The 72,089-nt window shown below is 41.7% G+C and overlaps 1 protein-coding gene across 1 annotated transcript; it reads left to right on the forward strand.

Annotated features, from left to right (window-relative positions):
* Positions 1-745: 745 nt before the first annotated feature.
* LOC308051458 (Golgi phosphoprotein 3-like) lies at positions 746-51,629 on the forward strand (the record flags this gene model as incomplete). The annotated part of the gene is made up of 4 exons (XM_080361895.1): positions 746-1,263; positions 19,126-19,257; positions 44,082-44,196; positions 51,205-51,629. The coding sequence occupies exons 1-4, from the start codon at positions 1,051-1,053 to the stop codon at positions 51,627-51,629; spliced, it is 885 nt and encodes a 294-aa protein (XP_080218021.1). The 5' UTR covers positions 746-1,050.
* Between the last annotated feature and the right edge of the window lie 20,460 nt (positions 51,630-72,089).

The raw sequence follows: 72,089 nt of genomic DNA on the forward strand, positions 1-72,089 counted from the left end.
TACAAAGTGACTCAGAGCTCTTGGTAAACAGAGTGCACCTAAATATATATTTATATATTTATATATTTATATATTTATATATATATACTGTATTTATAGCTTAGATACATATTATATACATTATTTAAAAAAAAACCTACATATATTCCAGTGTGGCCAAATGCAACATCCTAATTGTGGACTAAAAAGTATAGGCCATCCTTGCATCTTAAGCACCTTTATTCTTTAATAAAATATGCTACCTGGAAACATTTATGAAATTTAGCCTTGATAAGTAGTTTTGTGGTTTTGGTGTGCCATGCTCAAAAGGGTTAAAGGTTTGAAAAGATGCCTCATTGACAGCAGAGCTGAAAGACTCAGTTTACTCCATTTAAAGTCAAGACTGTTGAGAGCTCCATCTGCTCACCTGAGCGTAGTTGATGAGTATGTATATATATATGAAAATATATTCCTGGAGGGCTGCACTAGCAATCAGACATGGTCTTGTGGCTAAAAATGAAATCAAGCAGACTTAAGGTTGTAAATAAGGCACTTCTTAAGGAAAAAAATATTAATTTAAGAGAGCGTACTACTCAGCCCCTGGGTTATGCCACAGCGGGCACCGGCCGTCCCCCTCCCTCTGCCCAGAGTGTTGGATTAACTGTCCTCCACAGCCCCAGGTAACAGTAACAGCCTGGACTCCCTGAGGCCGAGGGGCCGCAGTCCCGGGGCGCCTCGTCCCCACCTCCTGCCCCGCAGGGGGCTCCTCCCCCTGCCTGCTCTTGCCACATCCTCCGCTGACATCAGCCCGCGCCGCCATATTGGAGGATAAGCTACTTCCGCCAGCTCGGCCGCTGTAGGAGGAGGGGGACGTCTGCTCCTATCGCCACTGCCTCCGTCTCCCTTGCTGCGGCTGAGCTCTGCTCCCCATGACTACCCGCGGTCGGCCGCTGTCCCGGTGCGGATAGGGCGGAAGCAGGAGCGGTTCCCGTCCCTTTTTCTCCCTCCTTCCGAGCTGTTGCCAAGTCCTTCTTCCCGTGGCGGGCCTTTACCCTCCTGCCGCCTCTAGCTATGACTTCTCTGACCCAGCGTAGTTCCGGCCTGGTGCAGCGTCGGACTGAGGCCTCCCGCAGCGCCGCCGCCGACAAGGAGCGGGGGGTGGGGGGTGGCCCGGAGGATGAAGGCCGCCGGGACGAGCCCCGCGACGACGAGAAGGGCGACTCCAAGGAAACGCGGCTCACCCTCATGGAAGAGGTGCTGCTCCTGGGCCTCAAGGACCGCGAGGTACGGCCAGAGCTGTGGCGGCGGGGCTGGGGCAGGCTGAGGTGAGGGGCGCTGGGCAGGGGGTGGCTGAGGAGCCCCAGTGGTGCTGGGGGGCTTTGGGAAGGGGGTGCCTGAAGGGACACCGGTTATTCGGGGGATTATGGAGGTTGTTGATGGGGAAGGGGAGCCTAACTGGAGATAGGGTGCCGGTGGGATGGGGGCAAGCACGCTGCTGGGTGAGTGTTGGTTTGGGGCAGAGGCGTTGCTGGAGCTGGGACTGTGAGGTTGTTAGGGCTAGGGACGCATGCTGGAACAAGCTCGGGATTTTGGAGGAGGTGGGGAAGGTACTTGGATGTTGGGCAAAAGGGAACCTGGCAGAGATTTTGGATTGCCCTTTGGATGCAGGGTTTGCAGAAGGACTCTAATATTTGTAGCATCTCAAGGAATGCAGCGTAGGGCTTGGGGGAAGGTGTGGACCTGGAGCCTCTGACAGCATTGGTGGTTGATTTAGAGGCCCTGTTTAGACCCGTGATGTTTATACTCATACTTACCAGTAACTCTAATGTAGGAGCCTTGTCTACTATGTATTATTGTCAGACACAACTATATGGTAGTTTTGGGGTTCTTGGATGCTTTAGGATGCTTAGCAACCCTTTTTAATAAGGCTTTCCAGACTAACACATGTTAAAAATGTCTTAAACTTTGTGAAGATATGTTTGACAAAAATAGGCCTTGAATGAGAAGTGTGTCAAAATGAGGAAATGGCATTATCAGTGATGCCCAGCAACAGGATGAGGGGCAATGGGCACAGACTGAAACATAGGAGGTTCCATCTGAATATGAGGAGAAACTTCTTTACTTTGAGGGTGACAGAGCACTGGAACAGGCTGTCCAGAGAGGTTGTGGAGTCTCCTTCTCTGGAGACATTCAAAACCTGCCTGGACGCATTCCTGTGCAATCTACTCTAGGTGAACCTGCTTTAGCAGGTGGGTTGGACTAGATGATCTCCAGAGGTCTCTTTAAACTCTGTTCTGTGATTCTGTAATTTTGTGGTTTTGCTGAATTTATAACTTGAGTGTCATGATATTGTGAATAATGGTCATTGAGGAAAGTATACTTCTACCAGTGTGCTGGATTTTTTGTTTCATTTGAAAGAGGTAGTCAATATAAAAAGCTTGCACACTGCAGAAAGACAGTCCTATTAGTTTAGTTTGATGTGGTGTATGGCAAAGCATAATATGCCTTTATTTTAGATATGAGTTATATTAATTTAATTAAGCAACCTGCCTTTTTTTTCATAGTGATAAGTAAACTAATGAAGCCACTTCATTGATTTGGGTGGAAGTCTCTTAAAACTGTGTGTTCATGAGCACAGAATAATGAGGGGGAGCTGCTAAATTATATGCTCTTTGACTATATGTTGCATCTAAAATAAATTTGTTGGTTGATAATGAATAGGTTAAAGAGTAGTTTTCCTAGTTAATATTTGTTTTTCAATGCATGTGTCTATATCTGTATGTATACCTGCCACCATAACATATTTCTTCTTCAGATTGTGTGTTTTGGGCTATATTCTTCTAATCCCTTTTTTTTTTTTTCAGATGGACCTTGCCATGGCATCCTAATAAAGTTAGCTATTCACAGTGTTGTGTTCTTCCATCTGTTGAATCTGAAAACTTGCGTGTTTGCATGTTCCTCTTTCTACATACCTGAATAGTTGTAGGAAAGCAACTTAGGCATGACAGATATCTGGCAGGATTGCCTAGGAGGTCTTGCCTTGAGGATGGTGGGATAGACTGGGTGATCTTTCAGTCTTTTTATTTTCCCCATGATTGTTTGCTAAATCTTCTGAATTTGTGGGCATTAGGCTGTAAAGATTTAAAGGCAGGGAACATTCTATCTGCCTAGAAATAATATACGGTGCAAGTATTCCTAGTATATCAAAAGTTAATTATTAACATTGGGCCTAAAAATCTAGCTTTGCACTGATGTACATCAAAATTGTAAATAATCTAACTTTGCTAAGTACTACAGTGGCAAACGCTGCAGATAATCTAATATTTCTTTGTATGGATAAAGGAACTTAGTGATTACAGTAGCCCAGCTATTCACAACTCCCTTGGGATTTTGCAGTTGAGACATCAGACAAAAAGAATCATAATGTCATCTCTAGAGTAGGGGGCTTATGTGCACAAAGTGCAGCATACACAGTTTCTGAGCTTTGTTAGACATGAATCACTAGGGTTTGTATTTGCTTGTACCCTTCTCTCTTATACTATGTAAACTGCTTTGACTCCACAGTTTTTCCCCTTTTAAAACTGTAAAAAAAAAAAAAAAAAAAAAACAAACAAAAAAACAACAAAAAAACGCTAAAAAACCCTATAGATGCATTTTGATTTTTTTTTTCTCTTTTTTTTTAGTTCTCTATTTTTCTAATGATAAGTAAGCAAAGCTTAGATACTTTATGCATCTGGAAATGCATTTGTGTGAGATTCTGTCATGACAGCAAGCAGAGAAAAGCAGCCAATATTAGACCTACTTTGTCTGCATTAGGAAGACATATCAGATTTGGGGTTTCTTACTGTTTTTAAGAGGACTGTACTAGGTCTGGCTGGGCTGGAGTAGAGTTCATTTTCTTCATAGTAGTCAGTATGGTGCTATGTTTTGGTTTAAAATAAAATTTAAAAAAAGCTAAAACCATATTGATAACATAAAGCAGTGTTGAAAACACACCCATGTTTTAAATGTTGCTGAACAGTGTTTGCACAGTGTCAAGACTGCGTCAGTTTCTCACTCTGCTCCCAGTGAGTAGGCTTGAGGTATAAAAGAAGCAGGGAGGAGGGACAGCCAGGACAGCTCACCCCAACTGACCAAAGGGATATATGCTGTATAGTGTCACGGACAGCAAGGGAGGAGGGGGAGGGATTGGTATAGGTGGTTATTGCCTGGGTACTGTCTCAGCATGAGTCTGCGTGTGGGAGTGGTGAGTGAATGTCTTTGCATTATGTGGGGTTTTTTTGTCGTCTGTTTGTTTTTCTCACTCTCGTTCTTCCTATTCTCCCCCCTCATCTCACTGGGGGGGATTGGGGGAAGAGTTGTATGGGACTTAGTTGCCAGCCAGGGTCAACCTACCACTAGGAGACACTAAATGTGTGCAAGGTTTGTGTTGTAAACTTCTGGTTGTTGTATCTAGGCAGGATGTGAGCTATTTTTCTGATCCTGCTATATTTGCTTACTGCTGTGGGAAGGCTTGTGTTTTGTTTTTTTTTTTTGAATGAAGTATCTAACGTGGAGGATTTAAGCACCAGTTATTTCAAATAAATGTCAGATTTTATGTTCAGTAACAGTAGCTGGTAGTGTAGAAATCAATTTGCAGGTTATGGAACAAATTAACTACATCTTTTATTTTGCACAAAGTATGGAGAATAGAGATTGGATGTGGGAAACTGCAGCAGGTCTGTGGAATCCTTGACAGAAAATATGAGAGTAGAGATCAGCCTTGAAGATATTAAGATTTACCATTGAGAAGGATGGGAGTAAAGGAGTATCCAGAGGTATGGAGTTGTACCCGTGAGAGAGAAGGGGATAGAAGAATAACATGGATGATAGCAGAAATTAACCAATGAGATGTTAGTGCTGTAACTTGTAACCAATAGTGAAAAGGCACATGAACTGGTAGAATTGTATAAAAATGCGCTTGTAGCGATAAATGGCACCTATTACTTTCATCTTGAAAGAAGTTGGTCCATGTCGTTTGACCGTCTCAACCGCGACAATTGGACCATGATGGAAGGTGTCTTTGCAAGAGCCACACAAATATTTGAAATCATTATCTGCACATGTATGCACTTAACAATGGTGAAAGGCTTCTAAGTTTGTCTTTTCATTTCTAAATGAACAGTCAGACTCTTAAGTGTTGATTTGTTCAGGGATCTCTTAAGGGTTCAGCATTCTGCATGTGTTAGTTGCCTCCTCTTCAGCAAAGTCACTTTATTTATTTATTTATTTTAGCTTTTTATTAACTTCATTTTAGTGAAATGTTTCTGTAATGCATGCCTGTGTACATGCTTAATTTAATTTATTACAAATCAAATGAGAGTAGGATAATGAGAAATAAATCCAAATCTTAAAACATTTTCCTCCCACCCCTCCCTTCTTCTTGGACTCAACTTCACTCCCAGTTTTCTCTACATCCTTCCCCTGAGCGGTGCAGGGGGACAGGGAATGGGGGTTGTGGTCACTTCATCACATGTTGTCTCTGCTGAAGAATTATTTAACCAGAACCTGAACCCTGAGTCAGCTGAGTATGAATGAGTTGGGGTAAGACCACACAATTCCTTGTCAAAGGGAATTGATTTGGGTCTTGTCAGAGAATACTGCTACAGAAGCTGAATTTGGTTTAGTGTTTTAATCTGTCTGGCATTGTGCAGTACTGTAGCACCTGGGAGTATAAGATTTTTGTAGAGGTAATCTATAATTATTAGATGCATAGATTAATATATGTGCATTGAATGTATATTGGAAAGTAACTGAGAATTTATAGGTCATTAAAACACATGCAGAATTTGACCATGTCAGCTTTTCTTGTTTGAGATTTATTCACTTTCAGCTGCAGCTTCTGTGCTGTGGTTACACTCATCTTCAGGTAGATAAAATTACAATAACCTGCATTGGAAAGAAAAGAATGGATATTTTTGATCCCCTGAAGGTGATAATGGATCACTTCATACAATAAGATACCTGTGGTGAGAGCAGCCTAATATTAAGTTGAGGGTTCAAATAATTTTGGATGTTCCAACCTGTCTTCAATGAATGTTGCAATAAAGCTTTTCCTTTTTCTCCTCTTCCATCGTTATTTTCTGTTGTTTGCGTTTTTTCCCAACTTCTTATGAGTATGGTTAGTTATGCTGGTAAAAAGATTTTAATTGGTTCTCACTGGAGTTTAAGGTGCTTTATATGTTTACAGTCTCTTTAAGGATACTTGAATAGCTGAATCACAGCTTTATAAAAATCTGTATAAGGACCTATTAGGTTGGTGCAAAAGGAATTTTAGTTTTTGCATTGTTGAAATTTGTCATTTGATATTGGAATACATTGTTAAATAAACATGGTTATGTTATACATAATTTTAATGTTCTTTGTTTTTTTGCTACTGACTTCTTACTTGCTGTTTATTTTATATTTATTTTAGACTATGGAAATTATATTAGACAAAAAACAAATTCAAGCATTTTTCTTACTTGTTCAAAATGGGTCGTAAAGCAGTGGAGACAATGCGCAACATCAACAACGCATTTATCCCAGGAAAGGCTAAAGAATGCACAGTGCAGTGGTGGTTCAAGACGTTTCGCAAAGGAGATGAGAGCCTTGAAGATGAGGAGCATAGTGGCCAACCATCGGAAGTTGACAATGACTGACTGAGAGGAATCATAGAAGCTGATCCTCTTACAACTACACGAGAAGTTGCTGAAGAACTCAACATCAACCGTTCTACGGTCGTTTGGCATTTGAAGCAAATTAGAAAGGTGAAAAGCTCAATAAGTCTGTCCCTCAGGAGCTGACCAAAAATAAAAAAAACCCATCATTTTGAAGTGTCGTCTTCCCTTATTCTACACAACAACAAACAATTTCTTGACTGGATTGTAATGTGCAATAAAAAGTCGATTTTATGCAACAACCAGCAATGACCAGCGCAGTAATTGCACTGAGAAGAACCTCCAAAGCACTTCCCAAAGCCAAACATGCACCAAAAAAGGTCATGGTCAGTGTTTGGTGGTCTGCTGCCACTCTGATGCACTACAGCTTTCTGAATCTCAGCAAAACCATTCCATCTGAGAAGTATGCTCAGCAAATCAATGAGATGCACCAAAAACTGCAATGCCTACAGCCAGCATCGGTCAACAGGAAGGGCCCAATTCTTCTCCACGACAATGCTCAACTGTACGTCACATAACCAATGCTTTCTAAGTTGAACGAATTGGGCTACCAAGTTTTGCCTTATTCACCATATTCACTTGGCCTCTCAACAACTGACTACCACTTCTTCAATCAGGGAAAATGCTTCCACAACCAGCAGGATGCAGAAAATGCTTTCCAAGAGTTCGTTGAATCCCGAAGCATGGATTTTTACACTACAGGAATAAACAAACTTATTTCTCATTGTCAAAACTGTGTTGACTGTAATGGTTCCTATTTTGCTTAATAAAGATGTGTTTGAGCCTAGTTATAATGATTTAAAATTCATGGTCCAAAGCTTCAATTACTTTTGCACCAACATAATAGATAAGGAGGAACAAATGCTGTCTAGCTGCACAACAGGATCTTCAGATTATTAGAATAAATATGCAATTCTGGTATTGATCACCTGTTCTGTTTGTCATTGAGAACTTGGAATAGATTGTGGGTCGTTGTTTTTTTTTTTTTTTTTTTGGGGGGGGGGGGGGGGTAGGGTTGGTGGTTTTTATTGCTTTTCTTTTTTAAAAAATTTTGTGTTCATTTTTACCAGACAGGTTTGCTTATTTTTACGTTGAGAAGCTTCTTGCTGGAAGAATAAACTTAGGTAAACTTATATTAGAAATAAGATACACTTTCTAAAATTATTTCTTGCTTTGAAAAGGATATGGTTGAAGTTTTTAGGATTGACTTGAAAGGTCAGGTATCAGATTTGTTGGACCGAAGACTTTATAAAATATGCTCAATATTAAATTAAGCATATATAGCATCCACCTTACTGATTTTTCTACCCCGTTCAAGAGATTCAGAAATCATGTTAGATATTCCCTATAGAATGATGATGTTCCTAAATAAAATGCTAGCTTTTAAGATTTTTTTTTCTCATCTAAATAATCCATAAACTTGTTACAGTAACTCAGTTATTGACTTTGATCTGCCTGAGATATCTACTTATATTTACATTATCACAAATAAGAGATTTACTTACCTGCAACAATAGCATGCAATGTTTCTTTCTAATCAGCAATTTTACTTTCAGCTGAAAGAACAGGAATCACAGAATCGTGTAAAGGTGTCAGAAGCTGACATTCACTTATTCTTTTGTCCTCTCCTACCCGTCTGCTAGCACCTCCATTTAATTGTATGACTTGACCTGAATATCCAGGAGGATGTACTGTTTCTGTTGTAGAATACTGATGATAGATGAATTTGGAATTCATAAAATGAAGCTTTTGGATCAACAGAAAGGATTGAAATTCTGTGCAAAAACATATATTTATAATAAACCAGGTACTTTCATTATCCTTTGTATATACATACTGCTTGTATTTTGTGTTTTTATCTCTCTGGATTTGGGAACAGTTTGAAGGAGATGTGTTGTAGAAGTTCTTCAGGTCATTCCAGTTGCTTTGAAAAAATCAAAATATTAGTAACTGTAGAAAGACTATGTAAAGGAAACAGTATATTAAGATGGTTCTCATCTTTTTTTTTGAGAATATAATAGTCCCATGCTCCTCAGTCTGCTAGTATTCTTCATTAAAATCAAAATACTTAACAGTGTTTGTCAGCAACAATCATAGCTATGAAGCAGATTAAAGTTGTAGAGTTGTTTGCAGCAGATTCTTATGTTGGAGATAGGATGCAAGGGAAAGAAAACAGCCATTTTTGACTTAAAAACTGTGGCAGCTCAAAATTCCTATTAACTTTTAACCTGTTGCAGTGTGCAGCGTATGCTGTTATGCCTTTCCTCTCTGCCCTTCCTAGCTGTCTTTCTGTAGATCCTAAAATTACTACTTCAGACAGGAACTCCTTGTCTAAAAAAAGTGAGAGTTCTGTCACAATTGTGATCAAATTCATTATGAAATATAACTTGCCACAGCCCATGTTTCAAGAGAAATTGTCTCTGCCTGGTCTTTTGCAGTAGGTTTCAAATGGGTGGCAAATGATCATTTTGGATTATTATGTTCTGTCTGTGCTTTGTGCTGGCTAACAATAAGGTAGTAGACACCTCTGAAAGAACTTGCTGTTGCTTCAGAGAATCAGAAAGGGGTGCTAATGCCTTCCTGTCAGATTTAAATAATAAAACTTCAAATTTATCATGATTAGGGTAATCATTGCTGGGGTTCAAAATGGGGAGAACAAGGTAATGATGAATATACTGCATGATACCTTAAGCATTATGTCCTTTGTGTTTTCTGAGCAGATTGTGCTTACCAAGTAACATGAATCAAAGAGTATATTGAAAATCATACAACCTTATATCTCTAAATAGTTTATTATATTTAGTGTGCATCTACTTAAGCTAAATTATTAATATTAAACTTAAATTGGGCTCATCCACTGACCTGTGAGTAGTAAAACCATTGCCATACAGCTCACTTATTAAGCAGGGAGAGCTCAAAGTAGGCTCATCCAGGCTGTCGTATTTATAGAATAAAGTGGTTGACTCATAGTCAAATCGCATACGGTAGGAAAAGTATGCACGAGACTCCCTGTGCCCACAAGTTACTGCCTGGCAGTTCTGCTTCCTTGTGGGTCTCCTGGAAGGAGTTCTTGGCCTGGCTATGGCTCAGGCCCTTACCTCCTCTGGACCAAACTGCTGTTGGTTTAGGGGGGGGGGGGGGAGGGGGGAGGAGGTTGAGTGCATCCGCCATAGTAGGGCATTTCCATTCAGGATCTCTTCTCTGCCTCTTCCTTTCCTGCAGGCTGTGTGTATGAACCCTGCTTCCTATTGCACCCTGCATGCCAGCATCTGTAGGAGACTGGGTCCTAGTGTATATTGTTTACACATTTTTGTATGCAGATCTGAGCTGGGGTATTCCTACAGTAAGCAGGAAGAAGCTGCAGGAGCCTGCGCTTTGCTCAGTAAAACTAGATGCAGCATTTTTAAAAAGGGAAAGAAGTAATACCTGGGGAACTACAGGCCAGTCAAATCTCACCTCTGTACTCAGCAAAATCATGGAGCAGATCCTCCTGGACACTATGCTAAGGCATATGGAAAGTAAAGAGGTGATTGGTGATAGCCAACATGTATTCACTAAGGGCAAATTGTGCCTGATAAATTTGGTGGCTTTCTACGACAGGGTTATGGTGTTGGTGGATAAGGGAAGAGCAACTGACATAATCTACCTGGACTTGTGCAAAGCATTTGACACTGTCCCGCGCTACATCCTTGTCTCTAAATGGGAGAGACATGGATTTGACGGATGGACCACTCGGTGGATAAGGAATTGGCTGGATGGTCGCACTTCAAGTGTTGCGGTCAATGGCTCAATGTCCAAGTGGAGACCAGTGATGAGTGGCATTCCTTAGGGGTTGGTATTGGGACCAGTATTATTTAACATATTTGTCGGGGACATGGACAGTGGGATTGAGTGCACCCTCAGCAAGTTTGCCAGTGACACCAAGCTGTGTGGTGTGGTCAACGTGCTGGAGGGAAGGGATGCCATCCGGAGGGACCTTGACAGGCTTGAGATGCGGGCCTGTGTGAACCTCATAAGGTTCAACAAGGCTAAGTATGAGGTCCTGCACATGGGTCAGGGCAATCCTAAGCACAAATATAGGCTGGGTAGAGAATGGACTGAGAGTAGCTCTGAGGAGAAGGATGGTTGATGAGAAGCTCAACATGACCTGGCAATGTGTGCATGCAGCCCAGAAAGCCAACTGTATCCTGGGCTGCATCAAAGGAAGTGTGACCAGGTTGAAGGAGGCGATTCTTCTCCTCTACTCCGCTCTCGTGAGACCCTACCTGGAGTACTGCATTCAGCTCTGCGGCCCCCAACATAAGAAGGATATGGACCCACTGGAGTGAGTCCAGAGGAGGGTCGCAAAGATGATTGGAGGGCTGGAGCACCTCCTATGAGGAAAGGCTGAGAGAGTTGGGGTTGTGCAGCCTGAAGAAGGCTCTGGGAAGACCTTATAGCAGCCTTCCAGTACCTAAAGGGGACCTACAAGAAAGCTGGAGAGGGACTTTTTACAAGGGCATGTAGTGATAGGACACGAGGTTTTAAACACAAAGGGGATAGATTTAGATTAGATATAAGGAAGAAATGTTTTACCATGAGGGTGGTGAGGCACTGGAACAGGTTGCCCAGGGAAGTTGTGGATGCCCCAGCATTGGAAGTGTTCAAGGCCAGGTTCGATGAGGCTTTGAGCAACCTGATCTAGTGGAAGGTTTCCCTGCCCATGGCAGGAGGGATTGGAACTAGATGATCTTTAAGGTCCCTTCCAATCCAAACCATTCTATGAATCTACGATATCGGTAAGGCTTACTTGCTTGTCGTATGCTAATATATTCATGTGGCTTTTCCCTCCCTCTTGGAGCAGAAACAAGAATAAGATGCCTGCTCACCACATGTAGCGTACATGTTTTACTATCTTGTCCACACCATTTGTGTGAACGGGTCTAAGGAAATCCATGAGGATCATAGAAATTCAGATCTTTATAAACCTGGAAGTGAAAAGTTAATGTATTGCATGTCATGGTAAAATGACATGGGGAAGGGGGCTGGAGTAGGATAGTGAGTGTCACAGTTTGGTGGTGGGGAAGTGCAGCTGAAGAGGCAAGGTAAAAACAGGGAGTTGGGTGCAGCTGAAGAGGCAAGGTAAAAACAGGGAGTTGGAAGGTAAGGTAGGTTGGATAACACTGAGGCACAGGGCTATCTTTAGGAGATAGACAGTATTTAATAAGTGAGAGTTTCAAGTGGTTAATGGCTAACTGAACAGGAAGACGTGTGAGCTTGGGAATTAGGGGCATGGGAAGAGGAGAAAGTGAATAAATGCTACAAGAGGTGGTGGGAGAGAAATGGTCTAATGAACGTGGATTTTGGATAACTGCTTTAACCAGAAAGGGGATCTTAGTCTTAGCTCTGTGCTTTGCCATACCTGAGTGGAAAGTTTGAGCTTTCAAAGTTAATATGGTAACAAGTTTCTGTTATAAACTTTATTTTCATTTCCCTTTATGCTTGTCTAGCAAAACTAGTTTTTACTTGAAAATTTCTAGGTTAACTCTGACAAAAAATGCTTTTGTGCTGTCTTTGTGTAAATAAACATGACAGTTGTAAACATTCGTTTGATCTTTGAATCAATGTAGATTTAAAATTTTGTCATGTGAGCTATTCATAGTTTAAAGTGCTGTTCTAGTGTGATTGCTGTCAGATGAAAGTGATTCCCTGCTTAGCAACTTTAATGAAATAAGTATTTCATTGAGTTAGGGTGTTTATAAAATTATTAAAGACTTGTAGGAAGACAGCTAAAGCAAAAATATTTGGTGGTTCATTTGTGAGAATGCTAGTGGTATTTAAGAGCATTAAATAGTGGAATGACTTGCATCTATAAATAGTGACCTTTGATCTTCAGTCGAAGTGTTCTGAGACTGTTAGGTGTTTGGAATATATTACGAGAACAACGTTACAAGTTCTAACCAAATTCTTGTTTCATAACCTGTAACTGGCAATGGTCAGGCCATATTCAGAGAACATGGAATGACTATTTCTCCAGTGTACACTGACTTCAACTGGGTGGGGCTTCCCAGGCCATGCGTAGCTTACAGATCAATTGCTGTCTGTCAAACTTCATTATCTCCTATGAATTTAACTATTTTTTTAAAAAAGGTGTGGTTTTGTTTTGTTTTGTTTTTTAAACTTTTGCCTTCCTATAAAAACAGTTTAATAGAGACATAGAAAAGAAGTTGGTCTTTGACTTTTCCAACCTGTAAGCTAGCTTCATTTACCACCTTCTAGTTCTTGTCTGTGGAAAAAGAAAAAAAAGTTGTTTCCTGTGCAAATAGTACATTATTCTATATTGCTGTTCTACCTCTATGTACATTATTATTCTCTCCACCCCTTTTCTTCACTGTCCATTTATAGTCTCTTTAATAGGCAGTAGTTCTATGATGCTGAGTTTTATTGTTTTTCCTTTGTGCACCTTTTTCTAGTTACGCTGTGTGCCATTTAAAGTAGGTGTCAAGGAACTGTTTGCAATGTTGAAGATAAATGTCTACTTCTACTCTGCTTCAGGTACACCAGGAAGTTTGAGTTAATTTAAAGGATTATTTAATTAGACTGTGTGCTAAACTGACCTTCTGTGAAGGTTCCTTCAGTTGTCTGAGTTCTTTGTAGTAAGTGCCAAAAACTATCAGTCTATCTGCCTGGACTATCTGGAAAGATCAGTTTAATGGATTGGAAAATGTTCAGGATGACACTGACTGTTATAAAATATCTTTTTCCTCACTGTTTAATTGCAGTATAATCTCTGTATGTTAAAATATGATGTCCCTTATCTTGTGGATCACCTCTAAACTCTGAGCCTGTGAAAAGAAAAAAACAATCAAAAAAAACCCCAAACAAACGCACACACACACAAATGAACCACAAACAAAAAAACTCAACAAACACAAAAAACCCAAACCAGAAGGTGAAGCAGTATATGTTTTATGACTTTAATGTCATCTAGCCCACTAGAGCAATCAGTTCCATTTATAAAGACCATAATCTCTTTGATCTGACTTTCAGGATCACTTAATTAAAAACTGTTAGATGGTTGTGCAGTCTCTGTCCTTGGAGGTTTTTCATGACATTATAGAACCCTGAGGAACTTGATCTCACATCATAGCTGAACCTGCTTTGAGCAGGAGGTTGGACTAGAGATCTCATGTGGTCCCTTCCAACCTGATTTATCTTATGATCCTGTATTTCTCTGCAACCCACAGCCTGAGGCCATATATGTTGAATAACTGCTGAAGCAGAGAAGTTTACATCTGGTAATTGCTGCTGGGAGTAGTGTAGTTAATGTCATTGTTGTGGTTTAACTTGAGCTAGCAATATAGCAATATAACCATGATAGCTGGTCGCTCACTTTCCCCCCCCCCTCCCACAAATAGAGGAGAGAATCGAAAGAGAGGGAGAAACTTGGATTGAGATAAACACAGTTTAATAAAATAACAAAATAGTAATACACTACTAGTAAATATATAGATAAAATAGAAATAGAATGTAAAGATACTCAGTGCAATTCCTTATGAATTCCGTCTTTACTGAACAGCTGGTCACAGCACCCTGGTCCCAAACAGCTGACCCCAGAGAGAGAAAAGAGGAAAAAGGCAGAAAGGCCCAGAGGCCTCTGCAAATGGCAGGATGGCAAAAGGCCAAACAAAAGAAAGTCCTGAACACAATTCTGTCCAGTCTCTTACAAAGAGAACGCGAGATGAAGAGAGGGACTGGAAGATCTCAACTCTCCTTAAATATGAAGCATGACATTAATGGGATGGAATACTCTTATTGATCAGTCTGGATGTCAGTCAAGGTCTGTCCCATCCATGCCCTCCTTCCTTGATACATCGCACCTGTGGGCAGAGCACTCAGAAAGTCCTTGGCTCTCAGACCAGAGCAATTAAAAACATTAACTCTGTCCATGGGTGTTATCTTCTTGTTCTCAAACTAAGTCCAAATAATGACCATGCTAGCTATGAAAAAGAAAGGTTTCCAGCTACATGAAGAAAATTAATTCATTTTCAGTCAAACTAGCACAGTCTTTTCGTTTTCCATCAAGCAAATACTACTCAGTATTGTGCATGTTTTTTGGCAAATGTCTGGTCCCAACCAAAATCTTAATTTACAGAATGGCTGACTTAGAGTAGCTGATATTCTCAAAGTATCAGCTCTGAGTAGAAGGCTGATTAGATAACTTCTCAAATGCCTTTCCAAACTTGTTTTTATGTCCTTTAAAATAAATGTCTGTGACATATTTCAGTAATTACTTTCCAGAGATTCAGAGCTCTTGTAAAATTTTAGGAAGTATTGATGAACTATATAATACAGCTCTTACAAATATTAGGTTGGCACAAAAGTCATTGTGGTTTCAGACCATGAATTTTAAATCATTATAATTAGGCTCAAACACATCTTTATTAAGCAAAATAGGAGCCATTACAGTCAACACAGTTTGACAATGAGAAATAAGTTTGTTTATTCCTGCGGCATAAAAATCCATGCTTCCGGGATTCTACGAACTCTTGCAAAGCGTTTTCTGCATCCTGCTGGTTGTGGAAGCATTTTCCCTGCAAAAAGTTGTCAAGATACTTGAAGAAGTGGTAGTCGGTTGGTGAGAGGTCAAGTGGATATGGCAGATGAGGCAAAACTTGGTAGCCCAATTTGTTCAACTTTTGAGGCATTGGTTGTGTGACGTGCGGTTGGGTATTGTCTTGGAGAAGAATTGGGCCCTTTCTGTTGACCGATGCCGGCTGCAGGCATTGCAGTTTTCGGTGCATCTCATTGATTTGCTGAGCATACTTCTCAGATGGAATGGTTTTGCTGGGATTCAGAAAGCTGTGGTGGATCAGACTGGCAGCAGACCACAAAACAGTGACCATGACCTTTTTTTTTGGTGCAAGTTTGGCTTTGGGAAGTGCTTTGGAGGTTCTTCTCGGTCCAGCCACTGAGCTGGTCGTCACCAGTTGTTGTGTAAAATCCACTTTTTGTGCCACTTCACAATCCAATCTAGAAATGGTTTGTTGTTGTTATGTAGAATAAGACGACACTTAAAAATGATGATTTTTTTGATTTTTCGGTCAGCTCTTGAGGCGCATACATATAGAGTTTTTTCACCTTTCCAGTTTGCTTCAAATACCAAATGACCGTAGAATGGTCGAGGTTGTGTTCTTCAGCAACTTCTTGTGTAGTTGTAAGATGATCAGCTTCTATGATTGCTCTCAGTTCGTCGTTGTCAACTTCTGATGGCCATTATGCTCCTCATCTTTCAGGCACTTGTCTACTTTGCAAAACTTCTTGAACCACTACTGCATTGTATGTTTGTTAGCAGTTCCTGGGCCAAATGCGTTGTTGATATTGCCTATTGTCTCTGCTGCTATATGACCCATTTTGAACTCAAATAAGAAAATCGCTTGAATTTGCTTTTTGTTTAACATCATTTCCATAGTCTAAATTAAATATAAAATAAATGGCAAGTAAGACATCAGTATCAAAAAAACTTAAAGCAAGAAAAGCACATTACAATGATGTATAACCGTTACATTTATTTAAGAATGTATTCCAATACCAAACAGCAAATTTCAACAGTGCAAAAACTGCAGTTCCTTTTGCACCAAACTAATAAGAAGTGTGTGTGGGGGGTGGAACCGTGCAACAGCAACTGCAGCCAGAGAGAGGAGTGAGAATATGTGAGAGAAACAACTCTGTAGGCACCAAGGTCACTGAAGAAGGAGGGGGGCAGGAGGTGCTCCAGGTGCCATAGCAAAGATTCCCCTGCAGCCTGTGGTGAAGACCATAGTGAAGCAGGCTGTCCCCATGCAGCCCATTGAGGTCCATGGTGGAGCAGATATCCACCTGCAGCCCATGGAGGACCCCCACGCAGGAGCAGATGGATGCATCCGAAGGAGACTGTGATCACATGGGAAGCCCGCACTGGAGCAGGCTCCTGGCAGGACCTGTGGCCCTGTGGAGAAAGGAGGCCTTGCCGGAGCAGGTTTGCTGGCAGGACTTGTGACCCTGGGGGGACTCACACTGGAGCAGTCTGTTCCTGAAGGACTGCACCCCATGGAAGGGGAGCCACGCTGAAGCAGTTTGTGAAGAACTGTAGCCTGTGGGACGGACTCACGTTTTAGAAGTTTGTGTAGGAGTGTCTCCTGTGGGAGGGGCCCTATGCTGGAGCAGAGGAAGAGTATGAGGAGTACTCCCCCTGAGGAGGAAGGAACAGCAGAGACAATGTGTCATGACCCGACAGCAACCACCATTCCCTGTTCCATCCCCTTGTGCCACTCGGGGGGAGGAGGTAGGGAATTCCAGAGTAAAATTAAGCCTGGGAAGAAGGGAAGGGGTGGGAGGAAGGTGTTTTTAAGATCTAATTATTATTTCTCATTTTCCTGCTCTGATTTGATTTGCAATAAATTAAATTATTTTTTTTTCCCAAGTCAAGTCTGTTTTGCCCATGATGGTAATTAGTGAGTGATCTCTCCCTGTCCTTATATTGAACCACAAGCCTTTTGTCATGTTTTCTCCATGTTTTCTCTCCCCTGTCGAGCTGAGGAAGGGGAGTGACAGAGCAGCTTTGGTGGGCATCTGGTGTCTCGCCAGGGTCAACCCACCACAACACACATCAAGTTTTAGAAATATATGTTTTCAAAGGATTTAAATGACAAAATAGCATCTGTTCCAAATATTTGCTTGAAAACTTTTGTCCTTTGGTTTACTGTATTCAAGCTGAAAAATCTGTTCTGTGGTTTGTACTGATTGCCACATTTGTGTTTGGACTTTAAATTTCCAATATACTCCATATTTTATGTAATATAGATTTTTCAGGTTATTATTATTTAATTGGTGCCATATTGTTTATGGATGTAAAATCATGTTAATATTTCTCAGGTAACTCAAATAAACATGTATGATGTCAGTAATGCTATCCCACCCAACTCAGTGGGGTAAAGGCAGAGTTCACTTTTAAATACTCTGTGTGGTAACTGGGAGTAACAACAATTACTCAAGAGGTTTAATTAGATCACAAATTTACTTAAAACTCAGTGGAATTACAGCGAAATTTGGCTTGGCAAAAACTTGTAACTATATCATAAAACTTAACAAGACTTCAACAACGAAGCTCACAACAATATTACCCTTGTGTGCCCAGAATAAATTGAGAAAGAGAGAGAAAAGAGATAAAGATATCAGAAGAGAGGTAAGATTTCACCACTCCAGAGGTCAGTCCATCCAGCGACAATCTCTGCATTTTTCTTGGGGTGGTGGGTACCACACAATGCAACACAAAACACAGTGTCCCGAGTGAGGAGTTTTTTATACTTCAGTTCATTTGCACGTGAAATAGGAGAGGGCAGCTCATCTCCTCCCTCTGCTCACTCCTCATGCTAATTAAGGAGATTGTCCCAGAAGTGAGTTGGTTGGACCTCTAGGGCTAGCTGGTGATTCATGATTTCCCCTTAGCTGGTTGGTCATAGCTGAATGACCCTGTTTTTGTTCAAGCCCAATTAATGAGGTAGGCCTCAAGGAAGAGATACAGTCCTGCCTCCACAGCACTTATCTCTTCCTTCCTGCCAGAAGTTGCAAAAAACAGCTGTTTAAGGCGTATGTGTACACATATGCAGGCACATCGCAAGAAGAGCCAGAGGCCACGAATGCATTGCAAAAAGCAAGTTTTATTTTAGTTACCTCTCTACTGGGGGATCTCTGAAGCCACACCTAAGCTCCCAGGCAGAGGTGACACCAGTGGGGATGCAGGTGCTGGTAAATTCAGCCCTGCTGGAAGATCACCGGGCCTGCTGAGCTCGCCTGTATTTCAATGCTTCAGGCAGGCGCAGCCTCCTGCTCTTTCTCACAACAAAGCAGGAATCTTAGACATAGTGATAAGGTGCCTAGAGTTTCTCACAGGCCTATGTTATCTAACACAGAGGTTCTACTCATCAAGCACACAAGGTCAGTAAAACAATTAGTGTGATGTGTGTGCTTTTTCTATAGACTGGTGCAAGTCACTTGAGTGTATTTACATTTAACTAATCTCCTCGCCAAATCTTCCGCTATATCCCCATACAGCGTAACAAGGTGCATACCATGTCCATCACAAATGCCAAATGCCTGATGTCTTAATAATGATATGTTTATTTTGACTCCATATAAGCTATATATCTCGAAGTTCTTGATATCTTGCTGTTTTGTTTTGTTTTGTTTTGTTTTGTTTCACTTTCCTGAAGTTTCTCTGCTCTTCAAAGAGCAGAGACTAAGTGTCGAAACTAATAGGGGATGAGTCTGTTTTCTCTTTCGTGTTTTCAATACAGGAATGGTAGTTGACTGGTTATGCTACTTCAAAAGTATATGAGGGCCAGAGAACTGCTTAGAGAATGCAGTAAGCCTATTTTTCTATTTGCTTTTGGGTGGAGATGGAAACATCTTACTGTCTCATTCTTCACAGGGTTACACATCATTCTGGAATGATTGCATCTCCTCAGGATTGCGTGGCTGTATGTTAATCGAATTGGCATTGCGAGGGCGTCTTCAGTTAGAAGCTTATGGAATGAGGCGCAAAAGTCTATTAACGAGAAAGGTAAGTGAAGGAAAATGGTCACATTTACTTTTTTGTCATGCTCCAGGCAATACAGTAGCTGTAAATTACAACTGATTGTAAGAAAAAGATATATTCTTTTTCTTTATATGGAGATAGAGATTCTGAGTAGTGACTTAAGATGGAGAGAGTTATTACCCAAAGAGTTTAAACAATGAGCTGAACTGTCCTGTAAAATCTTCTGTACTTGTTTTCTGCTCCTGTTTGTTCTTTTGATGTGTTCCTGCTGCTGTTGGAAACCTTGCACAAACAGTTGGCAGTGGTTCTGACCAGGATGTGGTGGCAGCGATTGCTGCTGAGAGTCAGTAGCACCAGTTGTAATCTCCTGAAGGAAATGGGTTTTGCAGTGTTGGTGAGATGTGAGCTGGGCCTGAGTGGGATGGCTAACTGACAGCCTGCCAGATGTATCCTGCAAGTCACCAGTTTAATTCTGGTGTACACAGTATTGCAGTTAGTGCTTGCAGTGTATGGGAAGGAAACGATCCTTGTACCTTGGGCCCCTGAGAACACAGAACTGTATCTAGTTAAAGCATGTGTCTAGTGTGTTAAATTTGTTGTGTTGTTGCTAAAAATGTGAGTTCATTCCCGGTATGCAATGAGCCAATCTTATACACAGAGATGAGATATTGTTTATTACAGAGTTGCACAAGTCTGGATGCTGAAACAAAGACAGCATACATCAACACAATGTTACAGTCATTTTATACAAAATCTTAACAGTACATGCACACCCTCAGGGCAGTCCTGAAGGGCTGATTGGTTACACATTTGCATATTGGTTACACAATCATTTTACCACTACACATACTCCCTGAGGAGGGGGTCTCAGGCTGGGCCTGGGTCTTCCCTCCTGGGGGTGTGATTTTTAGTATTATAATGAGCAAAGTTCAACAGCCTTTATCCAACAGTCTTGAGATGTATGTTAAAACAAGACTCCACTAATTTTACAGGTTCCAGGATGTCTAAGCTACAAGGACAGGAATTTCTGATAAGGAGTTCCTCCAATCACTCTTATCCTTGTTCTGCTTTTCTTAAGGCTAACAACTTCTACAAGATCAGCCTAACCCAAACTCTGTGCACATATTTTACAAAGTCTGGGCAACAGCTGTACTCACCGACCTTTAAGATGGATAATTTTTTAAGGTTGTTTATGGAATTAGGCTGAAGATTTGAGGTGCCTTAATTTATTACTTTTGCTACTGGATTTTTTTCCTTAATAGAAAATGTGCAAGTCACACTGAAGAATTTTTACTTCATCAGCATTAGAGGAGACTTGTAAAATAAGTTTATTGAAAACATGGTCAAATGTTGTCTGTCACAAATAAATTATATTTTATGGCACATTTCCCTGTCACTTGTTAAATTTTTTAAAGGAAACCTTACAAATTCCCCAACCTTCTCCGAGCTTCCTCCTCTTCTGAAGAACTGAACCTCTGTTCAGACATACAGGTCCTACTTTCAGCTTCATTTAAGCATATTCAGCATTGATTAGTTTGCAAATTTTCTTTGTCCTCCAAAGCTTTTGGCTCCTTAGGCATTCAGGAATGTTCTTTAGCAGTTATTTTCATTCTACACAAACCTTGTCAGCTTGCTCTAACTGAAATTTTAACTGTGTCTTTTTTTTAGGAAATGGAAAAATAACTTCAATAAAAAATAGAAGCAAAATTATTGTTTTCCTTTATTGAATTTTATTAGGTTGATACAAAAGTAATTATGGTTTTGGACCGTGGATTTTAAATCATTATAACTAGGTTTAAACACATCTTTATTAATCAAAATAAGAATCATTACAGTCAACACAGTTTTGACAATGAGAAATAAGTTTGTTTATTCCTGCAGCATAAAAATCTGTGCTTCAGGATTCAACAAACTCTTGGAAAGCATTTTCTGCAGCCTGCTGGTTGTGGAAGTATTTTCCCTGCAAAAAGTTGTTGTAACAAGCAGTTCCGAGAAATGTTTATTCATTAAAGCTTCTGGAGATGTTTGTTTGAGAAGTGTTTGTATGCTTACTTGCTTTGTCCTGCTTGATGTATTTACCTAACAAGGAGATGTTTGTTTGAGTTCTTACTTGTTTTGTCCTGCTTGATGTATTTACCTAACAAGGAGATGTTTGTTTGAGTTCTTACTTGTTTTGTCCTGCTTGATGTATTTACCTAACAAGGAGATGTTTGTTTGAGTTCTTACTTGTTTTGTCCTGCTTGATGTATTTACCTAACAAGGAGATGTTTGTTTGAGTTCTTACTTGCTTTGTTCTGCTTGATGTATTTACCTCATAAGTAACCAAAGAAACTGGCTACACAGCAGTCAATGCCCACATGATACGAGCCTTCAACATGAGTGAAAAGTTACACCTGGAAGCTGTGGACCAGAGATGGGCTTTAAAACCCAGAGAACTGAATTAGCTGGTGCGCGTGCCGCAAGGGAGACTGAGGTCTCTAGGCCGCACCCAGCGCTGTCTTTGCTTATTGCTTGATTAGAAATAAAACTTTTGTTACTTACAAGACTAAGTCCAAATTTATTACAATTTGATGCTGTGACTCGGATGAAGGATATTCGGCGGCGATCCTTTTTGAGGGAGGCGCCCCGCTTCTTTTTCTAGCGGCCCTTGGAGGATTTTGTCACCACCCTTCACCGACAAACCTTCTAAATTGCAATAAGCAAAGTAAATGCCGGCAGCCCCTTAAACTTTGTGCACGAAGATCCGAGTGAAGACGCAGGACGCGTGAGTATAGGCCGGATTTCCACTCGGTTAGGGCTGGGTTTCCTGGGGTACGACGACTGAGACGTCCAGTTGCGGACGAAGTGAGTGCGGACCCTCCAGTAGTGCAGTTCTCGTAGCCCGCGAGGGAGCGAGTCACGAACGAGGGGAGCGTGTGTGAGTGTGCGTGAGTGTACCCTGGAAGATGGGACAGAAGAAAAGTAGACCTTCTGGTCCCATGGGTGGGGATTCGCAAGCGAAACTTCCGCCAATCCCCCAGGATAGTCCACTAGGATTGATGATTAAATATTGGAATGATTACCCCTCTAGACAGGGTAAGAGTAAAATAAAAATGATACGCTATTGTATGGTAGTTTGGGGTGGTAAGGAAATTCGTAAGGACCACCTGTTTTGGCCAGTGTTCGGATCCTTTGAGGATTGGATTTGCCAAGCCTTGAACCTTTACGTTAACTCAAAGGAACCGTTTAGTCAAGAGGAGAGCGATTATGCACGCTTATGGATAGGGTCAGAGACTAGGATCAATCTGTATCCATTAAAAGAAAAGGGGGATAAGAGGCACAATAAACAAAGAAACAAGCGGCATGAGGAAGAAATTCCCGTAGCACCCCCACCTTATGTGCCGCCACCACCACCCCCGGTGCCGGCCCCTAGTCCAAATGCTCCACCGCTGGCACCGAACCTGGAGGAAATGGACCTTAGTCAACCCACAGGACCCATCACTTGTAGTAAGACTAGACAGCAGCAGTACCAGATGACGGGACAATTATATCCATTGCGAGAAATTGCGATGGGAGGTCCACAAGCGGGAATGGGGTATGTGGCAGTGCCCCTCAATTCTGGAGACGTCAGAGATTTTAAAAAGGAAATGGGGAGTCTATTAGAGGACCCGCTAGGAGTAGCAGAGCGGGTTGATCAATTCTTAGGACCTAATACATATACGTGGGATGAACTGCAAGCAATCATAGGAATATTATTTACTGACGAAGAGAGGGGAATGATCCGTAGAGCCGGTATGCGAATCTGGGATGAACAGCATCAACAGGGTCCTGCAGCCGACACTAAATGGCCGCTGCAAAGGCCCGACTGGAATAACCAGGACCCATTACACAGAGGTCACATGCAAGATCTGAGGACTATATCAGTCCAGGGTATTAGAGAATCTGTACCGAGGGGGCAGAACATTGGAAGGGTGTTTAGTGAACACCAGAAAAAAGATGAAACGCCCACAGAATGGCTAGAACGGCTTAGAAAGAATTTACAGTTATACTCGGGATTAGATCCCAGTACCCCTGTAGGGGAAGCGTTGTTAAAAACGCAAATTTGTAGCAAAATCCTGGACAGATATTCGGAAGAAACTGGAAAAACTTGAGGACTGGCAAAATCGTGGATTAGATGAACTACTAAGGGAAGCTCAGAAAGTGTATGTCAGGAGAGAGGATGAAAAAGAGCGGAGGACTGTACGAATGATGGTTGCAGCAGTCAGAGAAGGTACAGCTCAGAAATCCAAAGATCGAAGGGCAGAGTATAAGGGGCCTAGTCCTAAGACAAGACCCCTTAATAGCGAGACTATAATGGAATGGGGTGAGCTGATAGAATGTTTTTACTGTGGAAAGAAAGGGCACATTAAGCGGAACTGTAGGAAGAAAATGGCGGATGAGAAAATGTTTAAAGTGGAATAGGGGTGTCAGGGGCTCTTTTTGCTGGGGACCCAAAAAGGAACAGAGCCCTTGATAAAATTGAAAGTGGGCCCCCAGCAGCAAGAAATTGAATTTCTTGTCAATTCCGGGGCAGAGCGATCTACCATACAAGCCTTGCCCAGGGGATGCAAAATATCCTCCGACACCATGCAAGTAATTGGGGCAAAAGGGGAGCCATTTCGTGTTCCCGTTATAAAGGGGGTAATTATCAAAACCGACTCCAAAATAGGAGTGGGAAATTTGCTTTTAGTTCCAGAAGCTGAATATAATCTCTTGGGGCGGGATTTAATAATCGAATTGGGTATCAATTTAGAAGTAATAGGGAAAGAAATTCGGATAAGATTATGTCCCCTCAAAGTGGAAGACGAGAATAAAATTAATCCTGAAGTGTGGTATACGGAGGATTGAGTAGGGAAACTGAACATAACGCCCTTTAAAGTTAAAATCTCTAGCCCAGAAATACCCATTCGGGTAAGACAATATCCAATATCTGAAGAAGGTCGAAGGGGGTTGAAACCAGAAATAGAGAGATTGTTAGAAAAAGGCTTGCTTGAACCTTGCATGTCTCCTTTTAACACCCCCATTTTACCTGTAAAAAAAAAAGATGGGAAATGGAGGCTGGTACATGACCTGAGGGAGATAAACAAAAGGACTGTGAGTTGATTTCCTGTAGTAGCTAACCCGTATACCCTCCTGAGTCATCTAAGCCCGGATGATAAGTGGTATAGTGTAATAGACTTAAAGGATGCCTTCTGGGCTTGCCCATTGGATGAGGAAAGTCGAAATTATTTTGCCTTTGAGTGGGAGGACCCAGATACTCATAGAAAACAACAGTTACGCTGAACTGTACTTCCTCAAGGGTTTACGGAGTCGCCCAACTTGCTTGGGCAAGCTTTAGAACAAATTTTACAGGAATACGAACGTAGCCCTGAAGTGGTACTAATACAGTATGTGGACGATCTATTGTTGGCAGGGCAGGATGAGGAGGAGGTTAGACAAGAGAGTATAAGGTTATTAAATTTCCTTAGTTTACAGGGACTCAAGGTATCAAAAAGTAAACTTCAGTTTGTCGAACAAGAAGTAAAATATCTGGGGCACTATTTAAGCAGGGGGACCAAACATTTAGACCCGGAAAAAATAAAAGGGATCCTGTCATTACCGGCCCCAAAGTCTAAGAGGCAGATAAGACAAATATTAGGACTGACTGGATACTGCAGACATTGGATCGAAAACTATACAAAGAAAGTGAAATTTTTGTACGAAAAACTAACACAGGAAAAATTAGTACAATGGACAGAACAAGATGAGGAACAACTGAACGATATTAAGAAAGAACTGGTGAGTGCCCCTGTGTTAAGTCTACTAGCCACACAAAAGCCGTTTTATTTATTTACTAATGTGGACTCAGGAACTGCATATGGAGTATTAGGGCGGGAGTGGGCTGGACATAAAAAACCAGTAGCCTACCTATCCAAATTGTTAGACCTCGTTAGTAGGGGTTGGCCTACATGTTTACAGGCAATAGTATCAGCTGCATTATTAGTGGAAGAAACACAGAAAATAACATTTGGAGGGGAACTGCATGTATTAACACCGCACAATATACGAGGGGTGCTGCAACAAAAATCCGAAAAATGGATAACGGATTCTAGGTTATTAAAATATGAAAGTATTCTAATTGAATTCCCAAAATTGACTTTGGAAAGCACCTCTTTACAGAACCCCGCACAATTCCTATACGGAGAACCTAGTGTAGAATTGACACATAATTGTTTGCAAGTAATTGAAGAACAAACCAAAATAAGACCTGATCTAGAAGAGGAAGAGTTATCAGAAGGAGAAAAATTATTTGTAGATGTCTCCTCCCGGGTGGTGGAAGGAAAGCGAAAGTCAGGATATGCAATAATAAATGGGAAAACCAATGAAATCCTAGAATCAGGACCACTAAACCCTGGATGGTCTGCACAAGCTTGCGAATTATATGCTGTTCTAAGAGCCTTGCAATTAATTGGCACGGGTAGCGGGATTATATACACAGACTCAAAGTATGCATTTGGAGTAGTACATACATTTGGCAAAATATGGGAAGAACAAGGACTGATAAATTCACAAGGGAAAAATCTAATACATCAAGGACTGATTGTACAAATCTTGCAAGAAATAAGAAAACCTAGAGCAATAGCAGTGGTTCATGTAAAGGGGCTCCAGAAAGGTCTGAATCCCATTATTAGGGGAAATAACCTTGCAGACGAAGAAGCAAGAAAGGCAGCCTTATTACATCTTAAGAGATTGACTTGTGAGATTCCAGACCCAAAGGAACTAAGAAAAGACTGCCCAAACTGTGGGCAAGGGACGATGTGGGAAAATGATTACCCTTGCTATGAATGTTGGAAAGAATTTAATGTAGACGCCATTCCATGCACCTGCCTAGGCCTAAGAGATAAATGGTGTCCCAGTCATCCGGGCATATACGTTTTTAGCACTGTAGAACAAGAGAAGCTTGCTAAATTAGGAGCAAAGCAGCAAGGCAAACAGTGGAAGCTAAAAGATGGGAGGGAAGTAGTTCCAAAAGTAACTGCAATTAGTATAATGAACAGATTACATGATATCACACATTGGGGAACGCAGGCATTAGTAGATCAATTTGCTACAAAGTATGCTTGTATAGGAGCATACAATATAGCAAAACGAATTGTTGAAAAGTGCCTCACCTGTCAGCGAGTGAATAAACAGCAAATAAAGAAACGAGTTCCCGGTGGGAGGGAACTCACATTTCGACCGTTCTCAAAAATACAAATTGATTTTACAGAACTACCAAAGGTCGGACGTTACTGTTATTTGTTGATGCTAGTAGACCACCTTACACACTTTGTGGAGGCATTCCCAACAGCTAGAGCTACTGCACGTACAATAGCAAAAATACTGTTAGAAGAAATAATTCCCCGATATGGAATAATTGAAGCCATTGATTCCGACCGGGGCCCACACTTTGCATCAAAGATTATTACAGAGACCTTCCAGGCACTAGGTACCAATTGGCAATATCATACTCCATGGCATCCACAGAGTTCAGGAAGAGTAGAACGAATGAATGGAGAGATAAAGAAACAACTCACAAAACTGATGATAGAAACCAAAATGTCATGGGTAAAGTGTTTGCCCTTAGCACTATTAAATATAAGAATGCAGCCGAGAACAGACCTTGGGATCTCACCTTTCGAGATGTTATATGATATGCCCTATGATTTAGAAATACCACAGGACCACCCAGAAATAAAGGATTTCCAAATAAAGAATTATCTAATACAGTTATTAAAGCGAAGAAAATACCTTTGGGAAAAAGGATTAGTGGTACAACGACCGCCCTTAGACATAAAAATACATACTCTAGAACCTGGAGATAAAGTGCTTATAAAGACCTGGAAGGAGGCATCACTAACCCCTCGATGGGAGGGACCTTATGTTGTTTTACTCACTACAGAAACAGCTATTCAGACCGCTGAGAAGGGGTGGACACACGCCAGTCAAGTGAAAGGCCCGATCAAGACCGACACGTGGACTGCAGAATCCACAGAGGACTCTTTAAGGATTAAACTGAGGAAGCAATAAATGGACTTGGACTTACCAACCTGTATCGTGCAAGTACAGAAAAACGATAAAGCTGATTATAAATACCCTATTTGTAAGGATTATAATGTTAAATGTGATAACATAGGTTGCAACTGTTATCCTTTTGTATGCTTTAAATGCACAGTGTGCCAGGAAAACTGGTGGTTGCATTGCCTAGACGGTATTCCCCCTCGAGGAACTTGTGATCAGTGTTATTCAACTGAATGAGAAATTACTGAATTAGCATTAAAACTTAAAGTCTTACGAGGAGAAATCGAGACTGAAGATCCTAGTTGGTGGAACATATATGTCTATGGAGTACAACCTGAACGGTTTTGTTTCCACCATAATGAGCCAGCTCCTCTGAAATTACACATAGTACAAGTGTGCTGTTGAACCACTGTAGAAGAAATAACGTGCCATTCCCCCTTGGTAAAAAGCTGCAACTGGGAAGCTTACAAGCGACGGTGCAGTTGCCAGAAACATTCGGGGCCTCCTGAAGAATATTCTTGCTGCCGAGAAGATGGTTTACCCCGTGGCTCGAAGCAACCGAGTCGATGGGCGAGGCAGAGGAATAACACAAAGTGGGGGCAAAAACCCAAATGGAATTGTGCAGCAATGTTGGGAGAACTACCCCAGTGCTAGGCAGCACAACAAATTGCAAAATCAAAGCAAGCTGAACCTAGGCAAATGCAACCCCACCTGGTATGCTGTATTAATATTATTACTAACGGCCAGTAATGGGGAGTCAGCACATAGACCATACAAATGGACCCTAATTCAGGTAGAAGAGAGCCGAGTGATTAAAGAGAATATTACAGTAGGATCCCCTAGTTTTTCTGTAACCCTTTGTCAGTTAGCACCTATACAACCATGCTTAGATCAAAAAGGTTTGTCCCTCTTCCAATCCAGGGAAGAGTTACTGCAACTATCCTAATGAGTATTATTGTGCATATTGGGGTTGTGAGACAATTGCTTCAGACTGGAAACCGGTTGTGCGAGATAAGTTTTTGAATATAACCTGGGGGCCCAGCGGTTGCCAACCTCCTAAGCGAGACTCAAGCGGAGGTACAATAAACCCAGGTAGTTGTACACATTTGACACTCACAGCCCTGCAACCAGAGGACCAAGGATGGATACTAGGAAAAATTTGTGGAGTCAGGTATTGGGAACCAGGAAAGGATCGAGGAGGGCTCATAAAAATCCAGAAGGAACCTGGGCCTGAAGAAAGAGCCCAACCAATAGGTCCCAATGTAGTAATAACAAGAGCCCAACCAATAGGTCCCAATGTAGTAATAACCGAAGAATTAGAAATTAACAAGACAATAACAGATGGTCGTGAAAACACACAAGACTCTAATACTAACGAAAATTCACTTTGGACCCTAATGAATGCAAGTTATCAGGTTATCAACAGGACCTATCCAAATTTAACGCTAGAATGTTGGTTGTGTTTTGATCCAAAACCGCCATACGTTGAGGCCATTGGGCTCGGAGCAACACCTAAACTCGCCAATGGAACAAATCCTGACTCTTGTAAATGGAGTAATGAGACCCAGGGAATCTCATTGCAGCAAGTGCGGGGTAAGGGGATATGCATTGGTAAGGTACCCCCTGAAAAACAACACCTGTGCATGAACAGAACACGCACCGGTCAATGGATAACGAGAATTAGGAGGCCCAGCGATTGGATAATACCAGTTAATAACTCTAAGTGAATATGTTCAAAAAGCGGGCTCACGCCCTGTGTTTCCATGAAATATATAAAACTATTAGAAGAGTTTTGCATGCAAGTGGTAGTTATTCCTAAAATTACCTATCACCCAAAGGGATATGAAGAAATCGTGGTAACTCACCAGTTAGTAAAAAGAGAACCAGTCACTGCCATAACTGTAGGCGCCCTACTAGCCCTTAGTGCGGCAGATGCAGGATCCGGCATCGCCTCAATAGTAAGTCAGAACCACCAATTTGCAGCACTAAGGGTGGCCGTTGATGAGGACCTGTTAAGGATAGAGCAATCTATAAGTGCGCTAGAAAAATCGGTAAGATCTCTGTCTGAAGTAGTCTTACAGAATCGACGAGGTTTGGACCTACTATTTCTTAAGGAAGGAGGACTTTGTGCGGCTTTAAGGGAAGAGTGTTGTGTATATGCCGATCACACAGGACTAGTAAGAGACACAATGAATAAACTACGAGAAAATATAGAAAAATGAAAAAAAGAATATGAATCTCGGCAGAGCTGGTATGAGAACTGGTTCAGACAATCACCCTGGCTTACAACCCTCTTATCCACTATAGCAGGACCACTGATTCTTTTAATCCTAGTATTAACATTCGGACCTGGTATCTTAAATAAAGTAATATGAACGTGAAAGGCAGACTAGAAGCCGCTCACTTGATGTTGATTGAGGCAAAATATGAGAAATTGCATGATCAAAACGACACCGAATTATTAGTATTAAGTGGTCAAGAGTTGCAACGCTTTAACGAACAAAATAAGTAAAAAAATAGAAAAGGGGGAAATTGTAACAAGCAGTTCCGAGAAATGTTTGTTCATTAAAGCTCCTGGAGATGTTTGTTTGAGTTCTGAGAAGTGTTTGTATGCTTACTTGCTTTGTCCTGCTTGATGTATTTACCTAACAAGGAGATGTTTGTTTGAGTTCTTACTTGCTTTGTCCTGCTTGATGTATTTACCTAACAAGGAGATGTTTGTTTGAGTTCTTACTTGCTTTGTCCTGCTTGATGTATTTACCTAACAAGGAGATGTTTGTTTGAGTTCTTACTTGTTTTGTCCTGCTTGATGTATTTACCTAACAAGGAGATGTTTGTTTGAGTTCTTACTTGTTTTGTCCTGCTTGATGTATTTACCTAACAAGGAGATGTTTGTTTGAGTTCTTACTTGCTTTGTTCTGCTTGATGTATTTACCTCATAAGTAACCAAAGTAAGGCGATTGAAACTGGCTACACAGCAGTCAATGCCCACATGATAAGAGCCTTCAACATGAGTGAAAAGTTACACCTGGAAGCTGTGGACCAGAGATGGGCTTTAAAACCCAGAGAACTGAATTAGCTGGTGCGCGTGCCGCAAGGGAGACTGAGGTCTCTAGGCCGCACCCAGCGCTGTCTTTGCTTATTGCTTGATTAGAAATAAAACTTTTGTTACTTACAAGACTAATTCCAAATTTATTACAGTTGTCAAGATGCTTGAAGAAGTGGTAGTCAGTTAGCGAGAGGTCATGTGAATATGGCAGATGAGGCAAAAGTTTGTAGCCCAATTCATTCAACTTTTGAAGCATTGGTTGTGTGATGTGTGGTCAGTCATTGTCTTGGAGAAGAATTGGGCCCTTTCTGTTGACTGATGCCGGCTGCAGGCATTGCAGTTTTCGGTGCATCTCATTGATTTGCTGAGCATACTTCTCAGATGGAATGGTTTTGCTGGCATTCCGAAAGCTGTAGTGGATCAGAGCAGCAGCAGATCACCAAACAGTGACTATGACCTTTTTTTGGTGCAAGTTTGGCTTTGGGAAGTGCTTTGGAGGTTCTTCTCGGTGCAACCACCGAGCTGGTTGTTGCTGGTTGTCGTGTAAAATCCACTTTTTGTCGCATGTCACAATCCAGTCAAGAAATGGTTCATTGTTTTTGTGTAGAATAAGAGAAGACAACACTTCAAAATGATGGGATTTTTTGATTTTCGGTCAGCTCCCGAGGCACACACTTATCGAGCTTTTTCACCTTTCCAGTTTGCTTCAAATGCCGAACAACTGTAGAATGTTTGACGTTGAGTTCTTCAGCAACTTCTTGTGTAGTTGTAAGAGGATCAGCTTCTGTGATTGCTCTCAATTGGTTGTTGTCAACTTCTGATGGCTGGCCACTATGCTCCTCATCTTCCAGGCTCTCATCTCCCTTGCAAAACTTGAACCACTACTGCATTGTATGTTTGTTAGCAGTTCCTGGGCCAAATGCGTTGTTGATATTGCGCATTGTCTCTGCTGCTTTATGACCCATTTTGAACTCAAATAAGAAAATTGCTTGAATTTGTTTTTTGTCTAACATGATTTCCATAGTTTAAACATAAAATATAAATATAAAATCAACAGCAAGTAATAAGCCAGTATAAAAAAAAAAACACCAGAAATCAAGAAAAGCACATTAAAATGATGTGTTTTTACTGTAAATCGGCCTAATAAAAAATATTCTAAACCCAAAATTTGCAGTTTTAAAAGCAACCATCCTTTATTGGTGGGCGACCAACCCCAGGGGATCCATCCTCATAGTGGGGGGCAGAAGAAGCTCCAGGCACAGGTTATATCCACGCAGATCATACATATCCATTACATTTCCAAGAAATCCATTGCACATGCATTACATTCCTTTGTTATTCGGCTTGTAACCTGCTAGTGCTGGTGTCGCCACCTTATCTTTTGAGAGCAAGGGCATTGTCTCCTAACCTTCTCCTGCTTATTTTAACAAATACCATTCTTGTGACTGAACGCCTAATAAGTGCCTAAAATCTAACATCTGTGACCCTTATTCTTATTAACTTAGTAAATGCCTAAAATCTATGACTCTTATTCATATAGACTTATTTTATTACTAATTGCTGTATCAGTATAACGTAACCACATTTATTTAAGAGTGTATTCCAATATCAAATGGCAAATTTCAGCAATGCAAAAACCACAATTACTTTTGCACCAACCTAATATCATGTGATTTTTGGTGGTGGGTTGGTGGGTTTGTTTCTTTTTCTTTTTCTTCCCCCCCCCCCCCCCCATTGTTTAAGGAGAGCTAAAAGCTACCTAATATTAAATGCTTTGTTCTTTTTGCTGTTTTAGGGCAATTAAGAGATTTATTTTTGTAGGCAGGAGGGTTCTATGAAAAAGACTTAATATAAAATTCAAATGAAGATTGATTTCTGCTTAAGGAATTTCTTGCAAATAAAATCCCATACTACTGATATATATGATGTTTCTTTTCCTCTTGCCCCAGTTATCTCAATTTAGAAATCCTTCTCATGAATGACTTGTGTTGTTTTATAGCATATTTGAAGTCTTGCATTAACACTAAATTTTGGTCTCATTTCTGTGTTTGCTAGATTTAATTGTCTCAACTCTACCAAGTGTCCCCCTTGTTTCCCTTTTGCAGGCTTTGCTCCCCTTGCCCTCAGCTTTCTCTGTGAATTAAATATTATGCTTAGTGAGTGGAATGAACATCCAAGATTGTGATTCAGCAAGGTTTCTGCCTCTCAGGCTAGCCCTTCTCCCTCCCCCATTCTGTGACTTTGTGGAAAGGTAAAATCTCATTAAAACTAAAGCTTTGATTTGTGACTCAAAACCCTGTATCTTCAAGCCATGGTCTGAAGGGAGGAATTTAGGCTTTAGTTACTTGTGCTGCAGCTGAGAAGGGTAGTCCTGTCTTTGCAAAGAGGTTTATTATTGGAGTCTCTTAGGTTGTTACTAGTGTTTGTGCAACCTTATCAGGTAACCACTCTGACTGAAAACTAGTTCACTTCTTTGATCAGTTTAGGTTGTATTTGAATAACTTTCTTGATCTTGTCATCAGATGTGGCACAAGTGAGACTGCTGGCACAAGAGATAAGATGAAAATAAGAAGAGGGTAGAATTAGTTCTTTGGGCAGTAGTACAGATTTATAACCAGCTAATGGTGGCCTTGTCACACAGCTGACTGAAAAGATTGCTAGCTACAAAGTTTTCTACTTCAAGCATTAAATCAGGTGGATCTTGGCTGATTATTTTTTCCAGTTTCTAAGACACAACTTCAGAAGTGATCAAGATGCATGAAATCCATGCTTGAATGCCATAGAGAGACAAATGAGACTGAGAAACAGGCAGATAAGGACTAATGAACATTAGCGAAACTTCTGAAAGTTCCTGAGATCAGCTAATCAGAGGCAGTTTGGCAGGTCCTGATTAAGCAAAATCTTCAAGGTACAGAGAAGCCTTTTTTTTTTTTCTCTCACTTTCGTTCTCGAGAGACCCAGAAGCTCCCGGACGTGGAGTGGGTGTTACCGCAGCGAGGGCAATCATTCCCCTGCCCCTTCTCTTGAAAAAGCCTCCAGGAGGCAAGGCTGCCTTCCTGTGTAACCTCATCTAGGTGTTCCTGCTCCGGCAGGGGGATTGGATGAGCTGATCTTTCGAGATCCCTTCCAATCCCTGACATTCTGTGATTCTGTGATTTTATGTTGCAACATCCTTGTAAATTTAGCTTCAGAGCATATAATCATTGCATAATTTTGTAGTTCTATCTGCTGGTATAACTTGTTTTTAAAACAAATATGTGAATGTTGAGGTTTATATATAAATAAAGTTATTGCTAAGACTAGTGGTTATAGAAGATAGAAAATGGTACTCTATGCTGCTTTATAGTCTCTGAAAGCAAAGCAAATAATTACAGTTCTTAAAAGACATCCCAACACATCCTTGGTGGATTACCTTCAGTATTTCATAGCTGACAATTCTAAGTGATGAATGCATGAGTGAAGTTTTGTATTAAAACTAAATAATGAAGTTTATTTAAAAATCAATGCAGGAGGTGCTCCATCTTTAGCATTGCTTATTTGCAAAGCTGCATTGTGGAAAATGAAAAATAAATATTCTGTATAATAGAAATGTCCCCAGCAATTGCATACAGGGCAAATCTAGTACATGATAAATCACTGAAAAACTGTAATAAAGAAATAGTATTTGCAATAAGGCTAAGGACCATAGTCTCTGAAGAACCAGGACCTTAGCTCATTTATTAATGACAGAGAAAAAATACCCCCTTGCAGATGATTAATCTTCTGTGATGATTCAATTCACAAGATCCCCAACCCACTCGATTTCCCGCTCTTCTTAGAATCATAGAATCATTTAGGCTGGAAAACACCATCGAGTCCAACTGTAAACTTAGCGCTGCCGAGTCCACCACTAAATTATGTCCCTAAGCACCACGTCTACATGTCTTTTAAATACTTCCAGGGATGGTGAATCAACCACTTCCCTGGGCAGCCTGTTCCAATGCTTGACAACCCTTTTGGTGAAGAAACTTTTCCTAATATCCAATCTAAACCTCCTGTGATGTAACCTGAGGCCATTTCCTCTTGTCCTATCACTTGTTACTTGGGAGAAGAGATTGACACTCTCCTTGCTACAACTTCCTTTCAGGTATTTGTAGCAACTGGTAAGGTCTCCCCTAAGCCTCCTTTTTTCCAGGCTAAACAACCCCAGTTCCCTCAGCCTCTCCTCATAAGACGTGCCCTCTAGACCCTTCACCAGCTTCATTGCCCTAGTTTGGGCACACTCCAGCACTGTCTTGTAGTGAGGGACCCAAAAGTGAACATGGTATTTGAGATGCAGTATCACCAGTGCTGAATACAGAGGGGCAATCGCTTCTCTAGTCCTGCTGGCTACACTATTCCTGATATAAGCCAGGATGCTGTTGGCCTTCTTGGCTACCTGGGTACACTGCTGTCTCATATTCAGGTGGCTGTTAATCAACACTCTCAGGTTCTTTTCCACCAGGCAGCTTTCCAGTCATTCTTCCCTGAGCCTGTAGCATTGCATGGGGTTGTTGTGACCCAAGTGCAGGACATGGCACTTAGCCTTGTTGAGTTTCATACAATTGGCTTTGGCCTGTTGACCCAGCCTGTCCAGATCCCTCTGTAGAGCCTTCCTACCCTCAAGCAGATCAACACTCTGACCCAACTTGGTGTCATTTGCAAACTTACTGAAGGTGGTGTTGATAAAGATATGTTACCATTTAGCCCTGGGCCAGCAGCCAAACAGCAAACAGCCACTGACTCTTGCCTTTCCTTGCCCAGGGGGAAGGGAAAAGGAAGAAAGACTCACGAGTTGAAATAGTGTCGAGGATTTAGGTTGCAGGGTGACAATAAAACCCTGGCAGATGTATTGTTAACCTCCTCTCTCCCCCACTTCCCCCTTTTGCCCCTCCCTCTCCCTCCTTCCCACTAAGGACAGGTGTTTGGGAGGGAAAGAAGAACAGAGAGAAGAGAGTTGGAAAAATTAACAATGTTTTACTAATGCTACTAATAAGAATAGAGAAAATAATACAAAATATACAAAACCAATCTTGAAAGTCTCAGCAACAGCAGAGCCAGCACGCAAAGTCCTGGATTGGACTCTGCAGCCAACCGGAGCTGGATTCAGTCTCTCACTAGACCTCAGTTCGCAGGGACGACTAGCAAGGTCCTCTCCTAATGTCAGCCATAAGCAGAAGGGAAAAGGAAGCAAAAGGGAAGGGCCAAGATCCTCGTGATCTCCCACTTTTATATGAAATATTCACATGAATGGAATGTTATACACAGTTGGTCAGTTTCTTGGTCACTTGTTTCTTGTTGCTCCTCTCGTGAGATGTGAATCTGTCCTTATCAATAACTTTGCATTCCATTGCTATGTTTACCAAAACATGTATGTGGTTCTCCAGGAAAATGCAGCTAATATGAAGGCTTTAGCTGACAGGCAAATTCACTAAAAGAAAAACTTGGGTTTTTTTAACAAAACCAGGACAAATAGAAACAGATTTATTTGAACAATAATAAAAGAAAAGGGCAATACTTAGCCACTGGAACATGTGCTCCCAGAAATGAACGCCATAGGGTGGACACTGCAAATACAGCTAGTCCGGTAAAAGGCAGAGATCAACAGCAGGCATGGGGCTGGTCCATGGATCTGGCAACGGGAGCAGAAGCAGGACCAGGACCCTTCGTGGACAGCTGCCATCAAAGAAGAGGGGCTATGTCCAGCAACTTCCTGCTTATATATGGAGTATAACATTCATGGTCAACTTGATCATCATTCTATGTGCTATCTCATTATGTTTCCTCCCAGAGGCTATCTTGCACCTTCAGCTGGACAGTTGAAAAGTCCTTCATCCCCTTGGCAACAGCCAAGATATCAGTGAGTTCTTACCTTCTTTTCATACCAAATCCCATATACTGGAAAGCTACAGGAAGAAAACATTAACTTTATCGCAGTATGCTATCTTATTATTCTCAACCTAAATCCAAAACAAAAGACCATGGTAGCTACGAAGAAGAAAATATTCTAACTACATGGAAAATTACCTCAATTCAGCTAACCCAGCACAAGATATTAAACAGAACTGGCTCCAGTACTGAGCCCTGGGGAACACCACTTGTGACCAGCTGCCAACTGGATTTGACTCCATTCACCACCACTCTTTGAGCTCAGCCATCCAACCAGTTTTTAACCCAGTGAAGAGCATGCCTGTTCAAGCCATGAGCAGTTGGCAGTTTCTCCAGGAGAATGCTGTGGGAAATGATGTTGAAGGCTTTACTAAAGTTCAGGTAGAACACATTCACAGCCTTTCCCTCATCGAATAATCAGGTCACCTTGTCATAGGAGATCAGGTTAGTCAATCAGGACGTGCCTTTCATAAACCCATGCTGATCACCTGGCTATCCTGTACATGCCGCATGATGGCACTCAAGATTATCTGCTCCATAATCTTCCCCAGCACCAAGGTCAGACTGACAGACCTGTAATTCCCTGGATCCTCCTTCTGTCCCTTGTTGTAGATGGGTGTCATATTTGCTAACCTCCAGTCAACTGGGACCTCCCTGCTTAGCCAGGAATGCTGATAAATGATGGAAAGTGGCTTGGTGAGCACTTCCACTAGCTCCCTCAGTGCCCTTGGGTGGATCCTATTCAGTCCCATAGACTTGCGTGTGTCTAAGTGTTGTAGCAGGTTGCTAACTATTTCCTCTTGGATTATGTGGGCTTTATTCTGCTCCCTGTCCCTGTCTTCCAGCTCAGGGGGCTGGGTACCCAGAGAACAACTGATCTTACTACTAAAGACTGAGGCAAAGAAGGCCTTTTCTTCATCCTTTGTCACTATGTTTCTCCCTGCATCCAAAAACAGATTGAAATTTTCTTTGGCACTCCTCTGTTGCTCATGTATTTATAGAAACATTTTTTTATTGTCTTTTATAGCAGAATCACAGAATGGTTAGGGTTGGAAAGGACCTCTGGAGATCATCTAGTCCAACCGACCTGCTAAAGCAGCTACACCTAGAGCACAGGAATGTGTCCAGGCAGGTCTTGAATGTCTCCAGAGGAGACTCCACAACCTCTCTGGGCAGCCTATTCCAGTGCTCTGGCACCCTCAAAGAAGTTTTTCCTCACATTCAGATGGAACCTCCTATGCTTCAGTGTGTACCCATTGCCCCTCATCCTATCGGTGGGCACCACTGAAAGGAGTCTGGTCCCATCCTCTTGACATCCACCCTTGAGATATTTATACACAGAGATGAGATCCCCTCTCAGCCTTCTCCAGGCTGAACAGACCCAGTTGTCTCACTCTCTCCGCATAAGAAAGGTGCTCTAGGCCCCTAATCATATTCGTAGCCCACCGCTGGACTCCCTCCAGTAATTCCTTATCCTTCTTAAACTGGGGAGCCCAGAACTGGACGCAGTACTCCAGATACAGCCTCACCAGGGCAGAGGGTAACCTCCTTGGACCTGCTGGTCACACTTTTTAATGCACCCCAGGATACTGTTGGCCTTCTTGGCCACAAGGGCACATTGTTGACTCAAGGTCAACCTGTTGTCAACCAGAACTCCCAAGTCCTTCTCTGCAATGCTGCTTTCCAGCAGGTCTGCCTCTAACCTGTACTGGTGCCTGGGGTTGTTCCTCCCCAGGTGCAGGACCCGACACTTGCCCTTGTTAAACTTCATTAGGATCTTCTCTGCCCAGTCATGCAGCCTGTCCAGGTCTCACTGAATGGCAGCACAGCCTTCGGGTGTGTCAGCCCTTCCATCCATTTTGTCAGCACTCTCACTTTGGTATAATCAGCAAACTTGCTGAGGGTGCACTCAGTCTCTTCATCCAGGTCACTGATGAACAGGTTGAACAGGACTGGACCTAACAATGACCCCTGGGGAACCTCACTAACTACAGGCCTCTAGTAGCCAGATTAAGTTCTAGTTGGGCTTTGACACTTCTAATTTTCTCCCTGTGTAACCTTACATCATCCTTCTAGTCCTTGAGTTGTGTGCCCCTTCTTCCAAAGGTTATAAACTTTTTTTTTTCCCTGATTTCCAGCCAAAGCACTGTTCAGCTAGGCTGGTCTTCTTCCCCACCAGTTAGTCTTTCAGCACATGGGAGCAGCCTGCTCTTGTGCCTTTAAGATTTCCTTCTTGGAGAATGTTCAGCCTTCCTGGACTCCTTTGCCCTTCAGGACTGCCTCTGAAGGGACTCTGTGAACCAGTCTCCTAAACAGGCCAAAGTCTGTCCTCCAGAAGTCCAAGGTAGCAGTTCTGCTAACAGTTCTTGTGCTGTTATGACTCTGGAGAGAGTTAACCAAGAAGCATTGGTAAATAAATCTTCTTTCAAGAAAGAGCAGATTCATGAACATACAATCACAGAATCACAGAATGTTAGGGATTGGAAGGGACCTCGAAAGATCATCTACTCCAATCCCCCTGCCAGAGTACGAACACCTAGATGAGGCTACACAGAAATGCGTCCAGGCAGGCTTTGAATGTCTCCAGAGAAGGAGACTCCACAAACTCTCTGGGCAGCCTGTTCCACTGTTCTGTCACCCTCACTGTGAAGAAGTTTCTTCTCATATTTAAGTGGAACCTCCTATGTTCCGGTTTGCACCCATTGCCCCTTGTGTTATCACTGGTTGTCACTGAGAAGAGCCTGGCTCCATCCTTGTGACACTCACCCTTCACATATTTATAAATATTAATGCGATCACCCCTCAGTCTCTTCCAAGCTAAAGAGACCCATCTTCCTCAGCCTTTCCTCATAAGGGAGATGCTCCACTCCCTTGATCGTCTTTGTGGCTCTGTGCTAGACTCTCTCCAGCAGTTCCCTGTCCTTCTTGAACTGAGGGGTCCAGAACTGGACACAACATTCCAGATGCAGTCTCACCAGGGCAGAGTAGAGGGGGAGGAGAACCCCTCTCGCCCTACTAACCACACCCCTTCTAACACACCCCAGTGTCAAGGTTTAAGGCAAGGCGGCAATAAACCACGGCAGACGCTCCCTGTTACTGTCCTATCTCCCGCCACCCCCTTCCTTTAGATCGGAAAGATGACAGGGAAGATAAGAGGGAAGGAAGAGAGACTTAGACTTCAAATTGGAGAGTTTTAAAGGGTTTTACTAATGCTACTAATAAATAGAGAATATATATATATATATACAAAATATACAAAACCAATCTTGAGTGCTCGATGTGGAGTTGGCATCACTCCAGCAGCAGGAGCTGGGTGGGTGGGGCTGGCGTGGCTCCAGCAGCTGCAGGTCAGGGCCCTGGAAGTCATGGGCAGGACTTTACAGCAAACCAGATACTGGTTGCAGGGATGCAGGGCCTGAGGCCTGTAGATCACAGGCAGACAGACAAAGTCTTCTCTAGATGCCAGCCATGGCCAAAGAGCCAACAGACCCTTTTATATAGGGGGTATGACGATTATGGGATGGAATACTCAGTTGGTCAATTTAAGTCACTTGTTCTGTCTACCCCTCCTTAAATATGCCCCTCTCACAATAGAACATGGGAAAACTTATCAGTCTGTCTTGGCTACCATAGTAATAAATCTAAACATGAGCTTCTTCAGCATTCCGTTGGTCTTCTTATCAGCACCGAGTACAGCATCCAAGGAAAAATATGCAGGCAAAAACTCAGAAGAGTACAGCCACCTAGAAGAACTTAGCTGAAAGGAAAAAATTACTAAAAGAGAACTGGTCTTGTTTTTAACAAAACCAGGACACCCAGGATGCCATTGGCCTTCTTGACCACAAAGGCACAGTGCTGGCTCATGGTCATCCTGCTGTCCACCAGGATCCCCAGGTCCCTTTCCCCTACACTGCTCTCCAACAGGTCTTTCCCCAAGTTATACTGGAACCTGGGGTTGTTCTTTCCCAGATGCAAGACTCTACGCTTGCCCTTGTTATATTTCATTGCATTTTTCCCTGCCCAACTCTCCAGCCTGTCTAGGTCTCACTGGATGGCAGCACAGCCTTCTGGCATGTCAGCCACTCCTCCCAGTTTGGTGTCATCAGCAAACTTGCTGACAGTGCACTCTATTCCCTCATCCAAGTCATTGATAAATATATTAAATAGTACTGGTCCCAGTACTGACCCTTGAGGGACTCCATTAGATACAGGCCTCCAACTAGACTCTGCCTCATTGACCACAACTCTCTGGCTTCTTTCCTTCAGCCATTTCCCAGTTCACCTCACTACCCGATCCTCCAGACCACACTTCCTCAGTTTAGCAGCAAGGATGCTGTGGGAGACTGTGTCAAATGTTTTACTGAAATCAAGATAGACCACATCCACTGCTTTACCATCATCTGTTCACCTGGTTATGTCTTCATAAAAGGCTATGAGGTTGGTTAAGCATGACTTCCCCTTGGTGAAGCCATGTTGACTGCCCCTAATGATCCTCTTATCCTTGATATGCCTTGAGATGGTGCCAAGGATTCCATCACCTTTCCGGGATAGAGGTGAGGCTGACCAGTCTATAGTTACCCAGGTCCTCCTTCTTGCCCTTTTTGAAGAATGGAGTGACATTTGCTTTCTTCCAGTCCTCAGGAGTCCTCCTGTTTCCTATGATTTAGCAAAGATGGCCTAGCAGTGACTTCAGCCAGCTCCCTCAGCACCCGCACATGTATCCCGTCAGAACCCATGGATTTATTGATGTCCAAATTGCTTAAGGAGAGAAGTGACTGGGCTTCCCTTGTTGCCTGTCTGCATGTGCTGGGAAAGGGAGGGGAAGAGAAATACTGTGGACCTGTACATCAAAATACTTTTCTTTGAGGAGAAGGGTAATCAGAAGAATCTGTGCCATCAATATGTAATGTAGCAGAGAAGTGAGAAGAAACAGTGCTGTATGCCTGGCTGCAGAACGGTCAACTTAGAAACAAAATCGCTGTGTATTGTGGCTTCCCAAGAGCTTATGGAACCCTGACTGAGTTGAATGGGAGATTCTATGCTCCTTACAGCTTTTTTCTTTATTTCCTTTATATTCAGACTAGCTTCTTAAACTTCTTTGCAGCAGTAGAAAAAATTGTCTTAACCCCAAATAAGCAAGAGAAAAGCTGTTTTCTACACCTTTTCTTTTTTAAAAAAAAACAGCTTAGTTTTTAAAAATGCTTTAAAGTCTGGGATATATCTGTTCAGTAAGGTTTGTTTTTGTTTGTTTGTTTGTTTAATAAAACAGGTCAAAAAGATGACTTCATATCTCACCTGTTAAAGTGAGATGGTGAGTAGTAGATTACCAACTGCAGCAGTCTGGAGTGATCTAGTCTAACTAAGGTTACTGTGAAACAAATCATATGGGATACATCAAATAAACTAAAATACTGTTGGAAAGTCATTTTTTAAAAGAAGTAAGGATAAATAAGTTGGGTGCTTTTAGGCTAATTATTAAAGGTGTATCTGAAGGCTGTCTATTAATAGCCACAATCTAGCAGCTCAAAAACCCAATTTAAAGTATGATCCTGTATAATTAAATAAGAGAAACTTCCAAAAATTTAGTCTTGATATAAAACTGGAAAACATGTAATATAATATGTGGTTAATAAAGTTTTTGAGTGACACTATGGTGCAAGCTTGTAAATCTGAAATATAAATATGCATTTTGTGTTTAGTTTCAAATATAGATTGTCTGGATTAAAATATAGTTGTGTTCTTAAAACCAAATATCTGAGATTTATGGTTAGAGTGATCTCCAGCTTCCAAAAGTGGAGATCCGGACAGTATCTCAATAGACCATTTAATCTTGATGCAGTAACAGAAAATCAAGTTTCTCTGATCCTTCCCTGGGAGATATTTAGTCTTAAAATTCTTCACTGTATACAATTTAACATCCTTTCTGGATATTTAATTTACTTGTTGAAGTTTTTGACAATACATCCTGCATCCTGCATCTTCCATATATCCAGAATAAGCTGGTATCTTTTATTTTTCCCAAAGTAGACACACTAAACTACTAGTAGTACTAGTACTACTACTGATACCCTCTTTGTAAAAATATCTTACATGCTTCTTTTTTATATTTATACAAACATCATTCTTTTTATCCTGGTATTGTGGACTGGTTCATTCTTGCTGATTTTTATTAAAATCTTAGTTTCTGTGTTTTATAGACACCATCTGAATTTAACATATTATTCCAGCTATGACCTGTTAGGTATTCACAAAGATCTCTCTGGCAATTTCCTGTTAATACAGCTTAAAATTAAATTTTACTTTGTCAAAAGACTTGGCTTTTGTTGATTCATTTGATTCGTAGTCTACTGCTAGAATTACTATTAATAGAATTTTTTTTTGCCATTCTGAACTATATAGTTGTTTATTATATCTTTTATATTTATCATCTGTTTTTTCATCCTGACTATACTACTTTGCATTTCTTTTCATTTCATGTCATTGACTTTGTACACATCTCCAGTTTGGGATCATCTTGCCAGTATTGAAGCTGTCTTACCATTGCAACTCATTTCAGTGTCATCTACAGACCCTATGAAAATGTATTGTACTCCTCTATTGTTTGTAGTAAGGATTATTAGAACTATGGAACAGAACTGAACTTGAGATATGTTTCAATAGGACACTTAAAGCTTTTCCAGAACACCTTTCTGACTACTGTGAAACTTTACTAAAAAATAAAATTTTTCACCCTATTCTTCTCTTGCATATGTGGAATTGTTTTGATGTGTTATTTTTCTGTCTATTGTCTGTTATCTTTTTACCTGATACTTATAAAGTGCTCGCTTGTAAAACTATTTAAATTGTCAGATTTAATAATTATTTTCATAAATAGCTTTGAAACAGTAGTAATTCTTCTTTTCCTAAAGAAAGACAGCATTTTGTTATTGTTTTTATCCAATCATATTGACTTGGGCTAGTTAAATCTGTATATGTTAATTTGATGCTCATGTTTTTCTAACCAGAAAAAATTATATTTGTACATGGTTTATATAATTACTTATACTGGTAAACAAGCAATTACATTCTTAAATTTTGTTATGTTACTGTGAATGATTTTTTTCTCTCTCCTGTGTTCTCTTGGGTGAAGAACTCAAATAATTTTAGAAGTTATTAAATAACAAACTTAAGTGATATTGCATTTATTATTGCATATTAAGAGGTTTATTGGTACATACATATTTTGCCTAATATGTGTATTTTAACTGTTAGTGAATGGAACATAGTGTTGCTGGTCAACATGTTCTTCAGAGCTGTAAAACTTATAGATGTTGTCTTGAACCTATTTTTATCCATCAATATATGGAAGAAGAAAACCAGTTTTCCTACTTTTTCACTTTCTAATTGACTTCTCAGTTTCATGTGACCTAATTGTTTAACTGCAGTATTCTGAATAAATTAACTTGAAGCAGTAAAATTGACTGCCATCAGAGAGCAATTTAACACTGTAGTATACTTTGTTTTGGGGAGGAAGCAAAGGACCTGGCCAGGTTAGTGGATTATCTTCCTTAACATACTTAATACCTAATTTTTTATTAATACTATAGTTTTAGTTAATGAAGGTTAATTTTAATTTAGGTTATAGATAACTTAAGACTTAACATAGCTTTGTAATTAAAATCCTAAATAGTTTTTTTTTAACTCGGTACTTCTTAAACTTGCATATTAAGAGATTCCTCACTCCTTGAATTTTTCCTTGGTTCTGATAAAAGGTAGATATTTCCAGTTTTTATTGTTGTATGTTTATGATATATCAATTAAGTCAAAATACTGACTGTGTTTTATTTTGTCCTAGGTGATTTGCAAATCAGATGCTCCTACAGGGGACGTTCTGCTTGATGAAGCTCTGAAACACATAAAAGAGACCCAGTCTCCTGAAACAGTTCAAAATTGGATTGAACTGCTTAGTGGTAAGCCTTGAACATAATGTATTTGCTTTCCCCCCCCCAATAAAGCTAATTATCTGGCATCACTGGAGATTTGAGGAGATAATATGCAAAAAAGTTAATTTGTCCTCTAGAGTACATTCTTGTTGATTGTAGCCTTTAATCAAATACAAGTAACTGTTGCTTTTGACTTAACTTGGTACAGAAAGGATCTAGATGGAAGTGTCAGAGGATATCTCTACTCTGTGGAAGAGGTGTCTTCCACTGACTCTGAAGTAAATCAAGACTGCACCCTGGAGATATAACTGCCCTTCTTTGTCATTGAAAATGAGGGCTAGCAGAAGTTTGGAGTATAGCCATATGGATTCAGTATTCAGATCTTCTGATAAAGAAAGGAGATAATGAGCTCACTGTTCAGATGTAAAAACTGAGGGTGATTTGGCCATTAATCATAAAGAAACAACAGAGAGTCAGGAGTTCTTTCTATTTTTCCATTAACTGGAGAAATGTAACAATTATTTTCAAATATTAGATACTTCTATTTGTTCAAAGCAAAGTCTTCAAGATGAGTACTTTGCACACAGCTCTTCCTGTAAAGCTAATAAATTATTGCCAAAAAAATGAAATGTCAGTTATATTTCATCTTTACAATTGCAGTTAACACTTTTCATATACCTTGCCAACATTTGTACTCTCAGACTGCATAAATTAAACTGAAATTAACAATGACCATCTTTTAATATGTAGTGCTTTTATTGGATTTTGTTTGTTTGGTTTGGGTTGGTTTTTTTTGTTTGTTTGTTGGTTTTGTGTGTGCATTTTGGGTTGTTTGTTTGTTTTTGTTGTTGTGTTTTGTTTTGGTTTTTTTGTAGCCAAAATTCATCAATAAGGTTTGTTTGTTTTTACAAAATACACAAAATGCAGCTTTCCTGTGTTAAAGAAATGTTCTTGACCCTAGGTTTCCTGTAGCATAGTCTCAGATGTCTGTGCTTAAAAAAATAATTTAGTTAAAAATAAATAAATAAACAAATTGAAAGTTACAGCAAAGAAACAGTCTGGACTGGGTGCCTCTCAAAGGGAGGGACCCCAAGACAAAATAAGCTTGGGCTTTTAAACCCTCACAATCTGTGCACCCCATCTTCACATGTCCTTTACACGCTGTCCATGGCGCCTTTTAGTCCAATGGTAATTCTGGGTCTGGGGCTTCTTTGTTTCTTATTGGATTCTCTTTCTTGGTCTTCTAGGCAGCTTTTTACTGTTCTTATCTTGATGGTTTGCAGCCTCTGCTGACAGTGTTGCCTCTTTGTCTCCTGGTACCAGTTTTCACATCCTCCCCCATCACCAAGCAACCAGGTTAAGATAAGTTCACAGTATGCAGCCTGGAATTCCAGCAGGTCTAGCCACTCAAGCCAAGTTTGGCTACTCATGCTAAAACAGGTTGTTCAAACAAAATAATACTGCTAAAAGAATAGAATACAATTAAAAAGTTAATTTGCTTAAACTTATTCTGCAACACCTGGAATAGATCAGAGCTGTATTTAGTTGTGCAAACAGTGCAGGAAAAAAAGCCCACTGTTTTGTCAACAATATGACTTTGGGAGGTAGGGGATAATGAGACTTGAATTTTTCTATCTAAATCTAATTGTTACTTGTAACAACAGATAAGTAAGAGTTTCAAAAATGAGCAAAATCTCTCCAGCTTTTTGTGCCTTCTTGATTTTGTAATGTTCTTCTCATTCATCCTGTACCACTTGAAGCAGCCTTCCTTGCATACTCTAAACAGTTCATAGTGCCCTTGCCATCCCTCCCCTCTTGTTTCTTGACTGTCAGGCAGAGTGGGGAGGGAGGAGAACAAAGCAGCCCATTTCAGTAGGGTCATGGCTGCTTTGTAGCCTTGCAGTTTAGTTCTTGCTCGGTTCCTTCACTTTTACAGCCTGCAAAAACAATTAATTCTTCTTGTCCCAAATACATCATCAGTGCTGACATTTCACCTTCTCTCACAGTGTGGAGCACATCAAGTTAGTACTGATTCAAAAAAGGTCAACTAATGAATGAACAATGTTGTAGGTTTTCCTTGAGCTAACCTAAGGTTTTCCTGACCCTGCTAAGCTTTGGCTCTGGGAAGATGATTACAGTCAGTGCTGTGGCTGAGACTTAGATCAATCATTTTTACTTACACATGGATATTTAATTACTAGTACTTGGATGGCATTAGGGTTCTTTGTGTTGACCATGATTTAGAGACCTGCCCTTTGAAGAAAAATATTTTGGTGTTTTGTTTGGGGTTTTTAATAAATTCTTTTAGATTTTTGCTTTAGAGCCTGATCCTGGAAAATAGCTACTCTATCCATAATTATCAGTGATGTGAAGAATGCTGCTTGAAGTTTGTGTTCAAAGCCTTCATGGAAATATTTATATGGACATTTAAGGTGATGTTTGCCAGGCTGATCTTGTTTATAAGATAGCCTCTAAGGGAAAGCAAATATAGAGAATACAGAAGTTTGGATCAAAATGTCAGGTCTTCCTGTAGATGTAACAAACATCTGTCTGTTTTTGAACAAGCAAGTGCCTGTGTAATTGAGGAGATTGATCGCAAGGTGTCCAATCAGACCAGTGACAAATATTCCTTAGCTGCCTCCCAAGATGAGAACCAGAGGGCAAACCACCTCAAGGGTACCACACAGCTATGGTAGATCTTTCTGCACCCCTCATGAGAAACTCGCATGCTTGAGTATTTCCCTGAAGTGTCTATACACCGACGCATGTAGCATGTGGAATAAACAGGAAGAATTAGAGATCTATGTGCATTCACAGGGCCATGATCTCATTGCTATTACGGAGACATGGTGGGACAGCTCACATGACTGGAATGTTGTCATGGAGGGCTATGTACTTTTCAGGAAAGACAGGTCAGCAAGGCAAGCTGGAGGAGTTGCACTTGATGCGAGACAGCAACTCGAATGTCTTGTACCCTGCCTAGGGGGCGATGACGAGCGAGTTGAATCCTTATGGGTAAAAATTAAAGGACAGCTTAACAAGGGTGACACTGTTGTGGGTGTTTGCTACAGGCCACCTGATCAGGAGGAGGAAGTTGATGAGGCTTTCTACAGACAGCTGGAAGTAGCCTGACTATCACATGCCCTGGTTCTTATGGGAGACTACAATCCTCCTGACATCTGCTGGGTGGGCAACACAGCTAAGCACATACAGTCCAGGAGGTTCCTATAGATCATTGGTGACAACTTTTTTACACAAATGGTGGAGGAGCCAATGAGGAGAGGCATACTGCTGGACCTTGTCCTAAGAAACCAAGAAGAACTCATTGGAGATGTCACAGCAGGGAGTGGCTTTGGTTGTAGTGACCATGAGATAGTGGAGTTCAGGAACCTGTATGGAGGAATTAGAAAAATAAGTAGGACTAAAACCATGGACTTCAGCAGAGCAAACTTTGGCCTCTTCAGGGTCCTACTTGGAAGAATCCCATGGGTTAGGACTCTAGAAGGTAGGGGAGTCCAAGAGAGCTGGCTAATATTCAAACATCACTTCCTCCAAGCCCAAGACCGATGCATCCCTATGAGGAAGTGAGTAAGAGGCCAGCATGAATGAGTAAGGAACTCCAGTTAAATCTCAAGCAGAAGAAGGATGTTTATGAAATGTGGAAAAAGGGACAGACCACCTGGGAGGAATACAAGGAGGCTGTTAGAGTATGCAAGGATGTGGTGAGGAAGGCCAAGCTTCACTTAGAATTAAATCTAGCCAGGGATGTCAAAGACAACAAGAAGGGCTTCTTCAAGTATATCAGCAGCAAAAGGAAGATTAGGGAAAATGTAGGTCTGCTGCTGAATGAGGAGAGTGCCCTGGTGATGGATGATACAGAGAAGGCAAAGTTACTAAATGCCTTCTTCACTTCCATCTTTACTGCTAAAACTGGCCCTCAGGTATTCCAGACCCTAGAGACAGGAGAGAAAGTCTGGCAAAAGGAAGACTTTCCCTTGGTTCAGGAAGAACAGGTTAGAGATTGTCTACACAAACTGGACATCCACAAATTCATGGGCCCTGATGGGATGCACCCATGAGTGCTGAGAGAGCTGGCAGATGTTATTGCTAAGCCGCTCTCCATTAACTTTGAAAGGTCTTAGAGAACAGGAGAGGTGCCTGAGGACTGGAGGAAAGCCAATGTTACTCCAGACTTCAAAAAGGGCAAGAAGAATGACCCAGGAAACTACAAGCCAGTCAGCCTCACCTCCATCCCTGGAAAGGTGATGGAACAGCTCATTCTGGAATTCATCTCCAAGCATGTGGAGTAAAAGAAGGTTATCAAGAGTAGTCAGCACGGGTTCACTAAAGGGAAATCATGTTTGACCAACCTGATAGCCTTCTATGATGGTATGACTGGCTGTGTAGACAAGGGGAGAGCAGTGGACGTTGTCTACCTTCAGCAAGGCCTTTCACACTGTCTCTCACAATCTCCTCATAGGCAAGCTCACGAAGTGCAGGCTGGATGTATGCATGGTGAGATGGATCATGAACTGGTTGGATGGCAGAGCTCAGAGGGTTGTGACCAACAGTGCAGTGTCTGGTTGGAGGCCTGTAGTTAGTGAGGTTCCCCAGGGGTCATTGTTAGGTCCAGTCCTGTTCAACCTGTTCATCAGTGACCTGGATGAAGAGACTGAGTGCACCCTCAGCAAGTTTGCTGATTATACCAAAGTGAGAGTGCTGACAAAATGGATGGAAGGGCTGACACACCCGAAGGCTGTGCTGCCATTCAGTGAGACCTGGACAGGCTGCATGACTGGGCAGAGAAGATCCTAATGAAGTTTAACAAGGGCAAGTGTCGGGTCCTGCACCTGGGGAGGAACAACCCCAGGCACCAGTACAGGTTAGAGGCAGACCTGCTGGAAAGCAGCATTGCAGAGAAGGACTTGGGAGTTCTGGTTGACAACAGGTTGACCTTGAGTCAACAATGTGCCCTTGTGGCCAAGAAGGCCAACAGTATCCTGGGGTGCATTAAAAAGTGTGACCAGCAGGTCCAAGGAGGTTACCCTCTGCCCTGGTGAGGCTGTATCTGGAGTACTGCGTCCAGTTCTGGGCTCCCCAGTTTAAGAAGGATAAGGAATTACTGGAGGGAGTCCAGCGGTGGGCTACGAATATGATTAGGGGCCTAGAGCACCTTTCTTATGCGGAGAGAGTGAGACAACTGGGTCTGTTCAGCCTGGAGAAGGCTGAGAGGGGATCTCATCTCTGTGTATAAATATCTCAAGGGTGGATGTCAAGAGGATGGGACCAGACTCCTTTCAGTGGTGCCCACCGATAGGATGAGGGGCAATGGGTACACACTGAAGCATAGGAGGTTCCATCTGAATGTGAGGAAAAACTTCTTTGAGGGTGCCAGAGCACTGGAATAGGCTGCCCAGAGAGGTTGTGGAGTCTCCTCTGGAGACATTCAAGACCTGCCTGGACACATTCCTGTGCAGTCTCCTCTAGGTGTAGCTGCTTTAGCAGGTCGGTTGGACTAGATGATCTCCAGAGGTCCCTTCCAGCTTTAACCATTCTGTGATTCTGTGTCACCATAGTACTGATTTTTATTATTATATAGCCACATTCACCTAACAGTTTTGGAAACATCTTAGGAAATTACCTTTTCCATGTGAAATGCTGTCGGGAGATGACTCTGGTGTGGATTTTTTTGTTTGTTTGTTTTGGGTTGTTTATTTCTTTTGTTGTGTTTTTTTGTGTGTTTGTTTTGGTTTGCTTTTTGGTTTGGGTTTTTTTGGTGGGTGAGGGGTTGTTTTTTTTTTTTTGTTATATGATAGCTTCATTCATAGTCAAGCTGGGGAATCACATTCAGTGAGAATGTGATTCTTCCAGGGAAGTGTGGAGTTCAGGCCTGGGTGATATCTGTACTTTTCACTATGCAGTTGGTGTCACCTCATTTGTTTACTTGTCTGTTACTTGGATACAGTATACGTCACCTTCCATCACAATGGGACAAACCTTAAAGTAGTATTACTTAACCAATGATTTTTTAAAAAGCTTTTTGATATAGAAATTCTCGCATCACTTTTGGGAAAATCCCCATCTGTGTAAGAAATACTTTATGCTGTTTCTTTCCTCATATCTCAAAATGCATAGGCTCTTTTATATCAGGAGGGGGTTTTAATACTTACAATAAATACTTAGGCAGGCTGGACCTAAACTTTTAGCTTCTTAAGTAAACTCTTAAGCAAAGATGGATTTCTCAGCACTTAGCAACTTTAGTTTTCTCAGTAGCTGTTGATGCTGATTTTGTGCTTTTAAAATTCCCTCCTCTAAGCGCATACACACACTCAGAAGTGCCCAGTTCTCCTGCCTTAACAAAAAACCATTGGAAATAATTTTTATAGAAACATCAAAGCCCCTGCCCAACATGTGTCCTTGTGTAATGCACACACCCACGCTCATACAGTGCATGTCACTGTTTCACCTGATGGGGGCAGGAAGGGAGAGAAGAATGTAAACCTTAAGAAATAGAGAAATTATGAGGACATATAGGTTATGTGTGCATTAGCTTGTCTGTGGCAAAATGGCAATGACACTTCTTCCAGATTCTGAATTGATAAAAGGTTGGAAGTAGAATTTTTATTAACTCTTTCTTGAGGACTGTGGAGTTTGGTTTAGTGGTTTGTTTTGGGGTTTTTTGGGGGGGCTGTTTTGTTGTGGGTTTTTTTCCCCCCCCTTTTTTTTTTCTTTCCTTTTCCTTCAGTATAAGAGTGCTTATTTGTCATCTCCCTAATCAAGACATGGCTTAGCTAGCATTTTGTCTAAACTTTAAATATACACTGAAACTCCTCAAAAAGGCTCTCGTGGTCTCTGTCTCTATACATATATCTGGGTAGGTCAAAGATCAGAGAATGCTGACACGAACACAATATCTTAGTGTAATAGTCAGCTATATGAATTTGATGGCTCATTCTGCAGCAGGGGGGGGAGAATTACTGTAATAGTGCAGCTTAAACTTTCCCTGACTCTTGGCTTTTTTGCTTGTTTTTTTAGGTGAAACATGGAACCCACTGAAGTTGCACTACCAGTTGCGAAATGTCCGTGAACGGTTAGCTAAAAATCTGGTGGAAAAAGGTGTACTGACGACAGAGAAACAGAACTTCCTTCTTTTTGACATGACTACTCACCCTCTCACCAACAACAATATCAAACAGCGCCTCATCAAGAAGGTTCAAGAAGCAGTTCTTGACAAATGGGTGAATGACCCTCACCGCATGGACAAGCGCTTGCTGGCACTTGTTTATTTAGCCCATGCTTCAGATGTTCTGGAGAACGCTTTTGCCCCACTTTTGGATGAGCAGTATGATTTAGCCACAAAGAGAGTACGGCAGCTTCTGGATTTAGACCCTGAAGTTGAATGTACGAAAGCCAACACAAATGAGGTTCTGTGGGCTGTTGTAGCAGCTTTCACAAAATAACTGCATTCAGACTGAAGTGTTCTCTCTTCTTTCATGTAAACCAGTTGTTTCTCTTCTATCTACTATTCATGTTTTCTGTAATTTGTACCTTCTCACATGATGAATCAGCTCTTGTTTAACGGGAATTATAAGTGGTGTATTCCCTCCTCTGTGTATCTGTATACAAGATTCTGCTGGTACAAGAGACCTTCCTGTTTAAAAACAACAGAAAAAGGTTTTACTGCCATATTGGCATTCTGTTTGCTATTCAGTTTGAGTTATCTGAAATACTTTGTTTAATCTATTTTTCATCTTACTGTTATTGAAGTGGTTTAACATGGAAGGTACCTCAAGGAGGAAATGTGCATGCAGTTGGATCACTAGTCTCAGCTGACACAGATGTGTGCATGCATCAATACCTCTTCAGTACAATTCATAACAGATCAAAAAAGAGCCTTTTAAAATCACCAGAGCTCCACGATGAAGTGTCTGTCAGGACATTTTATACACAGATGTTGTTTCAATTATATCTAACAAAATTACTTTAAAATTTAAAATTACTTTAAGCAGCTTTGTCAATAGTTCCTGTAAAATGCCCCTTAAATTTTACTTTTCATTGCCATTTGATGGAAAGGCCTCCTATAAAGAGCATGTATGTAAAATCTATTTATTTTCAGTGTCTACAGAGTTTGCCATCTAGATATTCTCAGGTTATGCATTGCTTTTGATAGTGTATAGAAAGAGACCAGTTTCTATCATAGTTTGTACTTTTTTTTTTCTCCCTCCTGTATGGAAGAGGCTCGTGACCAGTACAGTTCTTGAGTGCAGCTTTTAATTTTGTTTGTACACAAATTAATGTTTGTCTCTTAAGCCTTGTAGTCTATTTTACACTTCAAAAACTAAGTAAGTCCTAGCAGGTGTTGCATGTAAATGGTTAGCAAGTAATGACTGCAGTTCAGATTATTAAAATTTCTGTAATTGGATGCTCTGCTATGTTTTATTTTTTATATACGATTATGCTGATTAGCACACTATTGTAAAAGAATATATATATAAAAACTTTGGCTTTTTAAAATTTATTGCCTCTTTGCCATTGCTTGTTATCTCTCATTGGTTTCACAGTGTAAATATTATGCATTGAACAAATTAAGCATTGATTTACATATAATTTTTTTTTCCTTATAACAATGAAGATTTAAAGTGGGGCTTACAGGTGTTTAGAAACTTTTTTAGTTAATATTAAGAGCAAGAATACTAGATGGTATATAACTGTAGAGTTGAAATTTAAGAAATCTCTTAATCTCTATACTAGCTTTTTACCTACAGTAAATTATGTTCTTAAAAGTGCCTGAAAAAGAGCAAGCATGTCATTTTTATTTTTTGTTGCTAATTAGAAAGGTTTTATTGCTTAGCTATAAGCTTTAGTTAATATCCTTCTTATTAGAAAGGGAGAGTTTATATTAAGTAGATCAAACTGACCTAATCAGTGGTGTCGTTCAGATCTGCAGGATTCACAGCTGAGACAGACTGGGTTAGCTTATGAGTTTGCAGCTGTACCTGCCATGGATAGACCTCTTCTATCTTGAGCACAACTCTACAACCTCATCTGTGACTGAACTTCCAATTTTGCACTTCATTTAAAATCATTTCGATGCTTAAGTAGTTGACTTTAAAATACAACTTAAATTCATCATACCTATATAACCTTTTTTAATAAAGATTTTTAAAATATGGTCCTTAACATTTAGTGACACACTGTTCTTCACTTCTTAAATTATGTTTCTTTAGAAAGATTAAAAGTATATTGTAAGGTATTTCAAACTTTGGTTTACAAATAAAAATATAAATGGTGTTCTCCCAGTTGTATGATGCTGTGTTTAAAACTTTGAGGAACGTGGGCATGAACTTTGGACATTTTCTTTTAAACATTTTCAAAATGTGATTACTTTAAGTGGAGGAAAAATGAAAGTTGCTGTGTTGCTCTTATATTTGACAGCTTACAGAATACTTTCTGTACTTGATAGTATATGCTAACTCACTGCTTTCATTGTCACTCTCTCCTGTGATCTGTTTTTTAATTTTCTGTTGCTCTTTGAGAGGAGAAAAAAGTAACTAGGTGGAAAAGTCAGAAAAATAGTGGAGTATTCAAGAGCAAGTTGAGTGCACTAAACTTTTAAAATGGCTTTGAACATTTAAGCTACTTGAAACATGCTTCAGACTGTCCTCTCATCTTCATTCCGTCAGTATTTTTCATGTTCCTGCTTATGTTACACTGAGGAGGATATTGGGTTTTTGTCACCCTTACAGCAGCCAACATGGTTTAAAAATAAGTCAGCTTTCTTTAATCCCTTCCAGAGAGAGGGTTTGTTGTTTGTTTTTTTGGTTTTTTGTTTGTTTGTGGGTTTTTTTAGGGTTTTTTTGGTTTTGTTTTTGGTTTTTTTTTCTTTTTCATGTACTGCCTACGGTATTTATCACCTTTATTTCACTTAAAGATAGATAGAACCTCTGTGATGGGGAGAGTTTTTATTGGGTATATCAAAGAACTTTGATGTAAGTAACAAAGGGTTTGTGAAAAGTGACTATATTTTGCTAGACCTCCTGGCATAAGCCTGGATGTGCGGGGAAGATAGATGAGCTTTTGGAGTCAAGTCCTATGTTGTATTTTAAAAACCCCAAAGCCTCATGAGTGCTATTAGATCTTATATCTAACAATGAAGGTAAGTTTAGTAGGTTGAGACTATTTAGCAAACATCCTTGCCTTCATTGCTATTTCAAGTTCTAATAAAATGATTAAACATGAAAGACTGCTTTGTTCTACTGAGACTCAGGTACCCTTCTTCCTGTTAGCTGCTACTGCAGCTCACAGAGACCTGGAGACCTGGTTTTAAGACAGTTTTGGCTGGTCTGAATCCGCAGTTCTCAATGGCTGCTTAAAGTGAAGATTGCTATCATAGGCTGAACTTGAACCTGTGCCTCAAGGAAGAACATATATTCAGGGACTCATTCTTTTAAAATAAACTTTCAAGTTAATGTCAAAAATATTATTCTAAAAAATAAATCCACAAGCAGTATCTATAATTTTATGGTCCTTGAGATTTACATCCTCCTGTGTTTCTAGAGATGATGTTACAGTGCTCCTATATGGGATGTTAGTGAAATCTATGTGCCATACATGTTGCTTTAGAGGCAAAGTTTGCATAAATTAGCTATAAAAGGCTGGTGACTGAGTGCTCATGTGTTCATGCCAATTTATCCTACAAAGTGAAGATATGTATTAACTAACGTTTTCTCTGTGAACTGGACTTAATCTGTACCGAAACAAAATAAAGCACCCTTTCAAGCTATGAGATGCAAATGGTTACTGTGCATCACATGCATGCAATATTTAAAGGATTTTTTTTCATTTTCTAAGTAATTTCCAATTTCTCCTGAGGTTGGGAAACAGAACTTTAAGATCAAAGCCTCAGTTCTGCCTAAACCGGGCTTCAGGCACTTTGGGTAGTAAAAGTCTGTTTATGTCCTAGTTTCCCCTATAATGTCCATCTATTTTTCTATATAGAAGGGGGTTTCCAGATTCAAAGTACAAATTTATTGAAAAAGTAACTAATTTATTCTGTGGTAATACTTAATGTATACAACAGTTTAATTACTTAGCATCTTATTTCCTGTCAAGTGATTTCTAAGTGTCAAATACAAAATGTGATTTCAGGTGCGTGTAAGAGGTAGCCTTGGGGAAGAAGCATGGTGTGGTTTAACCCAGCAGGGAGCAAACCACCACATAACCATTCACTCTCCCCACCAGTTGGATGGGGGAGAGAATCGGGGAGAAAAAAAATAGGTAAAATTAATGGTTGAGATAAAGAGAGTTTAACAGGACAGAAAAGGAAGGGAAAATAATAATAATAATAATAATGATAATGATAAAATAATATTCAAAACAAGTAATGCACAATGGAATTGCTTACCATCTGCCAACCGATGCCTAGCCTGTCCCTGAGCAGTGCCCCCCACTCCCAGCCAGCATTCCCCCTAGTTTATATCACAGTATGTTTGGGATTGGAAGGGACCTCAAAAGATCATCTAGTCCAATCCCCCTGCTGGAGCAGGAACGCCTAGGTGAGGTCGCACAGGAACATGTCCAGGCGGGTTTTGAATGTCTCCAGAGAAGGAGACTCCACAACCTCCCTGGGCAGTCTGTTCCAGTGCTCTGTCACCCTCACTGAGAAGAAGTTTCTTCTCAAATTTAAGTGGAACCTCTTGTGTTCCAGCTTGATCCCATTATCCCTTGTCCTATCATTGTTTGCCACCGAGAAGAGCCTGGCTCCGTCCTCATGGCACTCACCCTTTATATATTTATAAGCATTAATAAGGTCACCCCTCAGTCTCCTCTTCTCCAAACTAAAGAGACCCAGCTCCCTCAGCCTTTCTTCATAAGGGAGGTGCTCCACTCCCTTAATCATCTTTGTTGACGTGTGCTGGACCCTCTCCAGCAGTTCCCTGTCCTTCTTGAACTGAGGGGCCCAGAACTAGACACAATATTCCAGATGGGGTCTCACCAGGGCAGAGTAGAGGGGAAGGAGAACCTCTCTCGATCTACTAACCACCCCCCTTCTAATACATCCCAGGATGCCATTGGCCTTCCTGGCCACAAGAGCACAGTGCTGGCTCATGGTCATCCTGTTGTCCACCAGGACCCCCAGGTCCCTTTCCCCTACACTGCTCTCTAATATGTAATTTCCCAACCTATACTGGAACCTGGGGTTGTTCCTGCCCAGATGCAGGACTCAACACTTTCCCTTGTTAAATTTCATCAGGTTATTCCCCGCCCAACTCTCCAGCCTGTCCAGGTCTCACTGGATGGCAGCACAGACTTCTGGCGTGTCAGCCACTCCTCCCAGCTTAGTGTCATCAGCAAACTTACTGATAGTACACTCTAGTCCCTCGTCTAAATCGTTAATGGATATATTGAATAATATTGGCCCCAGTACTGACCCCTGAGGCACTCCACTAGATACTGGCCTCCAACTAGACTCTGCCCCACTGACCACAACTCTCTGGCTTCTTTCCTTCAGCCAGTTCCCAGTCCACCTCACTACCCAGTCGTCCAGACCACACTCCCTCAGTTTAGCAGCAAGGATGCTGTGGGAGACTGTGTCAAAGGCTTTACTGAAGTCAAGGTAGACCACATCCACCGCTCTGCCATCATCCATCCACCTTGTTACATTCTCATAAAAGGCTATGAGGTTGGTCAAGCATGACTTACCCTGGGTAAAGCCATGCTGACTGCCCCTAATAACCCTCTTATCCTTGATAGGCCTTGAGATGGCACCAAGGATAAACTGTTCCATTACTTTCCCAGGGACAGAGGTGAGGCTGACCAGTCTATAATTACCTGGGTCCTCCTTCTTGCCCTTTTTGAAGACTAGAGTGACATTTGCTTTCCTCCAATCCTTGGGCACCTCTCCTGTTTCCCAAGACTTGGCAAAGATGACGGAGAGCTGTCTAGCAATGACTTCAGCCAGCTCCCTCAGCACCCGCGGATGCATCCCATCTGGACCCATGGATTTATGGATGTCCAGACTATTTAGTTGCTCCCTAACCCAGTCCTCATTGACTAAAGCAAACTCCTCCATTGACCTGGCTTCATCTGGGATCTCAGGGGTACAGGGCTCCCCAGGACAGCCTCCAGCAGAGTAGACAGAGACAAAGAAGGCATTCAGTAATTTTGCCTTCTCTGTATCTTCTGCCACCAGGATGCCCACCCCATTCATCAGTGGGCCTACATTGCCTCTGGTATTAGTTTTATCTGCTATGTATTTGAAAAAGTTCTTTTTGCTGTCCTTGACCCCTCTCGCCAGCTGTAATTCTAAGGAGGCCTTGGCTATCCTAGCTGCCTTCCTACATCCTCTAACAGCAGCCTTATATTCCTCCCAAGTGGCCAGCCCCTGCTTCCATGACCTGTAAACTCTCCTCTTCTGCTTGAGCATACCCAACAGATCCCTATTCAACCACGCAGGCCTCCTGGCTCCCTTCCTTGACTTCCTACGTGTGGGGATGCTCTGATCCTGAGCGTGGAAGAAGCAATCTCTGAATGCAATCCAGCTATCTTGGGCCCCTTTTCCTTCAAGCAGTCTTGCCCATGGGATTTCCCCCAGCAATTGCCTGAAAAGGCCAAAGTTAGCCCTGCTAAAGTCCAGGGTTGCAATTCTACTTGCTATTCTGTTCCTGACACACAAGATGCTTAACTCCACCATCTCGTGGTCACTGCAACCCAGGCAGCCCTCAACCTTCGCTGCTTTGACCAGACCCTCCTTGTTAGTGAGGATGAGATCCAGCAGTGCACCTCTCCTGGTCGGCTCCTCCACCATCTGCATGAGGAAGTTATCATCAATGCACTGGAGGAACCTCCTGGACTGTGGCTGGCTGGCTGAATGGTCCTTCCAGCAAACATCAGGGAAGTTAAAATCACCCACAACAACCAGGGCCTGTGACTGTGAGGCCACTCTCAGCTGCCCACAGAAGGCCTCATCAACTTCCTCAGCCTGATCTGGTGGCCCACAATAGTGTCACCCCTGCCAGCCTGCCCCTTAATTCTGACCCATACACTCTCAGCTCGTTCCTCATCCGCTCCTGGGCAGAATTTAGTACATTGTAGTTGCTCTCTCACATAGAGAGCAACTCCACCACCACGCCTGGCTGGCCTGTCTTTTCTGAAAAGGGCATAGCCATCCACGACCACATTCCAATTATGTGAACTGTCTCACCGTGTTTCTGTAATTGCCACCAGATCATAATCTCCCGACTGAACATAGGATTCTAACTCCTCCTGCTTATTTCCCATGCTGCACGCATTGGTGTACAGGCATTTCAGGGAGCGAGCAGATCACACCCATTTCTCCCTAGGGGCATAGGAGGCCACCCGGTCCTCATCAGTTTTAGAATGCTGCCCCACTGGGACAAGCTCAGCTACAACCCCATCCCCCTTCGAGCCTAGTTTAAAGCTTTCCAAATGAGCCCAGCTAATTCCTGCCCCAGCATCCTTTTGCCCCTGCGAGATAAACCCTTCCCGTGTGACACTGTCCGGACTGGAGTCTTATAAAACCAACCATTATCAAAAAATCCAAAGCCCTGCCTGTAGCACCAGTCCTGGAGCCAACCATTTAGAGACTGAATTTTCCTATTCCATCCCACATCGTCACTTGAAGATGGAAGGAGTGAAGAGAAGATCACTTGAGCCCCTGAGTCTTTCACCATCCTTCCCAAGATCTTGAAATCGTTCTTCATTCCCCTCAGACTACGGGAAGCAGCTTCCTCCCCATCTGTCTGGAAGAGCAGCAGCGGGTAGTAGTCTGTCAGGTGCACCAGTCTGGGGAGCTCTCTAGTGATATCCTTGATCCGGGCTCCAGGTAGACTACAGACTTCCCTAAGATGAGGGTCAACCCTGCATATTGGGCCCTCTGTTCCTTTCAGAAGGGAATTTCCTATTACAATCACCCTTCATGACATCATATGGTATGGAATATCTCTTTTGTCAGTTGGGGTCAGCTGTCCCAGCCGTGTCCCTTCCCATCTTCTTGTGCACTCCCAGCCTACTTGCTGGTGGGGCAGTGTGGGAAGCAGAAAAGGCCTCAACTCTGTGTAAGCACTGCTCGGCAATAACTAAAACATCAGTGTGTTATCAACAGTATTCTCATCCTAAATCTAAAATACAGCACTATACCATCCACTAGGAAGAAAATTAACTCTATGACAGCCAAAACCAAGACACATTGTGTCCTGGTTTGGGCTAAAACAGGACCAATTCTATTTTAGTGAATTTTCCTTTCAGCGAAGTTTCTTCTAAGTAATTCCATCTTTTTGAAGTTGGCTGCATGTTTTTCAGACAGTGTCTACTTCCAGGACTGATAACACCTGCTGTTTACAGTTTTACTGAGCTAATGGTAGAAATGGTATGCAGAAAAGAACCATGTTTACACTTATTATCATAGCAGCCAAGGTCACTGATTGTGGCAGGATGCAAACCCCCCTCTCTCCCCCTCCCTCCTTCGATATGGAAGGAGTAGACACATCTCCCTCTCTCTCTCTGCTGTTTGAGGCTAACAGCTTCTTTTGTTTGGCCCCAGAGCACCCTGGCCAGGGCCATTAGGAGAAGGGAGTGCCAAGGCACCAGGGAGCCGCTGGACGCCAGCAGCCAGTGTGGGGGATGTTTGGAAGCTTCAGGGGCACCCCACAGCCAGTGTGGGGGTGCAGAGAAGCTTCTGGAATGCCTACAGTCAGATCTGATCAGCCAATAAAAAACGGGACTCTTGTCGAGACTCTGCCCATTGTCGCGGGTCTCTCGGAGCACGAGCAAGATGCTGCCGCCGAGAGCCCCCCTCCCCGGGATGGAGGTTCCGCTTGCCTTGCCGACACGTGTGTGAGTAAAATTATTTCCTCGCAGGATTGCGAGTATATTTATACTTTCTGTGCAGATATGCACATGGAACTTTCCGTGCTCAGTATGAGCACGTGTATTTCCTCGCATAATCGCGGGTGTATTTTCCTCCCGTGATTCCACATAAGCACGTGTAACCTTCCGTGCACATTTGCACGTGTAAAACTTCTCGCAGAATTGCGAGTGTATTATAAATTTACCCTCGCGGAATCGCGAGTGTACACTTTCTGTACTCACTACGAGTACGTGTATCTCTTTAAAATAATCCCACACCGTGTACAGGCAAGTATGTACTCCTCCCGGACTCAGAGATGGCTCCGGCATTGTTTTGGTGAAGCCACGTGCGTGCACTCTGTGGACCGCCTGTTGTATTAGTTGCTGCCCCTTAATAATTTTCCTCAACTGATATCCGAACCTGTATTTAAGTCACTTTTGGAGTGCTAAAACCCTGTTTCTCACCGGTTTAATAAAAGTTGTTTTGGACCCTGTTGTCCCTTAAACTAACCTCGGGGTGCCTCCGTGACACTGATAAACCTCTTATGTTCCACAATTGATGGGTTGTAAAAGGGTTGTACTTGCAGGGAGATGCAGATAAAACAGGTCACCCAAATGGACCAATGAGGTATTCTATGCCATACACATCATACTCACTTTAAAGCTAGGGGATCATTATGTTGTTCCAAAAACAGGGTTTTCTCACCTGGTGTGCAAAAAAAACCAAATTGTAGCACACAGAGATGAGATGTTATTACAGAGTTGTGCAAACCTGGATGGTGGAATAAAGCCAGCATACCGGAAAGAAAAGTAACAGCCATTATATACAAAATCTTATCACTACTCGGGGAGCCAATTGGTTAGGCATTTGCATATTGCATTACGTAATCCTTTTAGCATATAATGAGCAATGTTCAACTTGAGGACACTTTATCCAACAGTCTCAAGATATATGTTAAAGCAAGACTCAACTAATTGTGCAGACTTCAAAATGTCTAAAACTCCAAGGTCAGTCTCTCTGACTAGGTGTTTTGCAAGTCACTCTTAACTTTGTCAGACTAACCTAAAACTGAAAGGATTTACATATCTTTAGGTTAGCAATTGCAGACAGGATTCATTCTTTTAAGTGGTAATGACAACAGTGAGGGTCTCACTCTCTTGGTCTATGGCTGGCTTCTGAAGGGGATCCTGCCTGTTGTCCTGCCTGTGATCTGATTTCCCTAGTCCAGTCTGTGCGTTCTTGAATCCAGTTCCTGTCTACTGCTGAGTCCAGTCCAGGACTTCCTGGTGTCTGTTTTGCAGTCCCCGCAGCATGCAATTCTGTGATCATCTGCGAGATCCAATATTGGTTTTGTATATTTTGCATTTCCTCTATTAGTATTATTAGTTTTAATTTTCCAACTCATAAGTCTCTCTTCCTTGTCCTCCCTTTCTCTTCCATGGGAAGGCAGGGGGTTACATAGAGAGCATCTGGCACTGCTCTAAATGGTGACATATGATCAGAGCTACAGCCCATTTTAATCCCTGAATAAGATGTGCAGACCCCATTGGGTCTTTTTTTTCTCCTACCTACAAAGCAGCAGCACAAAGCCTGTGAAAATATGATGGTAAGAAATGCCTTCTGACTCAGAAGGAGAAAGAGCTTCTGCGGAAACAGTAACAAGAAAAGCTGATTCCTAAAACAGCAGATAAGACTAGGGAAAGAAATGCTGATGATTAGTAGAATCATAGAATCATAGAATCATTTTAGTTGGAAGAGACCCTCAGGATCATCGAGTCCTATAAAGACCTAAATCTAGCACTAATCATGTCCCTAAGAACCTAATTTATATGTCTTTTAAACATCACCGGGATGTTGACTCCACCACTTCCCTGGGCAGCCTGTTCCAATGCCTGACAACCCTTTCCTTGAAGAAAAGTTTCCTAATCTGAACCTCCCCTGGCGCAACTTAAGGTCATTTCCTCTCTTCCTATCACTTGCAACTCAGGAGAAGAGACCAACACCTCCTTTCAGGTAGCTGTAGACAGGAATAAGGTCTCCCCTCAGCCTCTTTTTCTTCAGGCTAAACATCCCCACTTCCCCCAAATGCTCCTCATATCACTTGTGCTCCAGGCCCCTCACCAGCTTCATCGCCCTCCTCTGCACTCTCTCTAGTATTTCAATGTCCTTCTTATGATGAGGGGACCAAAACTGAACACAGTATTCAAGGTGGGGCCTCACCAGTGCCGAATACAGTGGCACAATCACTTCCCTAGTTCTGCTGGCCACACTATGCCTGATACAATCCAGGATGCTGTTGGCCTTTTTGGCCACCTGGGCACAGTGCTGGCTCGTATTCAGCTGGCTGTCAATCAACACACTCAGATCCCTCTCTGACAGGTAGCTTTCCAGTCAATGTTCCCCGAGCCTGTAGTGCTGCCTGGGGTTGTTATGACCCAAGTGCAGGACCCGGCACTTGGCCTTGTTAAACCTCATACAATTGGCCTCAGCCCAAGAATCCAGCCGGGCCAGATCCCTCTGTATGACCTTCCTACCCTCCAGCAGATCAACACGCCCATCTGCAAACTTATTGAGGGTGCACTCAATCCCCTCATACAGATCATTGATAAAGAAATTAAACAGAACTGGCCGCAATACTGAGCCCTGGGGATCACCACTCATGACGGGCCACCAACTGGATTTGGCTCTGTTCACCACAACTCTTTGGACCCAGCCCTCCAACCAGTTCTTTATCCATTGAAGTGTACACCCATCCAGGCCATGAGCTGCCAGCTTCTCCAGTAGAACGCTGTGGGATACGGTGTCAAAGGCCTTACTGCAGTCTAAGTACACAACATCCACAGCCTTTCCGTCATCTACTAGTTGGGTCACCTTATCATAGAAGGAGATCAGGTTGGTCAAGCAGGACCTGCCTTTCATAAACCCATGCTGATTAGGCCTGATCACTTGTTTGTCTTGTATGTGCCGCATGATGCCACTCAGTGATCTGTTCCATGACCTTCCCTTGCCGTCTTGTAGGAAAACATCGAAGGTAGAAAGCTGCTGTGTGGAGTCCCACACGACAAGTCACAGAATCCACTGAAGGACAAGGTGAATCTAGTCAGTTTGCAGAAGTGAAAGCCATCCAGCTGGCTTTGGACATTGCTGAACGAGAAAAGTGGCCAATACTTTAAATCTATACTGACTCATGGAGGGTAGCAAATGCCTTGTGGGGGTGGCTACAGCAATGGAAGAAAAGCAACTGGCAGCGCAGAGGTAAACCCATTTGGGCTGCCACACTGTGGCAAGACATTGCTGCTCGGCTAGAGAGCCTGCCTGTAAAAGTTCATCATGTAGATGCTCATGTGCCTAGAAGTCGAGCCACCGAGGAACATCTAAACAACCAACAAGTGGACCAAGCTGCTAAGATTCAAGTAGCTGAGGTAGACTTGGACTGGCAACACAAAGGTGAACTTTTCCTAGCTCTATGGGCCCATGATGCTTCAGGGCATCAAGGTAGAGATGCAACATATAAATGGGCTCGCGACTGAGGGTTGGACTTAACTATGGACACTATTTCACAGGTTATTCATGAATGTGAGACTTGCGCTGAAATCATACAAGCGAAACGGTTAAAACCTGTATGGTATGGGGAGCGATGGTTAAAGTATAAGTATGGAGAAGCTTGGCAGATTGATTACATTACACTTCCACAAACACATCAAGGTAAGCGTTATGTACTTACAATGGTGGAAGCAACCACCGTGGAAACATATGCCGTACCTCATGCTACAGCCCAAAATACTATCTTGGGCCTTGAAAAGCAAGTCCTTTGGTGACATGGTTCGCCAGAAAGAATTGAATCAGACAATGGCACTCATTTCAAAAACAGTCTTATAGACAATTGGGCCAAAGAACATGGTATTGAGTGGGTATATCATATTCCATATCATGCACCAGCCTCTGGGAAAATTGAAAGGTGCAATGGTTTGTTAAAAACTACACTAAAGGCACTTGGTGGTAGAACCTTTAAAAACTGGGATTCAAATTTAGCAAAAGCTACTTGGTTGGTCAACACCAGGGGATCAACCAATCGAGCCGGGCCTGCCCAATCAGAAATTCTACGGACTGTAGAAGGATATAAAGTCCCTGTAGTACACATGAAATATATGTTAGGAAAGGCGGTCTGGGTTAGTCCTGCCTCAGGCAAAGGCAAGCCCATTCGTGGGATTGTTTTTGCCCAGGGACCTGGCAGCACCTGGTGGGTGATGCTTAAGGATGGAGAAGTTCGGTGTGTACCTCAAGGGGATTTGAGTTTAGGTGAAAATATTCAATACTGGACTGCATGATGTTAATTGCTGTACTAACAGTATTTAATAAGTGTCTTTCAGATCAAGACAGTGATGATGAAAGCAGAGCTAGCTTCTTTGAGTGGTGCCTGACAACTTCTACGAAGCTGATGTCTTTAACCCACAAACAGTGATCATGAGATGCACTTGTTGAACCATTTTTCCTGCCCTGGGAGACTATTGTGACAAATGAACTTAATGAACTTTTTCAAAGGATGGTCCACAGATCAAGAGAATGATTAATTACTCCTGTGTATATATGTACATATGTATATATATATATATATAATAGTAGTGATTAATTAGATTGTATTGACAGATTGTATTGTTAAGGTTTAAGTATTCCATGAATACTATATTATAAGGGGTGAAATGTCCTAGTTTTGTTAAAAACAAGTTTCTCTTTTAGTGAATTTGCCTGTCAGCTAAAGCTTTCATATTAGCTGTATTTTCCTGGAAAAAACAGATACATGTTTTGGTAAACATAGAAATGGAATGCAAAATTATTGATAAGCACGGATGCACCTCTCGCGAGAGGAGCAACAAGAAACAGGTGACCAAGAAAATGACCAACTGAGTATAACATCCCATTCACATGAATACTTCGTACAAAAGTGGGAGATCACGAGGATCTCATCCCTTTTGCGTATGGCCGACATTAGGAGAGGACCTTGCTAGTTGTCCCTGCGAACTGAGGCCTAGTGAGAGACTGAATCCAGCTCCGGTTGGCTGCAGAGTCCAATCCAGGACTTCAGGTGCCGGCTCTCCAGTTGCTGCGACTTTCAAGATTGGTTTTGTATCTTTTGTATTATTTTCTCTATTCTTATTAGTAGCATTAGTAAAACATCTTTAATTTTTTCCAACTCTCTTCTTTCTGTCCTTCTTTTCCTCCCGATCACCTGTCCTTAGTGGGAAGGTATTGGACCGACAAAGGACTCACATTCCGATTCAATGCGAATCACGCAAAGCCATTTATTACAGAAACAAGCCTTCTTATATATGCAGCTATTCTCTGATCATGTGTCCACGCTCCAAGCATGCATTCACTAATTGGATATCATCTATGTTCACGAGCTGTCCACGCGCTGGATTCTCATTGCTGATACGTCCGTTGATTTACGTCATGTTGAGGCCTTGTTATTGTAGAACTGCTTCTCTCCCCCGGCAGGTCCTGTTTTCAGCTAAGTTGGCCTTGAAATTCCTTTGGGCCTGGCTAGTTCAATAACAAATCTCCATCTAATAGAAACCCATCCACAATTCTCCCTTTTTGTTCTTGAACCAGCCAGGCCTTATTTACAGTACGCTGAATCATCTTTGAAATACACTGCAACATACAATACGTGATTAAAAACATAATTACAATTACATATAATGCTGTTAAGCCTTATTAAATAAGATCAAACAACTACCCACCTATTCCCAAGTTTTTAAACCATTTGTCAAACCCTAATTCTACTATGACAATCTTCTTAATGTGCTGGTTTAGTTTGTCTGAAGTACTATGAAAAGATTCAGAATGATCAGACAAGTAAATACAACACATTCTCTCGAATTCTTCACAACCATGACCTGGTGTTAAAAGATCTATAAGTGTGCGATTTTGTAGAGTAGCATGCCTAATGCCATCAACATTTACTATTAATTGAATTAGTATCTCAGAAGTTAGATTAACCTATTTAAGAGACCAACAGCTTAACTTTGATATGTCTCCTAAAGCTTTACCAGCTGTTAGATTAGGGAGAAAGTGTGCAATAGATACTATGGTAGGAATGTCTCATAATTTTACCTCATCTTTGTATTAATTATCTAAATATATTATCACCCTTTGGCTCTCCTGCTGATTGTTCAAATTGCCATTCTCTACAGAAGGTACACCACCTGCTTGCTAATAGGCTTCTGGACCACCAGGTCTGTGAGCATCTATAACAATGAATTAGGATCCACGGTTTACATCTGAAACAGTCCTCACAACTTATCTCCCTCCTGTCCGTCTGCATCCATTGAATCTTTGGTGTCTTTATTCAGCCATGGCTTAACCCATTTTGCGGGAATCCACTTTGATCCTCGGCCTGTAATGACACAAGCACAACCCTTTCCCCAAGTTATTAATTGGAAAGGACCTTCCCATTCACCTGTAACACCATTGCGCACTTTGACCTGACACTGATTTTCCCTAAGGTCTGTCAGATGGTCTTTTAAACTTGTTCCATGGCGAATCATAGGTGGAATATCAAACCCTTGTGGGAGGCATAAAAAGTTCAAAACATAATGCTTTGCTCAGTCTGTCATGTGGAGTAGTGCAGTCACTTCCCCCTTTTTGTTTCTTTGTTTGTTTGTTTGTTTTAAAGAAAATAAAACAACCAAAATACAGTTCAGAATCAGATACGTGCGTTGGACCTTGACTACATACTCAGAATCACAAATCAAATGTAGAGGTTCCTCCTTAAAAAGCTCTAAGTAATGTAAAGCTGCGCCAAGTTCTGCTAATTAGGTTGAACCTTCAACAATTTTTACAGAATGATGCCAATTGTTATCTTCACACCAAACCACTACAGCTTTATGAGACTTCCCAGAACCATCAACAAAAACTGTGCAAGTCTGTAGGATCAGATCAAATACAAGTATGGTCTGTGACCTGATGTTAAAGATTTGCAGGTTCTGCAGCAATTTACATTTAGGCATGCCAAAAGCTGTGCTGTTAAGAAAAACAGCTAGTGCAATTTACAAGGACATAGATTACAAACAAAAAATCAAAATTAAATTTCACAAATGGTACATATATGACAAAAAGATCATGGCTTATTAAGACTTAAATTCATGCCCTGCATTTTCTTGATCAGAGTAACAATCGGTATATCAGTCTGTTAGCAATCTCATCATACTGTCCCACAATAGCCACAGGTTGTTTCTCTGTTGTAGCTATAAATAGACAAATCTGCAAGTCCAATTGAATGCAGTCAGCCTGTAAGGTTGTCATAAATTTATTCTTCAAAGTTTCTAACTCCATTTTGGCTGTCATATTTATTGGATATTCTTTTCCCTTACCAGATCGAAGCCCTGTTTCAGTTCTGTCAGTGTAGTGTTTGCTTTATTGAAACATTGGCTGTTAATACTAGTGGAAATACAGCATTCGAAATTTCCTTGGAGATTTCTCAGTTGCAGCAAGCAGATCTGCACCATCCAAGCAGCTTCTTGTAGGACATGCAACTAAACAGAATTCTTAGAAAACGTTATTTGAGCTTACAATTTACTTAACAAATATTAACCCAAGAGAGGTATAGGGCTTTCTGGCAAATAGAAGAATTCATATGGTAAAACTTTGTTCCAAATTTGGGATTCCATTGATCTCAAAAAATGGCTCTTTTTTCATTCTCTCCCATGATCTCAAAGACTATCACAGTGAATTTAAGTCTTTCACAACTAGTTACCACAGAATAAGTATATTAAAAAAAATTTTTAGTTTAATTTTCCAGTTTCATTAGAACTATGGATCTGCTAGGGATGCCTTTAAACTTCACCCTCAGACTGCTCCATTCAGTATTACAACATCGCTGCAGTGGAGGGGAGAGAAAACCCCCCTTTCACCGCCTTGAAAGCGGGCAGCCAGGTTTTTCCATTTTTTTTTTTTCCTTTCTCTTCTTGCTACGGTTTAGATATAGCCAAAGCCACGCAGCTGGCATAAACGCTGGTATGAAGTAGGAGGCTCTGGCAAACTCCTCAGTTACAATGAGCTGAGTTTATCTTGCAGCTTGACACAAACCTGAAATTTATGTTCAAACACAGGCCTGGGATATTTTGCTTTTTTGTTTACCCATTTCATTCCAACCATAATACACTTTATATGCAATTCCAAGTAGCTCAGCAATAGTTACATTACTTTGCTCCACTTACCTTTTACAATTTACAGATGTCAAAAACCAGTATATTAAACATCAGTCCATTATTCCATTTTCCTAGATCCAAATCAGTTCATATTCTAGCAACTTTTAAATACAACCTCTTCCAAATTCACATCTATCATAGCATTTAGTTTTAGTTCCCATACCTCCAACAAACACATAAATTCAATGCAAATCAGAGTTAAACAAATTCAGTTCTTTTCTGGTCTCAAAATTACTAGATAACAATATAAGCAATTACTCTAATGTGTAAGGATGCATCCTAAGGGGGAGCAAGGTGGTATTTTAGCAGTGGAACTGGTTCCCATTTTGTAATTATCTCCCCAAACAAAATTCTTTTGGTACCAAATATATATATATATGCAAACTAAAATACTGAGCTCAGATATGAAAACCAAGTACCAAGTTCAAATATGCAGATGGATCACAGTTACACTTATTCAAGACAATATCTCGATTTTTGCATTTCACCTGCTTACTGCTCAGCCAGCTGGAGGCACCGCTGGGTCTTCCTGACAAAACAGGTCAGTGTGCGCTGGAGCCCAATGGGCACCCGCCCCCTGCTGCCGCAGCAAGCTGGATTGGGCAAGGCTTTTATTAGTGTCTCATCTGGTGCGCTACAGCTGTTATCCCAAAACCAGGATTCTTTACATGTATGCATAAAAAAGAGCCAAATCCAGCACATCAAGATGAGACACAGCCTATCACAGAGTTGCGTAAGTCTGGTTACCAGAATAAAGCTAGCATGCTAGAAAGAAAAATAATAGCTACTACACACAAAATTTTACCATCACGTTCACATAGTAAAGAACTAAATTACTCATGATCTTCTGTATTATCACAAAATGCACATTTTGAGGCAACGGATTCTCATGATTTAACAGACTGTGAACTTATTGTACTATATAACAAAGACCTACCAAAACTGCAACACACTTAAACAGATACCCACAAAGAAAACAGGTTAATAAGGAAAGCATCTTGCACACTTTAACAAGTTTTCTGACCTGTGTGTTATCAGTTAATTCTCTCTCAGCTTGTTGACGTTCAAACCACCCTGCCTGTAAAACTGTCTGAAATGATCTAATGATCTCTTGTAGAGATTTATTTTGTCCTGTTCTTCTCACCTTAAAAACAACATTAATTGCAACAAGATTCAAGATTCTATTCTCCAGACACTTTTCCCAATCATTTAACTTATACAGCAGCCAACACTAATTTCAATATTTAACATGATCTTCCTTCCTCATAATTCTGGGTACTTTCCTATGTTCTAAAACACCTCTCAATACCCATTTCTTAGGAACACAACTGAAAACAATCATTCCTGACCCCATCTTGTAAGTAAAAACCTTGAGAAGAGGGAGGGAGGGGGGGAAGCACAGGGCTGTTTGCAGCGCACGAGGGAAAAGTGGGGAGAAGGTTTTACGGTGCACTTAAAAACAACTAGCAAAACAATTAACTCACATTCCTGACAAGCTGCTTGATTTTCAGAGAGGCAATACACAGAAGCACGTAATATGTACTGTAAAACTCGCAGATAACACGTTGATAGCAAACATTAGCATTCTCTACTGCTTATTTCAACACCAGTGCTTCCTTAGCTTCTAAGTTTTCAACCTGCTTATTGATGTCCTCTTGAAGATGGCCAATAAATTGCATGTAATTCTCACTGGGACCCTGATTAATAGTTGCAAATGATTTGGCTGCTTTGTTGGTTTCAGGCACCTTTATCCTAGCTTGATATGCAAGGCCTGTTGACTGCCTCAGGATTTCAGAAACTAATCGTGCCTGTAATTGTGATGTGCCAATTAGTGTGTCTTCCAAGAGTTGGGGGATATCCACCCCAGCAGCAGCAGACCGTTCAGTCTTAAAAATCTGTTAAGGCAGTAATTACAAGCTTCCATATAGTTGCTGATTATTTAGCTGCTTTATTTCCATTGCTGACCTTCTCTCATAATTTCTGCCCTTTATCGTCCCAAAGTTCACGTTTAAAAGCCTTCTCGGTTTCTCCCAGCTAGCCGTTAATTCTACACTGAACTAACAGTCTACATATGTTACTTTCTTCCTATTTAAGTCCTCTCATAGAGACAATATGCAGGAGGAGCTTAACTACGGCTTGTTCTTCAGAAAATATGTTTTGCTCCATAACTTCACTCTTCCCTCCTCCTTCCCCCAGCCACTCACCTTTTCCGGTGATCCATCGACGAATTTATCCCCGGGGCATCTGTACACCTCCATCCGGTCTTCAGTCCAGCTGAACCGCCTCCAGCTGGGCCGCTGCAGGCTTTTCCCCGATCGTAGTGAGACGCCATTCAGAGTATCATGTCGGGGTCACCATTTGTTGGACCAATAAAGGACTCAGCATTGCAATTCAGTGTGAATCACGCAAAGCCATTTATTACAGAAACAAGTCTCCTTATATATTCAACTATTCTCTGATCACGCGTCCACACTCCAAGCATGCATTCACTAATTGGATATCATCTATGTTCACGAGCTGTCCACACACTGGAGTCTCACTGCTGATTGGTACGTTGATTTACGTCATGTTGAGGCCTTGTTATTGTAGAACTGCTTCTCTCCCCCAGCAAGTCCTGTTTTCAGCTTTCTAAGTTGGCCTTGAAATTCCTTTGGGCCTGGCTAGTTCAATAACAAATCTCCATCTAATAGAAACCCTTCCACAGGAAGGGAGGAGAGGGAGGGGCTGAAGGGGGAAGTGGGGAGAGAGGAGGTTAACAATACACATGCCACGGTTTTATTGTCACCCCACAATCAAAACCTCGACACCCGGCTAGCCAGGACTGCTGATAAATAATTGAAAATGGCTTAGTGATCACCTGTGCCAGCTCCCTCAGTACCCTTGAATGGATCCCATCTGCCCCCATAGAGTTGTGTGTGTCTAAGGGGTGCAGCAGGTCGCCAACCTTTTCCCCTTGGATTATTGCGGCTTCATTCTCGCCTCGTCCCAGTCTTCTGGCTCAGGGGGGTATGTACCTAAAGTACAACTGTTCTGACTACTAAAGACTGAGGCAAAGAATGCATTTAGTACCTCAGCCTTTTTATCGTCCTCTGTTACTATGTTTCCCCCCACATCCACCAGAGTGTAGATTCTCCTTAGCCCTCCTTTTGTTGCCAATGTGTTTCTAGAAGTATTTTCTGTTCCCTTTTGCAGCAGCAGCTAGGTCCAGCTATATTTGAGCTTTGGCCCTTCTAGTTTTCTCCCTGCATAACGTCATGTCATCCTTGTAGTCCTCCTGAGTAGCCTGCCTCTTCTTCCAAAGCTTATAAATTCTCCTTTTATTTCTGAGTTCCAGCCGAAGCTCTTCAGCCAGATCCGTCTTCTTCCCCACCGGTTCAGCTTTCAGGGACAGCCTGCTCCTGTACCTATAAGATTTCCTTCTTAAAGAGTGACTAGCCTTCCTGAACTCCTTTGCCCCTCAGAACTGTCTCCCAAGGGACTCTGCCAACCAGCCTCCTAAACAGATCAAAGACTGCCCTTTACAAGTCCAAAGTAGCAGTTCTGCTGACTGCCCTCCTTACTTCTCCAATAACTGGAAACTTGATCTTTTCATGATTGCTATGCCCAAGGTGACCTCCAACCAACACTTTGCCCACAAGTCCCTCTCTGTTCACAAACAACAGGTCCAGCGGGGTGCCTTCCCTAGTTGGCTCACTGACCAGCTGTGTCAGGAAGTTGTCTTCCATACACTCCAGGAGCCTCCTAGACTGTTTTGTCTCCAGTGTGTTGTACTTCCAGCAGACATCTGGTAGGTTGAAGTCCCCCATGAGAACAAGGGCTAGCAATCAGGAGACTTCTCCCAG

Source organism: Nesoenas mayeri, assembly GCF_963082525.1.
Source record: "Nesoenas mayeri genome assembly, chromosome: W".
Taxonomy (NCBI): Eukaryota; Metazoa; Chordata; class Aves; order Columbiformes; family Columbidae; genus Nesoenas; species Nesoenas mayeri.